This window comes from Aquarana catesbeiana, linkage group LG11, assembly GCF_042186555.1.
Source record: "Aquarana catesbeiana isolate 2022-GZ linkage group LG11, ASM4218655v1, whole genome shotgun sequence".
NCBI lineage: Eukaryota > Metazoa > Chordata > Amphibia > Anura > Ranidae > Aquarana > Aquarana catesbeiana.
In genome coordinates, this window is record NC_133334.1 from 89356895 (window position 1) to 89428983 (window position 72089).

General features: G+C 44.3%; 1 protein-coding gene across 2 annotated transcripts; it reads left to right on the plus strand.

The window, feature by feature from the left end:
• Positions 1-9082: 9082 nt before the first annotated feature.
• Positions 9083-35364, plus strand: IFITM10 (interferon induced transmembrane protein 10). Of its 2 annotated transcripts, none has more exons than XM_073604725.1 (3): positions 9083-9342; positions 17046-17406; positions 31818-35364. In XM_073604725.1, exons 2-3 carry the CDS (start codon positions 17146-17148, stop codon positions 31965-31967), a joined length of 411 nt encoding a protein of 136 aa, XP_073460826.1. In that variant the 5' UTR covers positions 9083-9342; positions 17046-17145; the 3' UTR covers positions 31968-35364. The 2 variants fall into 2 exon arrangements, with proteins under 2 accessions (XP_073460826.1, XP_073460825.1); XM_073604724.1 differs by having other exon boundaries at positions 9084-9287.
• The last annotated feature ends 36725 nt before the right edge of the window (positions 35365-72089 follow it).

The following is a 72089-nucleotide window of genomic DNA, read 5'->3' on the forward strand; positions in this document are numbered from 1 at the left end:
CCCCATCGCTCCCACTTCTATCCGGACCCCTCTCACCATACCTCCAGAATATCAAACCATCTTCTCCATATTTTTTCAAATTTCCCTAGACTGCCTCTATGTCAAAGGTCTATTTTTCCTTAATTATGGTTTCCCTTACTTGCATTTTCCATTCTGCTACTGTAGGTGGATATGGCGACAACCATTTTTGTGCGATAAGCTTACGAGCCAGAAATAAACTTCTATTTATTGATACCGTGTATTCCCCCGGAGTTCTTAGTTCATTCAGGATACCCAGGAGACATCCCCCCGATCCATATAGACATCTCAATCTCAAATACATTATTAACCACTTCAGCCCCGGATTTACCCCCTTCCTGACCAGAGCACTTTTTACAATTTGGCACTGTGTCGCTTTAACTGCTAATTGCGCGGGCATGCAATGCTGTACCCAAACGAAATTTGCGTCCTTTTCTTCCCACAAATAGAGCTTTCTTTTGATGGTATTTGATCACCTCTGCCATTTTTATTTTTTGCGGAAAAACGGAAAAAGCCCGAAAATTTTGAAAAAAAATGATATTTTCTACTTTTTGTTATAAAAAAAATCCAATAAACTCAATTTTAGTCATACATTTAGGCCAAAATGTATTCGGCCACATGTCTTTGGTAAAAAAAATGTCAATAAGTGTATATTTATTGGTTTGCGCAAAAGTTATAGCGTCTACAAGCTAGGGTACATTTTCTGGAATTTACACAGCTTTTAGTTTATGACTGCCTATGTCATTTCTTGAGGTGCTAAAATGGCAGGGCAGTACAACCCCCCCCCCCCAAATTACCCCATTTTGGAAAGTAGACACCCCAAGGAAATTGCTGAGAGGCATGTTGAGCTCATTGAATATTATTTTTTTTTGTCCCAAGTGATTGAATAATGACAAAAAAAAAAAAGAAAAATTACAAAAAGTTGTCACTAAATGATATATTGCTCACACAGGTCATGGGCATATGTGGAATTGCACCCCAAAATACATTCAGCTGCTTCTCCTGAGTACGGGGATACCACATGTGTGGGACTTTTTGGGAGCCTAGCCGCGTACGGGGCCCCGAAAACCAATCTCTGCCTTCAGGATTTCTAAGGGTGTAAATTTTTGATTTCACTCTTCACTGCCTATCACAGTTTCAGAGGCCATGGAATGCCCAGGTGGCACAACCCCCCCCCCCCCCCCAAATGACCCCATTTTGGAAAGTAGACACCCCAAGCTATTTGTGAGAGGCATGTTGAGTCCATGGAATATTTTATATTTTGACACAAGTTGCGGGAAAGTGACAATTTTTTTTTTTTTTTTTGCACAAAGTTGTCACTAAATGATATATTGCTCACACAGGCCATGGGCATATGTGGAATTGCACCCCAAAATACATTTAGCTGCTTCTCCTGAGTATGGGGATACCACATGTGTGGGACTTTTTGGGAGCCTAGCCGCGTACGGGGCCCCGAAAACCAATCTCTGCCTTCAGGATTTCTAAGGGTGTAAATTTTTGATTTCACTCTTCACTGCCTATCACAGTTTCAGAGGCCATGGAATGCCCAGGTGGCACAACCCCCCCCCCCCAAAGCTCTCATTTGTTTTTGAAAATGAAGAAAGACAAGAAAAAACATTTTTTTTTTCTTTTTTCAATTTTCAAAACTTTGTGACAAAAAGTGAGGTTTGCAAAATACTCACTATACCTCTCAGCAAATAGCTTGGGGTGTCTACTTTCCAAAATAGGGTCATTTGGGGGGGGTTTGTGCCACCTGGGCATTCCATTGCCTCCGAAACTGTGATAGGCAGTGAAGAGTGAAATCAAAAATTTACGCCCTTAGAAAGCCTGAAGGCGGTGCTTGGTTTTCAGGGTCCCGTATGCGGCTAGGCTCCCAAAAAGTCTCACACATGTGGTATCCCCGTACTCAGGAGAAGCAACAGAATGTATTTTGGGGTGTAATTTCACATATTCCCATGGCATGTTTGAGCAATATATCATTTAGTGACAAGTTTGTGCAAAAAAAAAAAAAAAAAATTGTCTCTTTCCTGCAACTTGTGTCACAATATAAAATATTCCATGGGCTCGACATGCCTCTCAGCAAATAGCTTGGGGTGTTTACTTTCCAAAATGAGGTCATTTGGGGGGGTTTTGAACTGTCCTGGCATTTTATGCACAACATTTAGAAGCTTATGTCACACATCACCCACTCTTCTAACCACTTGAAGACAAAGCCCTTTCTGACACTTTTTGTTTACATGAAAAAAATATTTTTTTTTGCAAGAAAATTACTTTAAACCCCCAAACATTATATATTTTTTTAAAGCAAATGCCCTACAGATTAAAATGGTGGGTGTTTCATTTTTTTTTTTTCACACAATATTTGCGCAGCGATTTTTCAAACACATTTTTTGAGGAAAAAACACACTTTTTAAAATTTTAATGCACTGAAACACATTATATTGCCCAAATGTTTGATGAAATAAAAAAGATGATCTTAGGCCGAGTACATGGATACCAAACATGACATGCTTTAAAATTGCGCACAAACGTGCAGTGGCAACAAAATAAATACATTTTTAAAAGCCTTTAAAAGCCTTTACAGGTTACCACTTTAGATTTACAGAGGAGGTCTACTGCTAAAATTACTGCCCTCGATCTGACCTTCGTGGTGATACCTCACATGCATGATGCAATTACTGTTTACATTTGACGCCAAACCAACGCTTGCGTTCGCCTTAGTGCAAGAGCAGGGGGGGACAGGAGTGCTTTTTTTTTTTTTTCTTTATAATTTTTTTGCTTTTTTATCTTATTTTTAAACTGTTCCTTTCATTTTTTTTTTTTTTTTTTATCATTTTTATTGTTATCTCAGGGAATGTAAATATCCCCTATGATAGCAATAGGTAGTGACAGGTACTCTTTTTTGAAAAAATTGGGGTCTATTAGACCTTAGATCTCTCCTCTGCCCTCAAAGCATCTGACCACACCAAGATCGGTGTGATAAAATGCTTTCCCAATTTCCCAATGGTGCTGTTTACATCCGGCGAAATATAAGTCATGAAATGCTCGTAGCTTCCGGTTTCTTAGGCCATAGAGATGTTTGGAGCCACTCTGGTCTCTGATCAGCTCTATGGTCAGCTGGCTGAATCACCGGCTGCATTCTCAGGTTCCCTGTTGAGACAGGAGAGCCAGAGAAAAACACGGAAGACGGTGGGGGGGGGCATTCCCTCCCACTGTTTGTAAAAGCAGTCTAGAGGCTAATTAGCCGCTAGGATTGCTTTTACATGAAAGCCGACTGCTGGCTGAAAAGAATGATACCAAGATGATACCTAAACCTGCAGGCATCATTCTGGTATAACCACTCAAAGTCGTGAATGGCGTACCTGAAGACATAAAAATGGTTAACAATAAAACACAGTAAACGGTAAAGTATAAAAAATTGCATACCTGAAAAACAAACATGATAAAACATAATAACAATAAAACATTGCAGAATAGAGAATACAGTAAAAAAGAGCAGAACAATAGAGAGAGAATAGAGAGAGAGAGAACAATAAAACGACAACTATTTTTTTTAATTTTATATATATATTTTTTTTTTGTTACACTTTTTTTTGTAACTAACTTTTATAACTGTAACCGGTTCCAAGTTCGGGTCTCTCAAAATGCGATGGCATCTTGGGAGACCCTGTGAAAGTGTGCCTAGTCTGTGCAATGCTGTACCCTACGCTAATACTCAACTAGTGCATGGTAGCGTTCAAAACATTCACCAATGCAAAGACCAGGATTGTCAGGACAGGAGGGACAATAATAGCGGGTGTCACGCCTATATCCGCGCTTGCTGCAGACACAACATCTTTTTTGGGGGGGTTCGTTGGGTAGGGGTACTCAGGAGGACATAAAGAAAATGCCTCTCCTGCAGCCGACTGGATTTGGTTGGGGAAGTGAATGGGGGAAGTACGGGCGCTGCAGAAGTGGTGGGTTCCCAATTAGGATTGGCGAATGCAGCAGGAAGGGCACTATGGGCACGACGGGCCTGTTTGTCTTCTTGGTGGCAGCGGGACACTACTTGTGCTTGCCACCTCACCAGCTTGAACTGCACTTATGGGACTCGCCACGTCACCAAGTGTTACTGCAGTGCTGGTTTGACTACGACCGGGGTGTACTAGGCCGCTGGTGCTTGCCAGTTCACCAAAACGCTACCAAAAAAACTGTTAGCAATCGCAGGGATCAGGCCTGACTCTGCGAACGCTGCAGTTATGCGTTTAGTGTTTTGTAAGTGACAGTGATCGATCGATACTGCACTTGGGTGGGCTAGGCTGGGCCGGGTGGAGGGGCAAAATGCAGGTGCTAGCAGGTATCTGGGCTGATCCCGCTAACACTGCGTTTTCGGGAACCCTAAACTGCTGGGGACGCTAGTATAGATCTGATCGGATCAGATATTGATCTGTTCAGATACTATACCATTAAGGGAGGCGTATGCTGCGTGCGTGGGTGTTAGCGGTACTGGCGCTAACCTGACGCTGCCTGGGGCTGGTGCTTGCCAGTTCATCAAAACGCTACCAAAAAAACTGTTAGCGATCGCAGGGATCAGGCCTGACTCTGCGAACGCTGCAGTTATGCATTTAGTATTTTGTAAGTGACAGTGATCGATCGATACTGCACTTGAGTGGGCTGGGCTGGGCCGGGCGGAGGGGCAAAACGCAGGTGCTAGCAGGTATCTGGGCTGATCCCGCTAACACTGCGTTTTTGGGAACCCTAAACTGCTGGGGACGCTAGTACAGATCTGATCGGATCAGATATTGATCCGATCAGATACTATACCACTAAGGGAGGCGTATGCTGCGTGCGTGGGTGTTAGCGGTACTGGCGCTAATCTGACGCTGCCTGGGGCGACGCATATCACCACCGGGCGATCAGGGGGCTAAACCTTTATTAGGTAATAAACGGCGGGTGCCCTGACACTATAAAAAAAAAACAACTAACCAGCGTCACCCGTAACAGTTATACGGTGATCAGTGGTGAAAGGGTTAACTAGGGGGCAATCAAGGGGTTAAAACCTTTATTAGGTAGTATATGGGGGTCCCTGACGCTATACAACGCTGATGGCGAACCTAAATATTTACCTCCCTAACTAGCGTAACCAGTGACACCAATACAGCGATCAGAAAAATGATCGCTTAGCGACACTGGTGACGGGGGGTGATCAAGGGGTTAAAACTTTATTAGGGGGGGTTAGGGGGGTACCCTAGACCTAAAGGGGGCTAACACTAACTGCCCTAACACAGTAACTGTCACACACTGACACCATGCAGTAATCAGAAAAAAAAAAAAAAACTGCTTGGTGTCAGTGTGACGGGGGGGGGGGGGGGATCGGGGGGTAATCGGGGGGGAGGGGTGATTAGGGGGGGATCGGGGGTGTAATGTATGCCTGGCATGTTCTACTGTGTGTGTGTGTGTTGTGCACTCACATTCCAGTCTTCTCTCCTCGGCCCCGGAACGGAAAATGCCGAGCCGAGGAGAGATGACATAATTTCCTCTGCCTCTGTGTACAATACAGAGGCAGGGAAATGATTTAATTAGACAGGAGCGATCGCGAGGGGGGGGCCACGAATGGATGGCCTCCCCCTCACCACCGATCGCCGGGGGAGATTTGCCGACCGCCGCAGGCACGGGGGGGGGTCCGATCGGACCCCCCACCCACGGGCAGGCGAGGACGTACCTGTAAGTCCTTTTGCCTGCCGTGCCATTCTGCCGACTTACATCGTCGTGCGGCGGTCGGCAACTGGTTAATCCTAGATACCACCCCGTACCAATAGCGATGGAGTTTAGGGCATCTTCATATCATGTGTATTAAGTTGGCAGCCCTCCCTTTACATCTAGGGCATTGGTCTGTGTCCCTCCGTTTCCATTGAAATAATTTCTTTGGTGTATAATGTACCCTTTGTAGGATGAATAGTTGTGTTAAATTTTGAGTTGGAGATAGAGGCCAGGGGTATTGCCGACAGTGCCAATGCCCACTGTTCATCAGAAATTGGCCCTATATCACCAGCTCAAGCAGATCTTGCAGGTATATCCACAGCACCTTTAGATTTGTTATATAATTGCGATATCAGACCCTTTTTCCTTTCCATCTTATCGAGCAAGGCTATTACCACTGATTTATTAAACTTCAATTCATGCGATCGACCCTGTGCTTTTAATGCATGCCTGAGCTGTAAAAATTGAAAAAATCTTTGGTTTGGTATAATATATTCATTTCTTAATTCACTAAAGGTTTTCATCTCATCTTCCTGAAATAAATGTATCATGTACCTTAGTCCCTTCTGCCTCCAAAGCTTTAAGTTTTTTTTACCTTAATGCATTCTAAGGTGAAAAACCTTCTGTGCTGCAAAATCCCCCCCCAGGCCCCCTTTTACTTACCCGAGCCCGATCTGATCCAGTGATGCGCATGGGAGCAGCGGCTCTCACTGCTGTCTCCCTCCCTCTGGGCAGATTGATAGCCAATGGCCTGCACGGAGTCCTGACCTCAACCCAATAGAACACCCCTGCTGTCAATCAAATGCTGGGCCAAGCGAGCTGAACTACCCGCTCTGTGTCAATAGACACAGACACGGCGGCTCGGGACCGAGCACACACGAGTGCCCCTATGGAAAGTGTCTTTCCATGAAGGCACTGGGCGGGGTGGGCCTGAAATTCTGGTGGGGGACCCCAGAAGAAGAGGATTGGGGCTGCTCTGTGCAAAACCATTACACAGATCAGGTAAATGTGACTATTTGTTATCTTAATTTTTAAAAAATAAAGCTTTAATATCGCTTTAAAGTGGTTCTAAAGCTAAAACTTTTTTGTTTTACCTTAATGCATTCCCTGCAATAAAATAAAAAGCCTTTTACATACAACTTGCTGTGCTCCCCCACCTCCTTAAATACTTACCTGAGTCCTCAATCGATCCAGGACTGTGTATGGCTGCATCTCTTCTCTGTTCTCTTCCTCTACTTACAGGGACTAAGGCAGCAGTGGGAGCCGTTAGCTCCTGCTGCTGTTAATTAAATGCTGTGTGGGAGGAGCCAAGCCACACTGAGCATCTGTCTATGGACACACACAGCACGGCTCAGCATCGAGGCTGCATGTCTGCCCCCATAGCAAGCGGTTTGCTATGGGAGCAGACAGAGAAGAGGAGGAGCAGACAGCGCCGGCGGGGGACCCCAGAATAGGTGGTTTGGGGCTCCTCTGTAATCATTGCACAGCGCAGGTAAGTATAAGATTTTTTTTTTTTTTTAATATGACTCCTGTTCCCATTATGCTTTACTCATCCTGCATGTTTTTGTTTCCTTACTATGTAAATCAAGGTATACCCACCTGTGTCCACCATCTGTGTCCTTTGCCATATATGAGTGCAGAGAATGAGATTGCTATTCCACCCCTTGCAGAATGTTCCCCGATAATCCCCTGGCTCTGACGTCACTCCTCTTCTGGATCCTGAGAGAACCTTCCCACCAGTCAGCCAATAGGAAGTGTCCACAATATGCAGGCAGTGACGTATACATACGAAGAAAAACTCTACATTCTATAAACAGAAGAGAGAAGATTGGAGCATCACATGACTGTGGTTTCAGGTACATAACAAGGGCATTTACATCATTTTTTTTTTCATGCCATTGATTAGTTAGAAGGGGTGGAAGGAAGAGATGGGAAGGGGTTCTATATTTTTCCCAGAATATACACTATATTACCAAAAGTATTGGGACGCCTACCTTTACACGCACATGAACTTTAATGTCATCCCGGTCTTAGTCTGTAGGGTTCAATATTGAGCTATAACAGCTTCAACTCTTCTGGGAAGGCTGTCCACAAGGTTTAGGAGTGTGTCTATGGGAATGTTTAATTATTCTTCCAGAAGCATATTTGGGAGGTCAGGCACTGATGGTGGACGAGAAGGCCTGACTTGCAGTCTGCGCTTGAATTCATCCCAAAGGTGTTCTATTTAGGTCGAGGTCAGGATTCTGTGCAGGCCAGTCAAGTTCCTCGACCCCAAACTTGCTCATCCATGTCTTCATGGACCTTGCTTTGTGCACTGGTCCAAATCATTTGGTGGAGGGAGGATTATGGTGTGGGGTTGTTTTTGAGTGGTTGGGCTTGCCCCCTTAGTTCCAGTGAAAGGAACTTTTAAGGCGTCAGCATACCAAGATATTTTGGACAATTTCATGCTCTCAACTTTGTGGAAGCTGTTTGGGGATGGCCCCTTCTGCATGTTTCAACATGACTGCGCACAAGTGCACAAAGCAAGGTCCATAAAGACATAAATGAGCAAGTTTGGTGTGGAGGAACCTGACTGGCCTGCACCTCAACCCAATAGAACACTTTGGAGATAAATTAGAGTGAAGACTGCGAGCCAGGCCTTTTCATCCACATCAGTGCCTGACCTCACAAATGCGCTTCTGGAGGAATGGTGAAAAATTCCGATAGACACACTCCTAAACCTTGTGGACGACCTTCCCAGAAGAGTTGAAACTGTTATAGCTGCAAAGGGTGGGCCAACTCAATATTGAACTCTATGGACTAAGATTGGGATGCCATTAAAGTTCCTGTGCGTGTAAAGACAGGTTTCCCAATACTTTTGGTAATATAGTGTATTTTTAAATACCCCATTCAGTTTTTTTCTATACAATTAGGCAGGCCTGATATGGAAAAGATTGTTCAAGTTAGATTGCACTGTGTGTGGTCACAGAGTCCTTCACATAGATAGCCGTTCTCCATAAACCTGGACAGTCAAGTCTTTGCCAAGAGATGACCACATCTTCAGATTGTAAATACATTGCACTATACTGTATATTTGCATTGTGGTTTTATTTATTATTAATACTTTTTTGTAAGCTTTGGTTTGGATTTTAATTGTATGCTTAACTAAAATGAAATGTTTGGTGTCCCAAGTTCTTTTCTGCTCTGAGAGACCTCTGTCCTTCCATTCCATGCACCGTCCCAAGGACAATGCCCTTTTTAATGATGTTTACATGAATCATGTGGACTGTGGCTCTAGCTATAGTTGCCCCCTCTACGATTCCTCCCTTACCGCTCCTCCTCCTTTTCTTCCTCTCAATCCAGCATCTTTGGACACCCTCTTCTCCTCCTCCCTCTGCCTCCTCCTCTGTAGTCTGTCTGATACAGACAGTCTCTTGTTTTAAGTCATGCAGCTGTTCTTCTCTGCACTCCATCCCTGGGGATACCCACTTGTCACAGATAGGCGCTCAGAGTGGTCCTAACAAGAGTGGTCCTAACAAGAGCAGTGTGGGGTGAGTAGAGAGCCTGAAACATTCAGGGTTGTTTGGTGATGCTCTGCAGGACCAGGTAAGATGATACGGATGCAGTGTAATACTCTGCAGGGGTCACAGGGATAGTGCAGAAATCAGACCAGGAATACAGGCGGTGGTGTCCTGTGCTGACTTTCATTCATTATCCTGAGTTATTAATCAATCCCTATTTGGCTTCAGTCTTCTACGCCAACTGCAGGGCTCTTCACGCCGGCTGGCACAGTGAGTCACTCTGATGTTTACAATGCTTTAATTGCCATGACACAGTGTGGGACGTGTTGTATACGGGGCAGCCTGGGATGTCATTATAGCTGAGAGCAGCCAATGCAATGCAGCAGGCTCTATGATGCTGTGATGCTATGCTTGTGTCTCCTATACTCTGATGTGTTGATGCAGTGACAGACTAGAGTACAGTGGGAGGTGCTGGAAGGTGCTCTACTGTCACTCTGTTGAATGCAGTAGGATGGTATTAGGTGCCTACTGCTGTGGATTTCTTTCTTAGCTATGGATCAATGATCTGAAAGGTGTTGGGCGCAGTGCAATAGCCTGCAGCTTATTGACAAGTTCTGATCTCGCCTGCAGTGCCCGGAGCAAAACAATGAATGGATGTTTGCTGCAGAATCACACTGCAGAACAGGGAGATGGGGGCATTCAGGGGTGTGAAAAATAATAAAGGAAAAGCAGAGGATCAGAGGGGATGATGATGGGCAAATAACAGTTCCGAAGCAGAAACAGGTGTCTTTTTCCCTCTATCTGCTTGCTATGAGGTCTACTCATGTGATATCTCTTCATGCACTGTTAACTTGCTTTTATGTAAGGATTAATATTCATGTCTTGTGTCATCCGCTAATAACCACTAAGTCTGCCACGTTCCACCTCTTCCTGCCTTTCTCCTTGACCTTGTATATCTCATATAACCTTGTCCATCTGTCTCACATAAGGTGTACATACACAATCAAGACTTGTCCACGTTGGATGCATTGACATACGTTGTGCTGCAGTTTTAAATGGGGAAAGTACATTGACAGGAGAAAACAGATTTAGGGGCTAGAGTGGACAGAATCTGGAGCAGCTTTGCATGGCAACCAATTAGTTGCTATCTTTCATTTCCAAAGCTTAAAGCGGTGTTCCGCCCGAAAAAAAAAAAAAATTAAAAGCCAGCAGCTACACATACTGCAGCTGCTGGTTTTTAACAATAAGACACTTACCTGTCCTGGAGTCCAGCGATGTCGGCACCGCAGCTGATGTTTCCATTAGCTGTCGGGTGTTGCCGCCGCCATTGCGGGTAAGGAAACCCGGCAGTGTAGCCTTACGGCTTCACACCGGGAACCCTACTGCGCATGCGCGAGGCCCCGCTCCTCTCTCCTACTGGCCCGGCGACAGGGAGAGGAGGAGAGAAGAGGAGGGAGCCCCGGGGTCATGTCACGGCCGGCAGCCGGACTCCCGGAAGTGGGAACAGGATATCCTGTACCCCCCCCCGAAAGGTGCCAATTGTGGCATCAGAGGGGGAGAGGAGACAAATGAGCAGAAGTTCCACTTTTGGGTGGAACTCCGCTTTAACCGAAGAAGTTGAAGATAGAAGCTGATTGGTTGCCATGCACAGCTGTTCTACATTCTGGCTGCTCCAGTTTTTATAAATGCCCCCAACTGTGTTAATAGGACCTGTTCACACCAATGCCTTACATTGCAGTGTGTTGTCAAAAAGTTCTTTATTTTGCATTATGTTGCATTGACCTGAACATTGCCATTTAAATCCATTGAATAAAATATTAGGAAATTCTGCAATAAAGGAAATACAGGGGCTGCTAATCTCCTTCTGAAAACGACTGTCTGGTCAGCAGTTAGCCTGACTCACCGACTTCAATACTGATCTAGACAAATATAGAAATGAATTCAGAAGTCCTTATCCGCAAACTTGTTCCAGTTCAGTGACTCCGAGAATTGAAGCAAGGCATCAATTTGACTTCCAGGAAACTAGCATTTTCAGAAGATGGGCTTAGCAAAGGTAGCCTCTATGTGTCTCTAATGCCAATTTTCCTTAAACATATTGCAATGTGCGTTGGTGCATTCATTTCTGTCACAGGCCTAACCTAACAGAACTTTGTTTTATCCTAATAATTTCACCATTTATAATATGATATGAACATTTGCAATAGACCTCCTCAAGACAGCAAAGTTGTTCTAGAAAATGTTAAATGATTTTACACTTGAAGAATGTAGAGAAGGAAGCGCCACCTGAGTGTAGTATTAACCTCCCTGGCGGTATGATTATTTCAGATTTTTGCATCTCAAAGCGGTACAATTATTTTGCATAGAAATTTGGCGTTTTATATTGTAGGTCGGTATTCTTAGCAATAATACACTTAGATCTGTCCACCAAGAGTCTAGTAGATATCCCGGGTATGATGAAGTTTGAAACACAAAATCATAAATTATAATATAATAAATAAATAATTAAAAATATATATATAATAATAATAATAATAATAAAATACATTTCCCCACGATTCCCTATCGCTCAATTCTGCAAGTGTTCTAATTTACTATCGCTGTTTTCTAGCTGGTCTAAAGCCACTTTTGACGTAAAGGGACACTTTTTGGTTGCTATGGACAATCTCAAGTTTCCAGGCAGAAAGAACAGTATATATCATATAAAACTGCATGCAGGGCATGGGCCAAAGCACTGGGGACAAAAGGGAAGTGAAATGATTTCATACAGTACTGTAATCTGCAAGATTACAGTACTGTATGTGTTATGATTTAAATTTTTTTAATTTGCTGCCAAGCTCCACCCCCCCGTGCGTCGCGACGCTCGCAGGGAACGGAGCCTGGCACAGAGAGGCTTCAGGCAGAGGACGGAGCCCGCAGACAGTGCAGGGGGACATCGCAGGATCCCGGGGACAAGGTAAGTAACCTGCACCAGGATCCTGAGATGTAATCCCGAGTGTGGCTCGGGGTTACCGCTAATGGTGCTGAAATTTAACCCTGAGCCACACTGGGGAATACCGACAAGGGGGTTAAAAACAGCTTTAATGGCACAGTATAAGGTCACACTTACAGGAAATAAAAGGCTCATCTGTGTGTTAGTGGTCCATGGTGGAGTCCTCAGATCCGGATCCATTTTCTATGCAGAGGTTTAAGGCTGCAAAGCGTTGTAGCTCGGCCTAGAGCATGTCCTGTGGCCGTCAGGAAGCGCCTGGGGCCGGCGTGGAACACACGTGACGTCACGGGTCACGCGATCACTTCCGGGGGTACTTCTGGGAGAGGACTTCCACAAAAGAGAGGAGAGGCTGGATAGGCTATGCGCTCGGGGCTACTGCACCTTCAATTGGCCTCTGAAGTGCCCCCCCCGAAAGTGTTCGCATAACCCGTGACGTCATATGCGTTCCACTCCGGCCCCAGCCTCTTCCTGATGGCCACAGGACATGCTCTAGGCCGAGCTAGAACGCTTTGTAGCCTTACACCTCTGCATAGAAAACGGATCTGAATTTGAGGACTCCACCATGGACCACTAACACACAGATGAGCCTTTTATTTCCTGTAAGTGTGACCTTATACTGTGCCATTAAAGCTGTTTTTAATACTACACTCGGGTGGCGCTTCCTTCTCTACCTTCTTCTTGCCTACTACAGAGCCAGCTCTCTGAGGACAGCAGCCGCCATTGATTGGCCACGATATTTGTTTAACCCCTGAACTGCCTCATATACTTTCACGGACTAATTGCCTACCCAGGTAACATCCCAACTATTGTGTGCACTCACGTATTTGCGCTTACAGTTACCATCACCTTTAAATGATTTTACACTGCCCACCATATATCAGTTAATACTTTTAAATGGTCTCATGGAATCCCTGGTAAATATATACAGTATCTCACAAACGCGAGTACACCCCTCACATTTTTGTAAATATTTTATTAAATCTTTTCATGTGACAACACTGAAGAAATGACACTTTGCTACAATGTAAAGTAGTGAGTGTACAGCTTGTATAACAGTGTAAATTTCCCCTCAAAATAACTCAACAGACAGCCATTAAGGTCTAAACCACTGGCAACAAAAGTGAGTACAAGCCTAAGTGAAAATGTCCAAATTTGGCCCAAAGTGTTAATATTTTGTGTGGCCACCATTATTTTCCAGCACTGCCTTAACCCTCTTGGGCATGGAATTCACCAGAGCTTCACAGGTTGCCACTGGAGTCCTCTTCCACTCCTCCATGACGACATCACAGAGCTGGTGGATGTTAGAGACCTTGCGCTCCTCCACCTTCCATTTGAGGATGCCCTACAGATGCTCAATAGGGTTTAGGTCTGGAGACATGCTTGGCCAGTCCATCACCTTTACCCTCAGCATCTTTAGTAAGGCAGTGGTCCTCTTGGAGGTGTGTTTGGGGTTGTTATCATGTTGGAATACTGCCCTGGGTCCCAGTCTCCGAAGGGAGGGGAAGATGCTCTGCTTCAGTATGTCACAGTACATGTTGGCATTCACGGTTCCCTCAATGAACTGCAGCTCCCCAGTGCCAGCAGCACTCATGCAACCCCAGACCATGACACTCCCACCACCATGCTTGACTGTAGGCAAGAAACACTTGTCTTTGTACTCCTCACCTGGTTGCCACCACACACGCTTAACACCATCTGAACCAAATAAGTTTATTTTGGTCTCATCAGGCCACAGGACATGGTTCCAGTAATCCATGTCCTTAGTCTGCTTGTCTTCAGCAAACTGTTTGCAGGCTTTCTTGTACATCATCTTTAGAAGAGGCTTCCTTCTGGGACAACAGCCATGCAAACCAGTTTGATGCAGTGTGCAGCGTATGGTCTGAGCACTGACAGGCTGACCCCCCCACCCCTTCAAACTCTGCAGCAATGCTGGCAGCACTCATACATCTATTTCCCAAAGACAACCTCTGGATATGACGCTGTTCTGAGTGGAACCTGACCTGTTAAACTGCTGCATGGTCTTGGCCACCGTGCTGCAGCTCAGTTTCAGGGTCCTGGCAATCTTCTTATAGCCTAGGCCATCTTTATTTAGAGCAACAATTCTTTTTATCAGATCCTCAGAGAGTTCTTTGCCATGAGGTGCCATGTTGAACTTCAAGTGACCAGTATGAGAGAGTGAGAGCAATAACACCAAATTTAACACACCTGCTCCCCATTCACACCTGAGACCTTGTAACACTAACAAGTCACATGACACCAGGGAGGGAAAATGGCTAATTGGGCCCAATTTGGAAATTTTGACATACCAAGCACCTTGTCACCAGCACACCAGGATCTCCAAAAATGGGTCCAAACTTTAATCAGCGATCACATATTTACAGCAGAAGGCGACTTTTCGGAGCCACGCAGGACCCCTTCAACAGGCATGTGACCTGATGTGTTTTCTCACTATGACCATATACGGTTCCAGCCGGTGGTCACTTTAGCACCCAATTATAAATATAGCCATTTCTACAGGAATGTGTGCGTTGGGAATATTGCATTGGATTTCTTCATTGTTGTCACATGAAAAGATATAATAAAATATTTACAAAAATGTGAGGGGTGTACTCACTTTGTGAGATACTGTGTATGTATTTTATATATAAATATATATATATATATATATACACACACATATACACACCCACACACAGTGTCATTATTTTATTAGTTTTTCAATATAATATTGATTAGGATATTAGTAAGTTGTAAATAAAATCACAGATAACTCAGGAAGCAATGTGGAGTACCCAACATGTTTGACACACAGAGCAGAAAACTACAAAGCTATTTACAGTATTAATTAGGAAGCAGATAAAAAATAATGGTCAAAAAAGAAGCGCAGAGAGTGAAAAGTGTAATATTCAGATAACCTGGTGGACACTGTAAAAATGTCTCTGTGCATTGGAGATGGATAACAATATACCCCTCTTATATTTTGTAGACAGCGGAGAAACGCCCTCTTAGATTAGAGGCCAATGTAGAGCCTATTTATATTGGTGTTGTTATTGTCGTGCCGCCTTATATTCATGGTCATAGAAGAAATGTCCCCCACATATTGGTGGTCAGTGAAAGAAGTGACTACTTATATTGGTGATCAGTGTGAGAAAACACTCATTGCATTGGTGAGGTGAGGTGATCAGTGGGAAATGCCTGTTACGGTGATGATCAGCCTGGTGCCACCTTATGCTGGTGGTCAGTGGGAATCCCATTTCATTGTTGGCAGAAGAGACTAGGCTTTACTGGTCCCACATCGTGGGTTTTTTCAAATGATATTGGCACTGGAACTATGTAGGCATTATCTGATGGGAAATGAATGCACCACTGGTCACTTTTAAAGGAAACCCTGTCAACTTCTGTAGAAATCCTGGTTGAGAAACACTGATCCTGGCAAGCTGGCCTTGACCATGGATATGGGATAGTAATTCAGTATTATTAATTCCAACTGCTGAAATAGTTTTTTCTCAAATTAGCACATTAACAACCTCTTTTGTATTATTTAAATAGGCCCTCTCATTGGACCATTCATTTCAACAAAAATGTTTCCTAGAAGTGTATTTATCACATTCTATGCATGTTATTTACATGTAACAGCCTCCCTTGTGTACACATCTAAAAGGCCAGAGACTGCTGCTGGACCTGCCATCTTAGGTATGATGTCTGCAGCCCCAGCAGACTAAGAGCTGTCACTCAAATGACACTCTTTATTATTCAATTTGCTCCTCCCCAGCAGCTACATAAAAGGTTACGTAGAGAAGTGAGGTGAGTAGCTGGGCCAGCAAAGATACAGTAGTTATGCCTGGTACACACTACACACAGTAAGTTTTTTACTACTCGGGAGTAGCTCACTGTACTGTACTAACTATTTGATGTTAGTGCAGCGATCTCCCCACTGAGCTATTGTGATCTGACAGGGGGAGCGCCCCTCTGCCAGAACACACCGGCCAATGGCTGTCAGTGCTGATCGGATGCTGATCAGCTGCTGGTTTTCCAGCATGCCCATGTGACAAAAGCCGGCCATTCCGCTGGCTTCTGTAGGACATACTGATATACACATAGGCCGAATGTCAGCCGGTTTCTGTTGAACCAGCCGATATTCATCCCGTGTGTACCAGGCTTTAGACATTTCCAGAAGAGGTGAGGGCTGTGACATGCAAGAAATGAGGGGTGATTGACTTTTACTGGATTAATTTATAGAAAGGAAAAAACTGCATGTAACTTTTTTCAGTACTTGATTTTTTAACATTTTTTTATTGTTACCAGTAATGTTTTTGGTTTAAGCATGTTTGTCTATGTGACCTGCTTCCAGCAATTAATGCAGCTTTATCTGGGGGAAAAACTTGACATTAGTCAGTTCAGTTGGCATTATTTTTATGATCACTGTGACCAACAGAGGCCATCTTTAAATCAAATGTTAAACATCCAGTATCAGACGACATTTAGCTTATGGATAAGAAAAGCCAAATTCCATCCATTAAGATTTACTACGCAGAATGTACTATCTTACCTGAATACACCCGGTTCATCTACTAAAACTATAACTCTGGTGAAACAAGGAGGGGCACCAAGCAGTTGGCCATTGCTCATTTAATTCTGGGCATTTCTTTTTGTCTAGCACCACCATAATAAATAGTAGAGTAGGGAAAAATGTACTAAATAAATTACAATGATATATGTTTTTACATTTACATGAATTAGTCCAGAGCAGTTGTTTCCTGTCTTATTTCCTCTTTCTATCTTTCATTCTCTGTCTCTAGCCTTTCTGCTCCTCGTTGTGGATCTTTGGCTTTGGGTTGGGTTTCCTCTCCTGTTTGAAGTATCTAACACACAAAAAGTTATCTCCTCCTTTGAAAAGATATGGATAATAAGTCCTACAAAACTGAAGGAACGTGGCCTCCACCACAGTGTAAGCACACGCTGGAGCGTGAAAAGAAGAAGTGCAAGTATGCCCCCGGCACAGTGTCTGTGGCCACAGTGAAAAGTGGGCATCCTATTACAGTCATAGAGATTTCCCCTGAAACCACCGAAGTGAACGACTATTACTTATGGTCCATCTTCAATTTTGTTTACCTGAACTTCTGCTGCCTGGGCTTCATTGCACTGGCCTATTCTCTGAAGGTGAGTACGTTTATTGTCATTTTCAGTCTATACCCATTGCAGATGCAGATGAATGACAGACACATTGGGTGTTTAATATTGAGACTTCGGAAGGGAAATCTACAGGTTGGAGTTAAGCTGGCCGCACAAATGTCTGTTCTGCAAATGATCACCAGGTACCTGTAATGACCTGTAATGATTAAATCCAAAATTGGCAAAAGGTATTGGACAGTCATGTCAATCATGGGGGGAAATGGTGTAAAGTGCCCACTGTGTTAAAGTGAATCTGTGCTTTGCCCAAAGCAATAGGTTCAATTATTCTCACCTCTGCACCATCACATACTCAGCCTTTGCTCTCCCTCACTCAGTTCCACCAGGAGCGAGGAAAAGGAGCCAGAAATTAAGTCACATGCTGTCCTATACTCAGAGCTACTGGGAATTTCTCTCAACCTGCAGCCAACATAGCAGCAGCGAAACCGAACAAAAAGGGGGGAAGGGAAAGCAAGTGAATTTTTTGTTCTGCCCTCTGAAGGGTAGCACAAGATCACCTTAAATGCTAAGAAACTAAAATCTGTTTAAATCTGACTCTAAACTTCTTTTTGTTTAATAATCAAACAGAAATCAATGACTTTAAATGGACTTTGATGGGGTAATACAATTTGACTTGTGATTTTTATCTGACAATGAATATTAATATGTCGAAAATGATTAGGGAGTATATAGAAGCCCTAATATCAACATAACAGTTTAAACGATATAATCAATATTATTTCTGAACTTTCGAACAGTAACTAATAATCTCCTCTCTCTCTCTCTCCTAACTATAGAGCTTCTACATAAGCAATTTTTTTTACACTTTTTTCATACACTACTGTGTTGTGCTTCTCAACTTAAGCAACTATTTTATCTCCCCTTTAAATCTCAAATCAGAAAGACACTCACCCTCTGAAGGACCACTATTACAAAGAAGAGCATCAGATGGTAATGATGAATCAGTCATGGTAATCTCAACTGTTCAGCTTGAATCAAATTTCACAGATCATATATGTTACATAAATCAGAATATAGAGCAAAGTATAGTTATAAAAAAATGATTGCACTTACACTTGCAAAGTGCATCTAGCCCTATTGTACTCAGGCCTTATCTCAGTGCCCGTCTCTCCCTGGGGCACTGTGTCCACTCTGCTCTCTCTTCTGAAATCGGAAGATGTAACTGACCCTGCCCAACACATTTAATCAACTAAGACTTCTTCATGGAACAGCTCTCTGAAAAAGTCTCTGTAACGGACCGCTTGTGTGCCTCCGCCAAACAGTGCTTCCTTCAGGAATAAGGTATTATAGCTGAGAATTGCACCCAAGAACTAGACGACACTAGCTTAGGTGCAAATAGGAACTTATAATCTCAACATGTTCAAATGTGAAATCTTGAAGTGCAGTCTGTTATATTGCCAGTCTGTTATATTGCCGGAGCGAAATGGGCAAATGCTGCATTATGCAGTTCTTGAGGAGCAGCGGGGCAAGATAAGAAATATGCCCAAGAAGAGTTGCGTATCCCCGGGAGGTGAATCTGTGCGATCTGTCCGATACAATATTCCCACAGACACACACTGTTCTAGGTACTTTCTTCCTGCATAATCCCAGTAGATACTCCCGGCCAGTCAAAGGGTTTCTGGGCCTGGCTCTTTCCCATGCTCTGATGGGAGAAGAAGACAAAATCCCCGGTCTTCTACATGGGCCATAATCAGTGGATAGAAGATGAATAGCTCATAAAAGTCCCTGTCCTGGTTGGGTTTATCACATTTCTCCCCCTCAAAGGTATACTAACCAGGTTTCAGACCTCCAACTGGTCTGGACCTGTGTTAGTCGGGCAGAGTGAACACACATAGTCAGTCCACATGATCTCCATTCTTGGCTGCATGGAAGAGTTGTCAGTAGTTGTGGGGCAGAGGTCGTGGACCCTCTGACCAGCTGCCAGCTCTTGAGCTGAGAGTTCTTTACCTTTTCAGGGCTGGGTCTGCTGCTGAGGAGAGGGATCAACTGCCCCAACTCCCTGGTGCCGTGGAGGTACTTTAGGTGCTAGACAGAGGCCAGTGCTCTGCCCTATTGCCAGAGCTTCAGCTGGGAGTAGGGGCTTCACTACAGCAGCTTGTCTCTGGGGAGAGGGGCCAGCTGCCTGATGCCAGCTTTTCTGCTGGGGACCCCACATGATCCGCTCTGGCTAACTGTTGGGGATGGAGGATGGCTTCTTCCGCTCCCAGACTGTGGATCTGCTGCTGGGGAGATGATCCGGTTGCTCCATCTCTTGTACCATTATCTAGCTGCTGGACGGATGCATTCCTGCATCCAAGCTTGTCCTGTGCAAGAACAGGTTCGTCAAGGTGAGTCAACACTTGCTGCATCCGCCATAAGAGCTCCACTTTCACAACTGCAAGTGGAGGTGGGCAAAGCACACTATTACCCATTGCCAACACTTCAGCCAGGATTTCAGGGCTGACACTTCCCGATAGTCCCATGCAATGGGAGCCCAGTCTAGATGCTGAGCAGAGTCTAGCATCCATCTGTAGGCGATCTCCAGCTCCCATTCCTGAACAGCTAGAACCTCCAAATCTTCCTGTACCCAGAGCACTTCCGAGATGTTCAGCTTCCAGTCTCTGTAATCCAGGATTTCTTCCAAATACCATTCCAAATCACTCCCAAAGTCAGGGTCCTCTGACAGCCTCCCATACAACAGATCCAGGCCACCGTAGCCAAAGCCTTGGGCTACATACCAGCAGAGGGCTCTGTAGCTCTCATCCAGCCGTATCTCTGCCTGGACCAGCCTGCGTAACTCAGCTGTCCACTCCTTGTGCAGTTGTTCCCCCAATAACAGCATCCTCACTTTGTACTACTACCCTCCACCCTTTCATTGGGTGGAGGGGAGAATTTTTCCCTGGTGGCAGTGCTCACAGTCTAGCGCTTCCCTCTAGATTTGCCAGCGGATGGAATCATACCATCCCAGCACTGGTCCCCTGTGCCCCTTTGCATCTCTCGCGGCCTCCTTCCAAATTCCTTTTCCATGGCGGCTGGTATGTACCTCTCCTCTTCTGCTAACCAGGTCTAGGATCCCGGTGGTGGTTTGGATGTCCCAGACTGCAGTAAGCATCCTGCCGCTGCCACCAAATGTGACAGACCGCCTGAGTGCCTCCGCCAAACAGTGCTTCCTCCTGGAATAAGGTATTATAGCTGAGAATTGCAGCCAAGAACTAGACGGCACTAGCTTGAGTGCAAACAGGAACTTATAATCCCAAAGTGTTCAAATGTGACATCCTCAAGTGCAGTCTACTATACTACTGTAAAATGGGCAAATGCTGCATTAAGCAGCTTTCGGGGAGCAGCCGGACAAGCTAAGAAATATGCCCAAGAAGAGTACTGTATCCCCGGTTGGTGAAGATGCATTTGCAAAATCTGTCTGATACAATGTTCCCGCAGGCACACCACTGTTCTGGGGATTTCCTGACCGCATAATCCTGGTACATACTCCTGCCCAGTGAAAGGGTTTCCGGCCTTGGCTATTTCCCATGCTCTGACTGGGAGATGCAGACAAAATCCTTGGTCTCTTCCATGGGCCATAAACAGTGGGTAGAAGGCTTATCCCATAGTCCCCTCCAAAAGTCCCTGTCCCGGTTGGGTCTGTTGCAGTCTAAGATGAGGAAATGCGTAGGACCAAATCAGATATGTGTTTAAATTTAGCCTTTTGATAAACTATACTACAGTATGAATTCTCCTGATTTAAATACTTCAGTGCAATTTGATCCAATCTGGACTGAACAGCAAAGGTTATCATCACAGAGTCATCATTGCCCTAGTATACTCCCCAAAATGTATAGACCTTCTTGTAATACAGAGGTTAACCACAGGGTGAGTGTCTTTCTGATTTGAATCATGGTGTAGAGCAGTGTTTCTCAACTTTTTTGAAGGCACTCTTTAAAATTATGGACAATTTCAAAAATGCCTGCTGCTAACCTGCATGGTGCCAAGGGTTGTAATGCTGCACAATAAAGACCTGTGGCTTTGTGTTACAAAAAGTCAAGTTTAATCCTGACTTGTTGACACATTTTGGGCAAATTGGGGCATTTTTTAGGCATTTTGTCAAGACACCCCTCAAGAACCCAGAAGGGTTCTTGAATGCTATATTGGCTGTTTTTATTTGTTACAGTATTGTTATGTTATGGGTGACATCACGGGGGTAGACAGGATTTCACAGTGTTCCTATTTTATAGTCAATATCACATCAGTTAATTTAAAATTTCAAGTCCTGAGCTACTAGCCAGACCTTAAGAGTTACTCGCCACCAGTTACCCCACCCAAACCCTACCCTGCCCCGCCCCTAATCCCTCCCCTAAACACACCCTCTTAAATTATCTCATGAAATAACACTGTTAAATGTTTTATGCAGAATTTACAAAAAGTTACAAAAATAAATATTAGCAACAACAACTTTAACAATATTAACATAAAGCATATCAGTGCCCATCAGTGAAGCCCCATCAGTGTAGCTTATCAGTGCCCATCACTGCAGCTTATCAGTGCAGCTTATCAGTGCTGCCTCATCAGTGCAGCATATCAGTGCACATCATTGCCGCCTCATCAGTGGCCATCAGTGCCGCCTCATTAGTGGCCATCAGTGCAGCCTCATCAGTGGCCATCAGTGCAGCATATCAGTGCTGCCTGCCTTATCAGTGCAGCCAATCATTGCCACCTCATCAGTGGCCATTAGTACAGCCTCATCAGTGCCCATAAATGCAGCCTCATCAGTGAAGCCTCATCAGTGCCCATAAATGCAGCCTATCAGTGCCCATAAGTGCAGCCTCATCAGTGCCCATCAATGCAGCCTATGAGTGCCCATAAGTGTAGCCTCATCAGTGCCCATCAATGCATTATAAGAGCTGGTCCAGGAGGCGGGACTTTGTTTGACAGCGGCTGACGTTTTATATACAAGTTGTGTCACAGCAGAATATCCCCTCTCTGGGTGATCCGGCCGGCTCTCCTCCTGACAGTTTCCTGGCTGATCGCTTCTGGCGGAAGAGGTGCAGCCTTTTTTTTACAGGGCATCAGATGCCCTGTAAAAAAGGTCACACCACTTCTGCCATAAGCTTTCAACCAGGAATCTGTCGGCCCAGTCCGCCCCTGCTCCATACTCGCCCTCAACTAATTTCCACTCACCAAATGCTAGCAGGCGAGTGGAAATTTTGAGGGCTGAGTTAGGGCTCATTCATACCAGAATGTGGTGTGGGAAACCTGCGTTCTGTGCATATTTCCTATACCGCATTCAAAACACACTATGTGTACAATCTCCTGTGGGTGTGCGTTTGCCTGCATCATATTTTGGTGCAGTGCATTTTTGAAAAGTAGTGCATAATATTTGTTCTATTTAAAACTTGCTTGGGCTTCTATATGTCTTTGTAGTTTGATGAGCAGTTCTTGCCATATAACATACTGTAAATGTCAGCAGCATTCACCATACAGTATATTGATCAGTAAGACACTATTGGCAGTATAACTCACTTTGGCCTTCTCAACACGTCATGGCCCCACTGTTACATGTTTTTAGCCCTAAATTGAGAACTGCTGCTCTACCAGAACATCACATTCATATTCCAGTGCCGTCCCACACAAGGCAAAATGCCTTGTCTTTCAACTGTCTTTGTTTGATTTACTGAAACTGGAGAGTGGAAAATCTGGTGCAGCTCTGCAGAGAAACCAATCAGCTTCCAGGTTTTTTTTGTTAAAGCTTGATTGAACAAGCTGATGTTAGAAGTGGATTGGCTACCATGCACAGCTGCACCAGATTTTTCACTCTCCAGTTTTAGTAAATGAACCTCAGTGTAACAATGTAGCATCAGCTGCTGAACAACAGATGAGATTTGATCTCAGCAACTGAGAATGTGCAGGAATGCGTAAAAAGGATCTAACTAGTAAAACACAAATATCTTTGGCATTTTTTTCTGAGTATGTTTTTATATTCTGCTTAAACAACTGCTTTAAAAATTAAATGGGCGGTTGACTTTTACTATTAGGGCACCTGTCCAGGCATCCAGCGGTGTCCTTACCCGAGCCAAATCTTGAAATGGCTCTCGGGTGCTGCCGTCGCCATCTTGGCTAAGGGAAACCAGCAGTGAATGGCTTCACAGCTGGTTTCCTACTGCGCATGTGTCAATTTCACTGTGCTTTCTCAATGGCCTGGCTGCTGGGGGGGGGTGGGGTGAGTAGGAGGGGCCGAACTTCCAGCTCACTTCGCCGGAAGTATGATTGGGTACCTATCAAACCAAGTACCCGCTCCCCCCCCAAAAGGTGGCAAATGTGTTCATATACAGTATGTGTATGTGTATTTGGCTGCATGCCTGGGAGTTCAATCTTAAAAAGTGGATCGCTCATCAAAGGCTGGATGCAAAAAATATATACAGTATATGTGGCAAATCAGAGCAACCAGATATCTGAAGCGAGAAAAAGCACTGTTGTCCATGTCCCGCATCCAAGGGAATGCGGCATAAACAACAGTGCATATATATAAAACGTAATAACTATATCTCTCTCGCATATTGGAGTAGCCCTAAATTGACCTTTGTAAGCGGGATCAGCCCAAGGAAAGACTATAGAATAAAGAGTTCCGGCCACCACAAGGCAACACAGGTGGTAAAAAATCCATGTCGCCACGCGATGAAAAAAAAAACCTTCACTCCCACGAGAGGCAAAGAGTAAAGACAAACTTAATCATGGAAGTGTGTAATGTCCCAGTCAAAGTTTAACCCAAATGTTATGCGTGTTATAAACTAAAATATCCAAAAAAACTCCCTTTTACAGAGGAGTTTAAAGATGTCACCCCCTCTCTTAGGTGTTTGGATATTTTCTATGACCTGTACTCCTATTGCTGAACTGTTACCATCGTGATATTGATTGAAGTTTTGAGCAACATTTTCTCGATGCAGTAGAGATGTTCCTGGAATCTGTCGCCTGGTGGTACGCCCTATATATTGTACATTGGATTACCTGCGATGTTTCCAGCCTTTATTCTTCTATCCCCCATGACTGAGCATTGGAGGCGGTTGGTCTTTACTTGGAACGTGATTCCAACCTCAGTGTGGAATACAGATTGTTTGTTTTGGATGTGCTTCAATATCTATTAACACACAATTGTTTTTGTTTTCAATAGAGAATGGTTTCTCCAAAAATGCGGAGCAGCTATGGGAGCCAAATTTTCGACCTCGCTTGCAAATCTATATATGGGATGGTGGGAGCGCCATCACATCATTTGTAATACTGACACATAATCACACATAGGTTGAACTTGATAGACTTTTTCAACTTCGCCTACTATGTAACTATGTAACATATATGGAGCCAACAATCTCTTTAGATCTTTGATTAGAATGTTCTATCGCTATTTTGATGATCTAATTTTCATCATGAATATTGGTCTTGGCTCCCTTGATAATTTGTTGGTATATTTAAAGTGGAGGGCCACCCTGAAAAAAAAAAAAAAATGCACTAAAAATCTTTAAAAAAATAAAAAAAAAACATTTGAAAAAAATTTTTTTTTAAACTTACCTGAACCCTTGTTGCTAGGCAGTCTTCCTAATCTGCCTCTTCCTATTCCGCGGCGTGTCCTGTTCCTCGGTGAGCGGCCCTGTTGCCTGCTGGGAACTGTGTGTGTGCCCAGAAAACCACGGGGCCATTCACAGAGAGCCGCGCCGCTCGCGTGTGCGCAGTAGGAAACTGGCAGTGAAGCCGCAAGGCTCCACAGCCTGTTTCCCTTACTTAGGATGGCGGTGCGGGACCCAAGAGCCGAGGGACAGGTCGGCCTTGGGCAACCGACATCACGGGCACCCGGGACAGGTAAGTCTACTTATTTATTTTTGTAGCTGCTGACTTTAAGAAAAAATTTTCGCTGGCCGGAGTCCCGCTTTAAATCAGAATGACATGAACTTCCAGTTCATGGGCCAGTGTAACAGAAAATAATTTTTCTAGATTTTCTAGATGTTCACTTGTGTGGTGTTGGAGCGGACATTCATACCAGTCTATATAGGAAGCCTTTATTTGGCAACACCTTGTTGATGGCCCAATCGGGTCATCCTCAGCATACTATCAGGGTATCCCGTTGGTCAATTTTTAAGAGTCTGCAGAATATGTAGTGATCAACATACCTATGATAAGGAGGTGCGGGTCCTGTAATTCTTGTTTTGTACAGAGGGGATACCCAAGATATATGCTGTATAGGGCTTTGTCTATTGCCAATTTTAAAAATAGGATCTCTTGAAACGAACTGGTCAGTGCGATAGTGACAAAAAGAAAAGGCATTTCAATAAAAAGAGACCCACTCTCAGCACGCCCTTCAGTGAGGAGTTTGATGACATCAAGAGACTCATGCACAGATATTTACCTATCCTCTTTGAGGATCTGGGCAATTCTTTGTCATCAAGCTTTTTTGATCCCACCATTATTAGATCTACCACTTGGCTGCATTTTAAAGGCAGCTATGAATATGGGGCGGCTGATTGCTCCTGCTGAAAACACATCATTAAAGGTGATGTAGTACGTTCATTCTCTAATGACAAAGAGCATAGGTTAAAATCCTTTCACAAATGTAACACCCGATATGTGGTATATGTTGTTACATGCAGACTTTGCAATGTACAATATATAGGTCTCACCACCAGGCGACTTAAGCCCCATACACACTATTAGATTTTCTGCAGATTTTTGTCTTCAGATTTACCAAAACCATATAATATGAGGTTAAACCTCAAGAGTTTCAATTTGTATGCAATCAGGCAGGCCCTTGCACTACATGGTTTTGGTAAATCTGAAGACAAAAATCTGCAGAAAATCTGATAGTGTGTATGGGGCTTAAGAGACAGATTCCAGGAACATCTCTACAGCATCGAGAAAAATCTGTCTAGTAATGTTGCTCGACACTTCAATCAATATCATAATGGTAACAATTCAGAAATAGGGGTACAGGTCATAGAAAAGATCCAAACACCTAAGAAAGGAGGTGATATCTAAACTCCTCTGCAAAAGGGAGGTTTTTGGGATTTTTCAGTTTATAACACGCATACCATTTGGGGTAAACTTTGAATTGGACATTACACACTTCCATGATTAAGTTTGTCTTTAGAGCCCTTTCACACTGGGGCGGCGGTGTCAGCGGTAAAGCGCCGCTATTGTAATCGGCGCTTTACCGTCGGTATGCGGCCACTAGCGGGGCGGTTTTACCCCCCTGCTAGCGGCCAAGAAAGGGTTAAAACCACCGCAAAGCGCCTCTGCAGAGGCGCTTTGCCGGCGGTATAGCCGCGCCGTCCCATTGATTTCAATGGGCAGGAGCGGTATACACTCCGCTCCTTCACCGCTCCGAAGATGCTGCTGGCAGGACTTTTTTTTACCGTCCTGCCAGCGTATCGCTCCAGTGTGAAAGCCCTCGGGACTTTCACACTGGAATTAAAGCAGCGGCTGTTTCGGGTCGGTTTGCAGGCGCTATTATTAGCGCAGTAGCGCCTGCAAACCGCCCCAGTGTGAAAGGACCCTTACTCTTTCCCTCTCGTGGGAGTGAAGGGTTTTTTTGGCCATTGCGTGGCGACATGGATTTTTTACCACCTGTTTTGCTGGGCGGTGGCCGGAACTCTTTATTCTACAGTCTTTCCTTGGGCTGATGCCGCTGACAAAAGGTCAATTTAGGGCTACTTCAATATGCAAGAGAGATATAGTTATTACGTTATATATACTCACCGTTGTTTATGCCGCATTCCCTTGGATGCAGGACATGGACAAGCGTGCTTTTTCTCGCTTCAGATATCTGGTTGCTAGGATTTGACACATATATATACTTTTTTTTTTTTGCGTCCGCCTTCCCCATGATGATGTTGTTAGTTTTCTGCCACAAATTTCACTAGCTATTTTTAGCAGTTGGAAGGGATACACTGTCACTGTCCACAGTCATATACAGTGGGGACGGAAAGTATTCAGACACCCTTAAATTTTCCACTCTTTGTTATATTGCAGCCATTTGCTAAAATCATTTAAGTTCATTTTTTTACCTCATTAATGTACACACAGCACCCCATATTGACAGAAAAACACAGAATTGTTGACATTTTTGCAGATTTACTAAAAAAGAAATACTGAAATATCATATCGTCCTAAGTATTCACTCATAGTATTCACGTCCTAAGTATTCACATTATATCGTCCTAAGGCTCGGTTCACACTGGGGCGACTTGTCAGGCGACCTAGTCGCCTGACAAGTCGCCTCCCGTTCTGTGCTATGGAACCGTTCTAATCGGAGCGACGCAAGTCGCTCCGACTTAGAAAAAGGTTCCTGTATTACTTTGGGGGCGACTTGGGGCGACTTGCATAGACTTCTATGCAGAAGTCGTCTCGCAAGTCGCCCCGGCAGTCGTTTGCAGGTCGCCTCGCTGAGGCGACCTGCAAGTCATGCCGCCCCTGTGTGAACCGAGCCTAAGTGTGACACTCATATATTTAACTCAGGTGCTGTCCATTTCTTCTGATCATCCTTGAGATGGTTCTACACCTTCATTTGAGTCCAGCTGTGTTTGATTATACTGATTGGACTTGATTAGGAAAGCCACACACCTGTCTATATAAGACCTTACAGCTCACAGTGCATGTCAGAGCAAATGAGAATCATGAGGTCAAAGGAACTGCCTGAAGAGCTCAGAGACAGAATTGTGGCAAGGCACAGATCTGGCCAAGGTTACGAAAAAAATTCTGCTGCACTTAAGGTTCCTAAGAGCACAGTGGCCTCCATAATCCTTAAATGGAGGACATTTGGGACGACCAGAAACCTTCCTAGAGCTGGCCATCCGGCCAAACTGAGCTATCGGGGGAGAAGAGCCTTGGTGAGAGAGGTAAAGAAGAATCCAAAGATCACTGTGGTTGAGCTCCAGAGATGCAGTCGGGAGATGGGAGAAAGTTGTAGAAAGTCAACCATCACTGCAGCCCTCCACCAGTCAGGACATTTTGGCATATTGGCCCGCTGGAAGCCTCTCCTCAGTGCAAGACACATGAAAGCCCGCATGGAGTTTCTAAAAAACACCTGAAGGACTCCAAGATGGTGAGAAATAAGATTCTCTGGTCTGATGAGACCAAGATATAACTTTTTGGCCTTAATTCTAAGCGGTATGTGTGGAGAAAACCAGGCACTGCTCATCACCTGTCCAATACAGTCCCAACAGTGAAGCATGGTGGTGGCAGCATCATGCTGTGGGGGTGTTTTTCAGCTGCAGGGACAGGACGACTGCTTGCAATCGAGGGAGAGATGAATGGGGCCAAGTACAGGGATATCCTGGATGAAAACCTTCTGCAGAGTGCTCAGGACTGGGCCGAAGATTTACCTTCCAACAAGACAATGACCCTAAGCACACAGCTAAAATAATGAAGGAGTGGCTTCACAACAACTCCGTGACTGTTCTTGAATGGCCCAGCCAGAGCCCTGACTTAAACTCAATTGAGCATCTCTGGAGAGACCTAAAAATGGCTGTCCACCAACGTTTACCATCCAACCTGACAGAACTGGAGAGGATCTGCAAGGAGGAATGGCGGAGGATCCCCAAATCCAGGTGTGAAAAACTTGTTGCATCTTTCCCAAAAAAACTCATGGCTGTATTAGATCAAAAAGGTGCTTCTACTAAATACTGAGCAAAGGGTCTGAATACTTAGGACCATGTGATATTTAAGTTTTTCTTTTTTAATAAATCTGCAAAAATGTCAACAATTCTGTGTTTTTCTATCAATATGGGGTGCTGTGTGTACATTAATGAGGAAAAAAATGAACTTAAATGATTTTAGCAAATGGCTGCAATATAACAAAGAGTAAAAAATTTAAGGCGGTCTGAATACTTTCCGTCCCCACTGTATATACATTTTTTGGACACGACATTCTGCTTTGATTATTATCACAGCTTATATTATAATATGTAGCAGGGTGTAGTCGTGTTTTGATTTGTGTTTCAGGAATGTGAAGTTATGGAGGATGGGCTTTTTTATGCATTATGCAAAATTTTTGATATATTAGCTGGTGCTTATCAATCTATGCACTGAGACAGACACCCACACATCTTCATTCCGGTTTAATACATATAATATACACATGCTCATGACCATGAGCATTAGTGTATATTGCCAGTTGTCTTTCCTTTAGTGTTTTTACCTACCACAATTTTTCAGTTTTATTTTTATATTGTATTTAGGTGTGGGGTCATTGGTTCAATCAATTTTTCTTTCTGTTTGTTTTTTGTTTTTGTCTTTTTCTTTCATTTTCTTGTTTATTGTATTACATTCTATGTAATGTTTTTTATTTAAATATTGGGATGTGTATTCATATGGGCATTAGCTGTTCTCTTAGCACATGTGATTTTGGGTGTGGCTTCACTCAGGCATTTACCTTAAGTCGCCTGTGCAGAGAACTCTGGATGAAGGAGCACAGGGACATCTTTAGACAGCAGCATTGTCAGTCTGAGTGGAGGGCAGCGTTAGATGGACTAGCAGATTTAGATATACTAACACAATGAAGACAAACTCCAGCTCACACTTTTTAAGCAGTTACATCAACTGTTTTCCTTTTGGAATAAAGGTTTTAAATAAGTAAATAAATGAGATCATTGTAAGCACCCCTGTCAGCAGTAAGTGGTTTGTCTCATCCACTGCTACATCTGCAACAGAGCTTGTTCTTTTGAAAAACAACAGACTTACTGGCCAGATCACTAGGTAAATAAAGTGTAGTGCAGACTCTATACTGGTCCCGCTGTTTAACCCAGGTGGCATAAAAGTTTCCACATTCACTTAACTTTGCACAGTATGAGCACTTCCATATTCAGTTAGTTGTTAAAAGTGAACTCCTCTTACAAAGCATGCACAATGTTACTGGCTGTGGCTTTTCTGGCTGCTAATAGTAATGGCCACTTGCGTTCAGGGAACCTACTGACGAGCCCCCACATGCAACCCAGACTCTATACTGGTCATGTTGTTTAACCCAAACAGCCTGTCACCGGGTATTTTATGCCAGGTGCACAAAGTTTCACTCAGTCCTTCTCACAGTGAGAAGGCAGATAGTGTCTTTTTTGTGTTTTTTTATTTTTGTTTTGTAGAACTGGGATAGGGGTTGGGAAAAGCCTTGGGATACCCAGAACTAACAAACTTGAAGGAGGATTGGCAAACAGGTAACTGTGGTAGAAAAAGCTCTACTATAAAAGAAAATAAAAAAATCAGCACAGGGGGATTCCACCATGGCACAACCCTGGCCAGCAGGTCTGGAACAGCCCCTCTAGCAAAAAGGGGCACACTGGCAACAGTCAGTTAACTGCCCCATGAGCCTCCTGAAAAGATCCTCTATGGATGTTGCTTGGTTGTTCCTGTGACTTGGGGGTGGCCCTTCAGCTCCTTGGTAAGCTAGAATCATCCAGAACTCCATGCAACTTCCCAGAGCCCTGGAAGATTTAACAGCACTTCCAGACCGGGTCACTCTCCAGTACGCAAAGGCCCCTGTTGCTCTATGTTCCACATCCTATATACACCTCTCAGCCCCCTGCATTCATTCTCCTGACCAGGGATTGGCTGAAGCCGTATACCAGGTCAGCCCAGTCTCTACCCTCTCCACCCACTATATTCCAAAGATTTCTAGAAAGACAGAGGGAGACAGGCAAGCCTGCAGCTGCAGAGCCCAGAACAGACCAAAATAATCAAATCAGCTCCACTGGCTACAGCAGAGCTCAAAAATAACTACATTTGCCTACCTATAGTAGCACCTAACTAGGAGGGTACTACAAAACAAAACCTAAAAAGTAAACTAATGCAGCCATCACATCTAAGACCATATTAAGGATATAACATGTAATATGTTACTATTAAGCACCCCACCCTCGCCCCCCTCACCCTCCTGTGCTATGACAGTGAGCAGGGGATCCTCTCCCCACATCAGCTGTTACATTTTAAAATTGGTGTGGTTGTGTGGGGCTCTGCTCACACAGTCACGTCATTCATTCACAGAGCTCTCTGAATGAGCAAACTACGAGTCCTGTCTGCCACTGTGGCAGATGGCTTGTAGAGCACAATGGAGATCGCTGGGTGCTGATGAGCGCCCTCATATTCCATTCAGTATTCCTTCAGCTTTGTAACTGAAGGTCAACACAGAGTTACGGACATAAAGTTAGAGGGAGAGTTTGCAGGAGCATGATGTTGCTTCTGTGATCCACTGATTGCTGGTGTAATGTTCTGCAAGCTCCTGTGAAAAAAAATAATACATGCATATTTTTTTACCTGCAAAAACCTGCATAAATTATTATTTTTTTTAAGGTGAACTTAGCCTTTAAAAGCAAAAATGTGCTCATACTAGATGCAACATTATATGCTGCTAACTTATTTTTTTTTTTTGCATCCTGCAGGTCAGAGACAAGAAACTGTTGAACGACCTCAGTGGAGCTGTAGAAGATGCTAAGACAGCGCGACTCTTTAATATAACCAGCTCAGCACTTGCAACTCTCACTATCATTATTGTGCTTTTGTATCTGCGTTCCCCAGCTCCTGACTACTAGAACAATAATTGTCTGTATAGACTGTGAGTAATATTCTCTTTAGAGCAAGAGAAAGCTCTTTATCCTATACTGTAACAGTCAGCTCTGTGCAGTGTAGTTAGACATAGCGGTAAGCCTCAGTAACCTCCCCTTATTCTTTAAAACATCCACCCATAATTCTCCGGATCTCACTGTGATGTCATCAGAACCTCGCCATAAGGTAGCCTCCAGTTGGCTGATGGCAGCTAATATGCAAAAAATTACTTGCAAACAAGTTAATTCTCTTTGAACCACAGGGGGAGGAACGTCCTAATGGGAGGCTGGACTGGTCTACGCTCCTCCACTCACGTGCCTCTTTAAAAACAGCCCAGTGTGTGAATTTAGAGCATCTCTGTGGCAACTGATCATATCCCCTCCAATAAAGGACTAATGTTTTCTACAAGAGTGTGTCTATGATGGAGAGGGGCAAAACGTGATCTGAGTAGGTTATCGTATTACCATAGTAAAACCTCTTGTCAGAGCCCTTTGGGTTCATATTTTACATTTATCTATCAAATAATATGTGACATAATAATCATTAAATAATTTACCAAAACATATGAGAATGAAAATCCTTAGATCATTACCTGCTGAAGCACCACAGGCCTGGATCTCAGAAAGGCCTGAATAAAATGTAGATTCTACCTTCACACATACTATCACTAAAGGAAAACGTTTAATGGGTATATTCACATGAGCTTCTTTAGAAAGTGCCTCGCTTTTGTACCCTTTGGTGGACCTGCAAAGGAAGAATTTTGTTTTTTTGTTAAAAGGTTATGAGCCAAGCAAAAGGGACAGGACCTGTAACACCAGAGGGTTGATTGCCTAAACCAGCCATTCTCAACCAGGGTCCCATGGAACCTAGGAGTTCCTTCAGAGTTTGCTAGAGATTCCTTGAGCTGGGGCTGATTGACCTCCCGTTTGATGATGTCTGCATAGTTCTGGGGCCAACTCCATTTGGCAGAGCCAGCTGTAGGACACCAATGATCGTCTGTCTGTAAAGGTAGAATTCTGAATGACACTGTATGGGTAGCATGCTTTCCACTGCCTACCACGTGTAGGGGTAATGTTTCCTACTGACCCCAATAAAGTGGTTTTAACAAGGGTTCCCTGAGACCTTAAAATTAATTCCATTGATCCTATATGTTAAGTAGGTTGAGAAAGGCTGGCCAAATACTTTAGTGATGTAAACCCATCTGATACCCTGACACAGGTCATTTATGATCAAAGGATTAGAGTTTCATCGCACATCTCATTTCAAGTTGAATTGACTTTGCAAAAGGTGACAGCTTGTTTAACAATGACCTCACTGAACATTACATGTGAAGGTTAAAGCGGTGTTCCGCCCAAAAAAAAAAGTTCAAAGCTAGCAGCTACACATACTGCAGCTGCTGGCTTTTAACAATAGGACACTTACCTGTCCTGGAGTCCAGCGATGTCGGCACCGCAGCTGATGTTTCCATAAGCTGTTGGGTGCTGGCGCCGCTATTGCGGGTAAGGGTACCCGGCAGTGTAGCCTTACTGCTTCACGCCGGGAACCCTACTGCGCATGTGTGAGGCCCCGCTCCTCTCTCCTACTGGCCCGGCGACAGGGAGAGGAGGAGGGAGCCCTGCGGTGATGTCACGGGCCGCGGCCCGGGCTCTCGGAAGTGGGAACAGGATACCTGTCAAAGACAGGCACCCTGTCATCCCCCCCCCCCCCCGAAAGGTGCCAACTGTGGCACCGGAGGGGGAGAGGGGACAAATGAGTGGAAGTTCCACTTTTGGGTGGAACTCCGCTTTAAACTTTATCCACGTATTCATTCTATATTACTATTATTAGGTTAATCCATATGAAAACTGGACAGCAAGTATTGTTTTGTGGGTGGGATATAATGTGTAAAATTCTGTAGTATATTAGTGTTCTTTGTGACCTACACTGTGGCATCTTTATAAACTGAGATGCAGCAACCAATCAGATGCCAGCTATATATATAATAGAAGTTAAATGAAAGCATTCAATCGCACCATTCTTCTTTGCTACACTTTTTATAAGCTTCACAACAATAATACATTATCAGATCAAGTGACTGTAGAAGACACACAAGCCATAAACAAGAACGTAATGTTCTGATATTTATTAGAAGATGTTGTAAATGATGCGTATTATAGTAAAGTGTTATGTAAAAATAATGGTAAAAGGAAAACCCTATTAATTAAAGCTCAACTGAATATTACATTTAAATTAATGTCTTATGCTGCGTACACACGGTCGGAATTTCCGACGTAAAATGTGCGATTGGAGCTTGTTGTCAGAAATTCCGACCGTGTGTAGGCTCTATCGGACAGTTTCCATCGGAATTTCCGTTGCACAAAATTTGAGATCTGGTTCTCAAATTTTCCGACAACAAAATCCGTTTGCGCAAATTCCGATCGCGTGTACACAATTCCGATGTACAAAGTGCCACGCATACTCGGAATCAAGCAGAAGAGCCACACTGCCTATTGAACTTCATTTTTCTCGGCTTGTCGTACATGTTGTAATTCGAAATTCCGACAACTTTGTGTGACCGTGTGTAAGCAAGACAAGTTCGAGCCAACATCCGTCGGAAAAAATCCATGGATTTTGTTGTCGGAATGTCCGATCAATGTCCGATCGTGTGTACAGGGCATTACAGTGTATTTTATTTAGAAAGCAGCCAGAGTCTGAGTAGAAAAGCCTGTCCCCTGCCAGCATGCTGTAGAGACAGACCATTTCTCTCTGTGTGGTGTGTGGTGTGAGTGGTCTCTCTGCTGAGTCAGAACTAGACCTCTATAATCAGCAGGGAGTGTGTTAGACTTCCACAAAGTGACCACTACTGTCACAAAGGGAGCAGGGGTTCTTCTCAGGGGCTTGCTGGCAGGGGGCAGGCTCTTCTACTCAGGCTGTGGCTGCTTTCTAAAGAAAATCAACTGTAAGAAAACCTTTTGTTTTGATGTGCTAGAAATGTGTTTAACATATTTAAACTGAAAGTTCAGCTGGGTTTTAAACATAGTTTTTCTTTTAATAAAAAATTGGAGTCAGCAGATCAGGTTTTAATGTTTAAAGTGTAGTAAACCTTAACAACCAGTTAGAAGTTACCTTTCACATGTCTGATTATACCAGATGTCCAGAAGCTGATTTGTGATTGGTTGCTGCACATCATTACTCTTTGCATTAAAATGTTAAATACAGTCTTCAATGTCATGGTAACGTAAGGGTTAAATAGAGACTGTGTTGTGTAACAGCAGATTACAATTAATAATAACTAACAGCTATGATTTTAAGCAGCAGACTGAAGCGGCAGTACCTTAAATGTAAAAGAGTTTTGTAAAATTTGAATTGAAATTTTGAGGAAAAATAAATATACTATGTCTCTAACGTGATTAATTCCATTTACTTTATTAGCCTTACAGAACAACCTCAGTCTATTTTAAAAATCAGAAAAAAGAAACTTATGGAATATGAGAACTTGTGTAAACAATAATATCTTTGGGAAAGCAGTTAAAATGCAGTGCAATTCCTAACACCTTCTCATCAGGGCCAGGACAAGGGGTGGGCAGGAGGGGAAGCTGCCCCGGGCACAGTGAAGCAAGGGGCAAAGAATGGATGCAGGGTGGTGCACTTATTCTATAACATGCATTAACAGTGTGGGGGGGGGGGGGGGGGCGCAGTTCTGGATCCTTGCCCTGGGAGCTGGACCACCCTATCCTGGTACTGCTTCTCATGGTTTGTACCAACTACCTCTCTGTTTACTGATGATTGACACTTCAAGAAACATGCATCACGGAAGCTGAGTTTTTTTTGTTGCCTTGTTTAGATTTGCTTTTTGAAATTGTTGCCATCTATGGCAGCATTTAGAAGTGTGGATGGAAATTAGATCACATATGGACACCATAAAAATAAGTCTGCGTTTAGAGACAGGGGTGCAGATTTTCATAAATTATAATTGCTCTAAGTACAGTCCATGGGAGAAAGAGCTGTGAGAATGAAAAAAAAATATGTCGACACAGTCTGCCATTATAGTATCACAGCAGCAGGATTTTTTTCTGTAAAAGTGATCCCTGATGTGACTAAAACATTTGTTAGGTTGCTATGGATTCTTGCACCTTGAACATCATTTGTGCTACCCAAGAAGAAAAATAAAACGATTGATTCCAGCGTGATAGTTTCCCATTTTTCAACTTTCTAACATTGACAAGCATTCAATGGATCATGATAACCAAGCACAAGATTTCTGTATATGAATCTACTGTATATGCCCCAGCATTCAAATGCTTAGCTGAGGACTTTTGCATATTAGGCTTCAGCCAGAGTGTGCTTGATTTGGTAAAAGCCATGCAACTGGTAGGAGCGGAGGTAAAACAAGACTGAGCCAACACACAGATAAAGGTGTAGTCAAGAACTCATAGGTTTAGGTTGCTGGAGCTGTAGCAAGACTGAATAGTGAACACTCAGATCATATGAAAAGAGCACTTCTAAGGTCTGGTTATTACAGGGGCTAGATGCTGTTTCTTCTAGATCATAAACAAGGAACATCAAAAACAGCAGCATCTGGGCAATCAAATTGCTGTCTTTCTGTAAATCTCAGCATTTAATCAAAGCAGCAATAGAAATAGAATAATATTTCATTTTACAGTCTATAATGAAGTTAAAAGGTTATGATTATTTTCTGCAGGTCATAATAAAGTTGCAGAAGCCTGCACTCAAAGAAGATATCAGTAAGATCTGCCCCCATACACACAGCTCATTCGACACTATCCATAGCACCAGTGAGATCTCCGCCAGAACACACATTCCACTCTGCTCTATCCATACAGTGCATCTGGAAAGTATTCACAGTGCTTCACTTTTTCCACATTTTGATAAGTTACAGCCTTATTCCAAAACTGATTAAATTCAATGTTTTCCTCAAAATCCTACAAACAATACCCCATAATGATAACCTGGAAGAAGTTTGTTTAAAAGTTTTGCAAATTTCTTCAAAAAAAAAAATCCCATGTACATAAGTATTCACAGTCTTTGCTCAATTCTTGGTTAAAGTACCTTTGGCACTAATTACAGCCTCAAGTCTTTTAGTATGATGCTACAAGCTTGGCACACTTTTTTTTGGGCATTTTCTCCCATTTTTCTTTACAGGACCTCTCAAGCTCCATCAGGTTGGATGGGGAGCGTCGGTGCACAGCAATTTTTTAGATCTCTCCAGAGATGTTCAATCGGGTTCAAGTCTGGGCTCTGGCTGGGCCACTCATGGACATTCACAGAGTTGTCCCGTAGCCACTCCTTTGTTATCTTGGCTGTGTGCTTAGGGTCATTGTCCTGTTGGAAGATGAATTTTCACCCCAGTCTCAGGTAAAGAGCGCTCTGTAGCAGGTTTTCATCAAGGATGTTTCTGTACATTGCTGCATTCATCTTTCCCTTGATCCCGACTAGTCTCCCAGTTACTGCCGCTGAAAAACATCCCCACAGCATGATGCTGCCACCACCATGCTTCACTGTAGGGATGGTATTGGCCAGGTGATAAGCGGTGCCTGGTTTCCAACAGACATGACACTTGCCATTCAGGCCAAAGAGTTCAATCTTTGCTTCATCAGACAAGAGAATTTTGTTTCTCATGGTTTGAGAGTCCTTCAGGTGCCTTTTGGAAAACTCCAGGCGGCTGTCATATGCCTTTTACTGAGGGGTGTCTTCTGTCTGGCCACTCTACCATACAGGCCTGATTGGTGGAGTGCTGCAGAGATGGTTGTTCTTCTGGAAGGTTCTCCTCTCTCCACAGAGAAACGCTGGAGGTGAGAGTGACCATCAGGTTTTTGGTCACATCCCTAAGGTCCTTCTCCCCCGATCGCTCAGTTTGGCTGACGGCCCACTCTAAGAAGATTCCTGGTGTTTCAAACCTTCTTCCATTTATGGATGCTGGAGGCCACTTTGCTCATTGGGACCTTTAATGCGGCAGAAATTTTTCTGTACCCTTCCCTAGATCTGTGCCTGTCTCTGAGGTCTACAGACAATTCTTTGGACTTCATGGCTTGATTTTCAACAGAAAAAGTCCACTGGAGGTCCGATAAAGCCCACACACGAATGGATTGTCTGACGGATTTGTTCCGTCGGACCAGTCTGGTTGAAAAGTCCGCCTGTGTGTACACGGCATAACAGGAACTCTCGCTCTCTGTATCCTGGTTCTGGGAGATGGCGCCCGCCGTGCCACGCTGCAGCCCACTGGGATCTGAATTGCAGGCATCTCTGGATGACCTGGAACAGTCTCCGGTCTGCTGCAAGGAAGAAGCGAAGCTGTCCGCAGAGGTTCCTCTGGATTTAGCTGTCTGGCTCCCCACTGTGTAGGTCGCAAATCATCAGCAACTCACTGCCACACAGACCTCCTGCTGGCAGAGTCAAATGGCGTCCCGAGATGCTGATATAGGCCGTGCCAGCCCCTTTTATACCCTTTCCCAGCAATCTGTTCTGTCCACTCAGAATTCTGTTAATTGCTCAGATCAGTCCTGCTGGCAGAGTCACTTCAGCATTCTGAACTATACTTCTCTTGATGCTTTGCTCTGAATCCTATCCCAGGAAAAAGGAAATTTACACATAGAGTCCAGCAAACACTAGAGGGAGCCAACCCCACATTAATAACACAGAAATTGTTTTTATATTGTAGGCATAATAAATAGCCAGCCCTGGCAACAGGGGTATTGTTTGTAGAATTTGAAGTAAAATAATGAATTTAATTCATTTTGGAATAAGGCTGTAACATAACAAAATGTGGAAAAAGTGAATACTTTCCAGATGAACTGTATGTAGTGCTCACCCCCGAAGGAGCCACTTGATGTGTTTGGTCCACTGTTCCTGTACCACACAGTCTGACACACCTGGTTGGACACCCAAAGGACTTTGTGTTTGACATACAGTATCTCACAAAAGTGAGTACACCCCTCACATTTTTGTAAATATTTTATTATATATTTTCATGTGACAACACTAAAGAAATGACACTTTGCTACAATGTAAAGTAGTGAGTGTACAGCTTGTATAACAGTGTAAATGTGCTGTCCCCTCAAAATAACTCAACACAGCAATTAATGTCTACACCGCTGGCAGCAAAATGAGTACACCACTAAGTGAAAATGTCCAAATTGGGCCCAATTAGCCATTTTCCCTACCTGGTGTCATGTGACTCGTTAGTGTTACACGGTCTCCTGTGTGAATGGGGAGCAGGTGTGTTAAATTTGATGTTATCGCTCTGACTCTCTCATACTGGTCACTGGAAAATCAACATGGCACCTAGGGATGAGCTTCGTGTTCGAGTCGAACCCATGTTCGACTCGAACATCATCTGTTCGCCCGTTCGCCGAATTTGCGACCGATATGGGCCATTCGCGCCAAATTCGTGTGGCGCGTCACGGCCCATAATTCACTGCGGCATCGCAGTGCATTGCTGGCTGATGATTGGCCAAGCATGCACTATGACCCGCATGCTTGGCCAATCACAGCGCCGTCTGAACAGAGAGCCGTAATTGGCCAAAGCCAAGGAGGCTTTGGCCAATTATGGCTCAGGGGATTTAGCACACGCCCCACACTATATAAGGCCGCCTGCACGGCGGCCCTGTGTAGTGTGTGTTCCGGCGTTCATAGATAGAGAGAGAGAGAGACAGACAGTGTCATTTGATTTGAGTTAGATAGATTAGGCAGAACAGTCAGTCAGTTAGCTGCACTTACAGTGTATTGTGTATATATATGCATCCCAGGTGTTGCATATATATATATATACACTGTATTCAGTTTAGCTAGATCCGTTCCTGTTATCTTCTTACTGACAGGCAGGCTTGTCTTGTTACAGTATTTACAGCTACCTGAAGAAAATTGCTGGTGTTCTTTTGATCCTATTAGTACCACAGTCAGGCAGCTAGACTATTTACAGTTAGTGCAGTGCGTCCTGCTCACAGTGTTCAGCTAAAACTACAAGTTAGTGGGGTGCGTCCTGCTCACAGTGTTCAGCTAAACCTACAAGTTAGTGGGGTGCGTCCTGCTCACAGTGTTCAGCTAAACCTACAAGTTAGTGTGGTGCGTCCACCTCACAGTGTTCAGCTAAACCTACAAGTTAGTGCGGTGCATCCTGCTCACAGTGTTCAGCTAAAACTACAAGTTAGTGCGGTGCGTCCACCTCACAGTGTTCAGCTAAACCTAGAAGTTAGTGCGGTGCGTCCTGCTCACAGTGTTCAGCTAAACCTACAAGTTAGTGTAGTGAGACCTCTGCACAGTGTTCATCTAAAGCTACAAGTTAGTGCAGTGCATCTTGCTCACAGTGTTCAGCTAAAACTACAAGTTAGTGTGGTGCGTCCACCTCACAGTGTTCAGCTAAACCTACAAGTTAGTGCGGTGCGTCCTGCTCACAGTGTTCAGCTAAAACTACAAGTTAGTGCTGTGCGTTCTGCTCACAGTGTTCAGCTAAACCTACAAGTTAGTGTAGTGAGACCTCTGCACAGTGTTCATCTAAAGCTACAAATTAGTGTTGTGCGTTCTGCTCACAGTGTTCAGCTAGATCCGTTCCTGTTATCTTCTTACTGACAGGCAGGCTTGTCTTGTTACAGTATTTACAGCTACCTGAAGAAAATTTGCTGGTGTTCTTTTGATCCTATTAGTACCACAGTCAGGCAGCTGGACTATTTACAGTTAGTGCAGTGCGTCCTGCTCACAGTGTTCAGCTAAAACTACAAGTTAGTGGGGTGCATCCTGCTCACAGTGTTCATCTAAAGCTACAAGTTAGTGTGGTGCATCCACCTCACAGTGTTCAGCTAAACCTAGAAGTTAGTGCGGTGCGTCCTGCTCACAGTGTTCAGCTAAAACTACAAGTTAGTGTGGTGCGTCCTGCTCACAGTGTTCAGCTAAAACTACAAGTTAGTGCTGTGCGTCCTGCTCACAGTGTTCAGCTAAAACTACAAGTTAGTGCTGTGCGTCCTGCTCACAGTGTTCAGCTAAACCTACAAGTTAGTGTAGTGAGACCTCTGCACAGTGTTCAGCTAGATCCGTTCCTGTTATCTTCTTACTGACAGGCAGGCTTGTCTTGTTACAGTATTTACAGCTACCTGAAGAAAATTGCTGGTGTTCTTTTGATCCTATTAGTACCACAGTCAGGCAGCTAGACTATTTACAGTTAGTGCAGTGCGTCCTGCTCACAGTGTTCAGCTAAAACTACAAGTTGGTGGGGTGCGTCCTCCTCACAGTGTTCAGCTAAACCTACAAGTTAGTGGGGTGCGTCCTGCTCACAGTGTTCAGCTAAACCTACAAGTTAGTGTGGTGCGTCCACCTCACAGTGTTCAGCTAAACCTACAAGTTAGTGCGGTGCGTCCTGCTCACAGTGCTCAGCTAAAACTACAAGTTAGTGTGGTGCGTCCTCCTCACAGTGTCCAGCTAAACCTACAAGTTATTTTTTTGCGAGCTCTGCACAGTGTTCAGCTAAAGCTACCTGTAGAAGGTTGGTGGTGTTTTCCTGATCCTATCACTACCGTAGGCAGCTAAAAAAGCTACAAGTTAGTTTTTTGCGAGCTCTGCACAGTGTTCAGCTAAAGCTACCTGTAGAAGGTTGGTGGTGTTCTCATACTACAGGCAGGCAGTTGATTTTGCTAGCTGCAGTATCAGTACATATATATATATATATATATATATATATATATATATATATATATATATATATCCCAGCTTAGTGCAGCTACAGGCCATTAGTATGTCTGGAAGGCCAAGAAGGAGAGGCAGACAGTCACAAGCCAATAAGAGAGGGCAAGCAGGCTCTGTGTCTAGTGCTGGTCATGGAGACAGTGCATCCTCATCAGCACGTGGCCGTGGGACACGCTTGGCCTTTTTTGCGGCAGCTGGCCGCGTTGAGCCGCAACATGCGGAAGACTTGGTCGAGTGGATGACCAAGCCGTCCTCATCCTCCTCATCCTCTCTCACCCATGCCCAGGGTACTTTGTCTGGCAAAGCAGCGGCCTCTTCTCTTGGCTCAATGTCATCAGTGACTCCTTCCCTAGCCCCACCATGTCCTCCTGAGGAGTCCCTCGAACTGTTTGACCACAGTGTTGGGTACATGCTCCAGGAGGATGCCCAGCGTTTGGAAGGCTCTGATGATGATACTGAGCTTGATGAAGGCAGTAACGTGAGCACGGACAGAGGGGGTGCCCAAGAAGGACAGCAATCTGGCAGTCATGCTGCCCCTGCTGCAGCATACTGCCAGGTTTGCTCCAGTGATGAGGAGGGAGGGGATGATGAGGTCACTGACTCAACATGGGTGCCTGATAGGAGAGAGGAGGAGGAGGCGGCACATCACCAACGAGGCAGGATGCCCTCCAGGGGCCAGCCTAAGGGCAGCACCTTGACTGCATCACACCCCAAAGCTCCACATGTGCAGGGCGCTGCAGTCTCTGCGCGTTATTCAAAAAGTTCTTTGGTGTGGGCCTTTTTTGAGACGAGTGCATCAGATCGCACCGCTGCTATTTGCAACATATGTCTCAAGCGTATCTCGCGTGGCCAAAACATCTCCCGCTTGGGTACCACATGCTTGACCAGACATATGTTGACCTGCCATGCAGTTCGTTGGCAAGCGTATCTAAAAGACCCACACCAAAGAACAAAGAGGACCTCTCCTTGCTCCTCATCAGCTGAGATCTCCAACCCCACTATACCTTCAGTCCTCTCTGAGACCTGCACTGAGAGGAATGAAGGTGTAGAATTAGGTGTGTCACAGCCAAGTACTTGTGGGCAATCTGCTTTTGGTACACCAACGTCAGATTGTACCAGGCAAATTTCCCTGCCCCAGCTGCTGCACCGCCGAAAGAAGTTTGCTCCCAGCCATCCACATGCCCAGCGGTTGAATGCTAGCTTGGCAAAATTGCTAGCACTTCAACTGCTGCCTTTTCAGTTGGTAGACTCTGCCCCCTTCCGTGAGTTTGGGGAATGTGTCGTTCCTCAGTGGCAGGTACCCAAACGCCACTTTTTCTCACGGAAGGCGATTCCGGCTCTCTACCAGCATGTGGAAGGCAATGTCCATGCCTCGCTGGACAGGGCGGTCAGTGGTAAGGTGCATATTACCGCTGACTCATGGTCCAGCAGGCATGGACAGGGACGTTACCTAAGTTTCACGGCGCATTGGGTGACTCTGCTGGCAGCTGGGAAGGATGCAGGACAAGGTGCAGTAGTGTTGGAGGTTGTTCCGCCACCACGCCTCCAAAATGCTAATGATTGTGACACACCTCTCTCCTCCACCCCCTCCTCTTCTTCTTTCTCCATGGCCTCTTCCTGTGCTTTGTCCTCGGAACCAGTGGTGCTCCGTAGCCGTTCAAGGGGCTACGCAAGTACGCAGGCCAAAAGATGCCATGCTGTGCTTGAGCTGGTGTGCTTGGGGGACAGGAGCCACACTGGGGCAGAGGTTCTGTCAGCTCTGCAGGGGCAGGTTCAGAGGTGGTTGACGCCACCTACAAGTTAGTGGTTTGCGACAATGGCACCAACCTCCTCTCTGCCCTCCGACAGGGACAAATGACCCATGTGCCCTGTTTGGCTCACGTCCTTAACTTGGTGGTGCAGCGGTTCTTGGGCAGGTACCCGGGCTTACAGGATGTCCTGAGGCAGGCCAGGAAAGTCTGTGTGCATTTCTGCCGGTCATATAATGCCAGTGCTCGGCTGACGGACCTCAAAAAGGAGTTTAACCTGCCCAAGAACCGCCTAATCTGTGACATGCCCACCAGGTGGAACTCAACGTTGGCCATGCTGCAGCGGCTGCACACGCAGCAGAGGGCCATCAATGAGTACCTGTGCGACTATGGCACCAGGACAGGGTCAGGGGAGCTTGTTTTTTTTTCCCCACGCCAGTGGGCCATGATCAGGGATGCATGCACTGTCCTGTCACCATTTGAGGAGGCCACAAGGATGGTGAGCAGTGACAGTGCATGCATCAGTGACAATGTTCCCCTTGTCCACCTGTTGGAGCACACGCTGCGTGGAATAATGGACAGGGCACTTGAGGCAGAACAGAGGCAGGAAGAGGAGGACTTCCTTAGCTCTCAAGGCCCCCTTTATCCAGACAGTGTTCCTGCGTGCCCGCCGATCACACAGGAAGAGGAGGAGGAGGAGGAGGAGGAGGAGGAAGATTGTGTCAGTATGGAGGTGGAACCTGGCACTCAGCAGCAGTCTTTAAGGGATCAGTCCCAAGAAACACATGGACTTGTACGTGGCTGGGAGGAGGTGGCTGCGGACCATGTCGTCCTTAGTGACCCAGAGGACTCCGGACCGAATGCCTCAGCAAACCTACGCTGCATGGCCTCCCTGATCCTGCAAAGCCTGCGTAAGGATCCTCGTATTCGTGGTATCAAGGAGAAGGACCAATACTGGCTGGCAACCCTCCTTGATCCACGTTACAAGGGTAAGGTTGCGGACCTTATCTTGCCATCGCAGAGGGAGCAGAGGATGAAACATCTTCGGGAGGCCTTGCAGAAAGGTCTGTGCAACGCGTTCCCAGAGACTGGGAGGTTACAAACTCCTGTTTCTGGACAACGTGTTGCTGAGGCTTCGGTCAGTCAAAGAAGGAGCGGTGGAGAAGGTGGCCGTCTGACCGATGCGTTCAGACAATTTTTACGTCCGCAGCCCCAAGGTATGATCGGTTCCAGCAACCATCGCCAGCATCTGTTTTACATGGTGCAGGAATACCTAGGGGCAAGATCTGACTTGGACACCTTTCCCACCGAAAATCCTCTGGGTTACTGGGTCTTGAGGATGGATCACTGGGCAGAGCTTGCACAGTATGCAATTGAGCTACTGGCCTGTCCTGCATCCAGCGTTCTTTCAGAACGCACATTCAGTGCTGCTGGAGGCTTTGTTACCGATCACAGGGTGCGTCTGTCCACCGACTCGGTCGATCGACTGACCTTCATAAAAATGAATCAGTCTTGGATCACCACCAGCTACCAAGCACCTGATGCTGATGTAACTGAATAATTTTTTTTGAAATCTCAGATCCCTTCAAAGACTGCCTATGTTGATGCTGAGTGACTATCCCTGAGTAATTATCCTCTTCCTCCTCAATCATCACGCTGATAGCTTGTAAGAACATTTTTGGGTCTGGGCGCCACCACCAGTGCCTAAGGCCCAATTTTTCAGCCCCTGTTTAACAGGGACGTGTAATTACAATTTTTGATGCAATACTTTGCAGCAGGGCTCGTTTCTGCGTTACAACTAGAGTATCTGTGAGGGGTTGCAGTGTTGTGGAACCAGCACCAGTGCCTAAGGCCCAATTTTTCAGCCCCTGTTTAACAGGGGCCTGTAATTACAATTTTTGATGCAATACTTTGCAGCAGGGCTCATTTCTGCGTTCCAACTAGAGTATCTGTGAGGGGTTACAGTGTTGTGGCACCAGCACCAATGCCTAAGGCCTAATTTTTCAGCCCCTGTTCAACAGGGGCATGTAATTACAATTCTTGATCTAATATTTCACAGTAGGGCCCATTTCTGCGCCTACCAAAAGCGAGTGAGGACTTACAGTGTTGTGGCACCAGCACCACCACCAAAGGCCCAATTTTTCTGCCCTTGTTGAACAGGGGCATGTAATTACAATTCTTGATCTAATATTTCACAGCAGGGCCCATTTCTGCACCCACCAAGAACGAGTGAGGACTTACAGTGTTGTGGCACCACTACCACCACAGGCCCAATTTTTCTGCCCTTGTTCAACAGGGGCATGTAATTACAATTCTTGATCTAATATTTCACAGCAGGGCCCATTTCTGCACCCACCAAGAGCGAGTGAGGACTTACAGTGTTGTGGCACCAGCACCACCACCACCATCACCAAAGGCCCAATTTTTCTGCCCTTGTTCAACAGGGGCATGTAATTACAATTCTTAATCTAATATTTCACAGCAGGGCCCTGTGAGGGCTTACAGTGTTGTGGCCACAACAACACCTAAGGCCCAAATTTCTGCTGAGTATATAGGGCAGGCCCCTACTTTCAAACATCTAACTTACAAACGACTCCTACTTGCAAACAGAAGGAGACAACAGGAAGTGAGATGAAATCTACCCCTAGGAAGGGAAATTCTCTCCTGTAAGAGTTAATATGGGAAAAACATTTCTCCTTTCCACTGATGCTTTCCAATCCTTGTTCCACAAAAAACCCCAAATTTTCAAAAAACATTTTTCATTGGGACAAAAAGTGAGGTGAAATCTTCTGAAGAGGAGGAAAGACAGCAAAACAAATGTCACAGGGGTGATAACCCTTCCCTATGTTTTCCAAAAAGCTTAAAAAAGATTTTTTGGCTGGAGCTAAACACGTTAAAAATGTACCCATTAAAAATTACAAACAGATTCTACTTAACAACAAACCTTCAGTCCCTGTCTTGTTTACACCGCCTGTATACTGCTGTTCAGAGTATATAGGGCCTTGTGGCCCCACACCTTTCCTTATTTCCTTTTATTTTTATTTGGGTGCGGGGTTCCCCTTAATATCCATACAAGACCCAAAGGGCCTGGTAATGGACTGGGGGGTACCCATGCCGTTTGTCTCACTGATTTTCATCCATATTGCCAGGACCCGACATTACATTAAACCCGCAAGCAGTTTTAAATGAGATTTTTTTCCTTTAAAAATGACATTTTGTGCAGGGACTGTTCTAAACACGGGAAACACGTGCCACTTTACAGGCATACTATAGACACACCCCAGGTACGATATTTAAAGGAATATTTCACTTTTTTTTTTTTTACTTTAAGCATCATTAAAATCACTGCTCCCGAAAAAACGGCCGTTTTTAAAAGTTTTTTTTGCATTGATACATGTCCCCTGGGGTAGGACCCGATTCCCCAATCTCTTTTTAGGACAATACCATGCAAATTAGCCTTTAAAATGAGCACTTTTGATTTCGAACGTTCGAGTCCCATAGACGTCAATAGGGTTCTAACGTTCGTGCAAATTTTCGGTCTGTTCGCAGGTTCTGGTGCGAACCGAACCGGGGGGTGTTCGGCTCATCCCTAATGGCACCTCATGGCAAAGAACTCTAAGAGGATCTGAAAAAAAGAATTGTTGCTCTACATAAAGATGGCCTAGGCCAGTAATGGCAAACCTTGGCACCCCATATGTTTTGGAAATATATTTCACATGATGCTCAACTACAATGGAGACTGCATGAGCATCATGGGAAATGTAGTTCCAAAACATCTGGAGTGTCAAGGTTCGCCATGACTTGCCTAGGCTATAAGAAGATTGCCAAGACCCTGAAACTGAGCTGCAGCACGGTGGCCAAAACCATTCAGCGGTTTAACAGGATAGGCTCCACTCAGAACAGGCCTCACCATGGTCGACCAAAGAAGTTGAGTGCACATGCTCAGCATCATATCCAGAGGTTGAATTTTGGAAATAGATCTATGAATGCTAAATCTGGATCTGTAGTGCATGTTTAAAGCTTAATACCATAAATAGTAGCATGTTATTAGATTTTTACTCCAGGAGTATATAATGAGTTTGGAAATTCTAGAGAAATATTTAAATAATGCATTACAATTTAACTAAATCCATTAAATTTTAGTCAACTAAAATGTACTGGAGATTTTATTTGACTAAAATGATTTTAGCTGACTAAAATTAAACTAAAACTATAACAATTCAGATGACTAAAACTAAAATGGCATTTTAGACAAAAGACTATGACTAAAACTAAATCGAATTTTGACATCAAAATAAACACTGCATAGCACTAGTGAGATCTGTGCCCAGAACACCCAACTCACTCTCTGCTATCCATGGGACCATTGATATCTGTTCTCAACACACATAGCTCACTTCCTGCTATGCAGAGCGCCAGTAATGCCGCGTACACACGGTCGGACTTTTCGTCTACAAAAGTCCAACGGACGCTGATGGACTAAAGCTGGCTGGTAATCCGATCGTGTGTGGGCTTCTCCGGACTTTCAACTGACTTTTTCAGCCTCAAATCCGACGGACTTTAGATTTGAAACATGCTTCAAATCCTTCCGACGGACTCGAGTCCGGTCGAAAAATCCGCTCGTCTGTATGCTAGTCTGACGGACAAAAACCCACGCTAGGGCAGCTATTGGCTACTGGCTATCAACTTCCTTATTTTAGTCCGGTGTACGTCATCACGTAAGAATTCGACGGACTTTTGTGTGATCGTGTGTAGGCAAGTCTGTTCGTTAGAAAGTCCGCCGCAAGTCCGTCGAAAGTCCGTCGAAAGTCTGTCGGACAGGCTGTCGGACTTTTGTAGCTGAAAAGTCCGACCGTGTGTACGCCCCATAAGAGCTGCACCTAGAACACACACAGCTCACGTTCTGCTATCCATGGCACTAATGATATCAGTCCCCATTACACACAGTTCACTCCCTGCTATCCATTGCAGCAGAAATATCTGCCCCTAGCATACACAGTTCACTCCCCACTATCCATGGCACCAGTATTATCTATTGTCAGCGCACTTCCTAAGTTTCAAAGCACTTGCGATGTCTACCCCCAAAACACACACCTCACCCTGTTCTGTTTAAAGCATCATCGATATCTGCCCCCAGCACACACAGCCCATTACCCTCCATCCATGGCACCAGTGAGATCAGCCCACCATGCACAACTCCTTCCCCTCTATCCATGGAACTAGTGATGCTCCCAGCAGACGCAGCTTATTCCCCTCTATCCATGGCACCAGTAAGATCTCCCCCAGCAAACACAGCTCATTCCCTCTATCCATGGCCCCAATGATATCTGCTCCCAGCACACATAGCCTGTTCCCCTCTATCAATGGCACCAATGATATCTGCTCCCAGTACACACAGCCCATTCCCCTCTATCTATGCCCCAAGCAAACACAGCCTATTACCATCTATCTATGGCATCAGTCATATCTGCTCTCAGTACACACAGCCCCTTCCCCTCTCTTCATAGCACCAGTGATATCTGCCCCAGCACACACACAGCCCATTCTCGTCTATCTATGGCACCAGCGATATCTGCCCCCAGCATACGCAACCCATTACTATCTATCCATCACACCAGTGATATCTGCCATGAGATATAGGGGAATGGGCTGCGTGTACTGGGGCAGATCTCACTGGTGCCATGAATAGAGGGGAATGGGGTATGTGTACTGGGGGTAGATATCACTGGTGCCATGAATAGAGGGGAATGGGCTATGTGCACTGGGGGTAGATATCACTGGTGCCATGGATAGAGGAAGACTGGCTATGTATGCTGGGGACAGATATCACTGGTGCCATGGATAGAAGTCAATGAGCTATGTGTACACAGAGGACAGATCTCACTGGTGCCATGAATAGAGGGGAATGGGCTATGTGTACTGGGAGCAGATAATATCTATGTTATGGAGAGAGGGGAATGGACTATATGTGCAGAGAGGACAGATCTCACTGCTGCCATAATCAGAGTGGAATGGGCTGTGTGTGCTGGGGTAGATATAATTGGTATCATAGATAGAAAGGAATGAGCAATGTGTGCTGGTAGCACCAGTGATATCTACCCTTAGCACACATAGCCCATTCCTCTCTATCCCTGGCACCAGTGATATCTGTCCCTGGCACACATAGCTCATTCCCCTCTATTCATGGCACCAGTGATATCTGCCCCTGGCACACATAGCTCATTCCCCTCTATTCATGGCACCAGTGATATCTGCCTGGCACACATAGCCCATTCCCCTCTTTCCATGCTACCAGTAATATCTGCCCCCAGCACACATAGCCCATTCCCCTCTATCCATGGCACCAGTGATATCTGACCCCAGCACACATAGCCCATTCCCCTCTATCCATGGCACCAGTGATATCTGACCCCAGCACACATAGCCCATTCCCCTCTATCCATGGCACCAGTGATATCTGATCCCAGCACACATAGCCCATTCCCCTATATCCTGGGCACCAGTGATAACTGACCCCGGCACACATAGCTCATTCCCCTCTATTCATGGCACCAGTGATATCTGACCCCGGCACACATAGCCCATTCCCCTATATCCATGGCACCAGTGATATCTGACCCCGGCACACATAGCCCATTCCCCTCTATCCATGGCACCAGTGATATCTGTCCCTGGCACACATAGCTCATTCCCCTCTATTCATGGCACCAGTGATATCTGCCCCTGGCACACATAGCTCATTCCCCTCTATTCAAGGCACCAGTGATATCTGCCTCTGGCACACATAGCTCATTCCCCTCTATTCATGGCACCAGTGATATCTGACCCCGGCACACATAGCCCATTCCCCTCTATCCATGGCACCAGTGATATCTGTCCCTGGCACACATAGCTCATTCTCCTCTATTCATGGCACCAGTGATATCTGTCCCTGGCACACATAGCTCATTCCCCTCTATTCATGGCACCAGTGATATCTGACCCCGGCACACATAGCTCATTCCCCTCTATTCATGGCACCAGTGATATCTGTCCCCGGAACACATAGCCCATTCCCCTATATCCATGGCACCAGTGATAACTTCTCCCAGCACACATAGCTCATTACCTTCTATCAATGGCATCACTGAAATCTGTCCTTAGTGCCCAGAGCTCACTCCCCACAATCCATGATGGTGTTACACAGTATTACCTACCTTTGTATCATAAGCAGTACCCTTTTACACTCTGTTATACACGGTGCCTCATATCTTTTTTCATATGTAACCCCTCTTTTACATGTCTGTGAAACTCTCTCTCACACTCACACTGCCCAGAGCTAGCACAGTCCACCCCCCTCTGCATGGACAGGAGAGAAGATAGGCCTTGGACTACTCCTCCTCCTCCCACCCTACCCCTCTCTGTCTGCCCACCCACACTCCAATTCCCGGCGTGCTGTGCCTCAGAAAAGGGATGTGTGGGAGGAAAATTTGAAGCCCAGCTGCCTGAAGATAGATTGTGGATGAAAAGTGCAGATGAGCCTCCATCCTTGGTGAGTGAGCTCACCTTCCACTGTCTGTGACTGAAGTCTCCCCCCTCCCGTCTCTCTCCTGCCTCCGAGTAAGTGAGTAAACGAAGGTAACGGGAACTCAGCTGTAAGGGGTACTCTGTGGACTCTGATGTAAGTGGGGCTTTGGGAACCCTGACTTAAGAGGGAATGCAGGGTTCACAGCATTCCCCCTTAAAAAAAAAAAATAAACATTGCCATGCACAGTTTTCAAAAGAAAAAAAAAAACAGCACAATAAAACATTTACAGAAAATATATTACCAAACAGACATCAAGTAACAGTAAAATAAACTGTATTAAAATTGAAAAGCACTTAACAAAGTTCTCCTGGTCTTCAGTTTTATGCAGACTAGTTTGTTGGCAGAGTATGTCCAATATATCAGTGTCTCTTGTGCTTATAAAAGACTCCTAACATTCCTTTGTAGCAGGGTTGTCAAACTCAATTTCATTGCGGGCTGCATCAGCTTTATAGTTGTCTTCAAAGGGGTGTGTGACTCTCCTTTTAAACTGGCATAGATTTGTATTATTCTCATAATAACTATAAGATGATGATCTGAGCACCCCCCCCCCCCCCGACACATTAAATGTCAAGAGCCCCCCTGCCATCAGAAGTCAAGTTGTGCTGCTGCCAGAAAAACGCTGGGGGCAGAGCTGCGAAGCAGAAAGTGCAGAGTCTGGTGGAGGACCAGTGGAGAGCTGGAGTCAGCTGCAGGAGTTTGCTGAATGCTGCGACCAGGAGAGGCACAGACGAGGGAGTGCTGCGGCTTCACAGAGAGGTGTAGCATCTGTAGGAGGAGTTTTGTTCTCTTTCCTGCTGACTGCTGAGATAAGGGGACAGAGATGAGCCTCTCCGCTGTTGCACAGGATCTGGTGGAGGTGTTCTGTCCTCTTCTCCACCTCCGACTGCTAAGACAAAGTAGGGGCAGAGACAAGGGGGGTGCTGCAGCTGCAGGAGAGGTATGAGGGCCACATAAACTGGCCTGGCGGGCCAGATTCGGCCCAAAGGCCTTTGTGTTTGACATACAGTATCTCACAAAAGTGAGTACACCCCTCACATTTTTGTAAATATTTTATTATATCTTTTCATGTGACAACACTGAAGAAATTACACTTTTCTACAATGTAAAGTAGTGAGTGTACAGCTCAGGGGCGTAACTACCACCATAGTGACCCATGCGGGCGCTATGGGGCCCGCAGCCGAGTGGGGCCCAGTGAGGATAAGAGCACCGCCGGCACAGTCTCCCAGCCAGTGGAAGAGACAGGAAAGGAAGATGCGAGCTGTCCGTATCAGCAGAGAGCTGAATTGCCCGATGTAAGAGCTTTCATTAGAACTTCCAGTGTTCCCGGGGCTCACGTCACATAGCTCCACCTTTTGGCCCGGTGCCTTTGATAGACAGAACGCCGATCCAATGCGGGACATGTGACGTCATCAAAGGCGTCGGGCCAAGAGGTGGGGCTATGTGACAATGAGCCCCGGGAAGACAGGAAATTCAAATGAAAGATATTACAGCGGGCAATCCCGCTCTCTGCTGATCCAGGTGGCTTGCCTCTTCCTCTGCATAGGTGGGGCTGTATGGAGCACAGGCAGACCAGGCTGTATTGGGCACAGGTCACAGTATATGGGGCACAGGTCACGCTGCATTGACACTAGGGCAGCTGTGGGGGGGGGGGCTGTTTGCAGGGGGGCCCCATACAACATTTTGCTATGAGGCCCTGCTATTTCTAGTTATGCCCCATGTACAGCTTGTATAACAGTGTAAATTTGCTGTCTCCTCAAAATAACTCAACACACCATTAATGTCTAAACCGCTGGCAACAAAATTAGAGCACCCCTAAGTGAAAATGTCCAAATTGGGCTCAATTAGTCATTTTCCCTCCCCGGTGTCATGTGACTCGTAAGTGTTACAAAATCTCAGGTGTGAATGGGAAACAGGTGTGTTAAATTTGGTGTTATCGCTTTCACTCTCTCATACTGGTCACTGGAAGTTCAACATGGCACCTCATGGCAAAGAACTCTCTGAGGATCAGAAAAAAAAGAATTGTTGCTGTACATAAAGATGGCCTAGGCTATAAGAAGATTGCCAAGACCCTGAAACTGAGCTGCAGCATGGTGGCCAAGACCATACAGCGGTTTAACAGGACAGGTTCCACTCAGAACCAGCCTCACCATGGTCGACCAAAGAAGTTGAGTGCACGTGCTCAGCGTCATATCCAGAGGTTGTCTTTGGGAAATAGACGTATGAGTGCTGCCAGCATTGCTGCAGAGGTTAAAGGGGTGGGGCGTCAGCCTGTCAGTGCTCAGCATGAGTATGTGTGCGGCGTATTTCAACATGACAATGACCCCAAACACACCTCCAAGACGACCACTGCCTTGCTAAAGAAGCTGAGGGTAAAGGTGATGGACTGGCCAAGCATGTCTCCAGGCCTAAACCCTATTAAGCATCTGTGGGGCATCCTCAAACGGAAGGTGGAGGAGCGCAAGGTCTCTAACATCCACCAGCTCCGTGATGTCGCCATGGAGGAGTGGAAGAGGACTCCATTTGCAATCTTTGAAACTCTAGTGAACGCCATGCCCAAGAGGGTTAAGGCAGTGCTGGAAAATAATGGTGGCCACACAAAATATTGACACTTTGGGCCAAATTTGGACATGTTTACTTAGGGGTGTACTAACTTTTGTTGCCAGCGCTTTAGACATTAACCACTTAACAGCTTCAGCCCTGAAAGATTTTACCCCCTTCCTGACCAGTGCACTTTTTGCAATTCGGCACTGTGTCACTTTAACTGACAATTGTGCCACCGTGCGACGTTGCACCCAAACAAAATTGACGTCCTTTTTTTCCCAAAAATAGAGCTTTCTTTTGGTGGTATTTGATCACCTCTGCGGTTTTTATTTTTTGCGCTATAAACAAAAAAAAGCGACAATTTTTTGCTATAATAAATATCCCCCAAAAATATATAAAAAAAACTATTTTTTTCCTCAGTTTAGGCCGATATGTATTCTTCTACATATTTTTGGTAAAAAAAAAAAAACAAAAAAAAAAATCGCAATAAGCGTATATTGATTGGTTTGGGCAAAAGTTATAGCGTCTACAAAATAGGGGATAGATTTATAGCATTTTTATAAATTTTTTTCTACTAGTAATGGCTGCGATCTGCGATTTTTATCGTGACTGCGACATTATAGCTGACACGTCGGACAATTTTGACACATTTTTGGGACCATTGGCATTAATACAGCGATCAACGCGATTAAAAATGCATTGATTATTGTAAAAATGTCACTGGCAGTGAAGGGATTTACACTAGGGGGCAGTGAGGGGGTTAAGTGTGTCCTAGTATGTGTTCTAACTGAAGGGGGATGGGGACTGTGCAGGGAAGATAACAGATCGCTGTTCATACTTTGTATGAACAGACGATCTGTCACTTTTCCCCTCAGAGAACCGGAAACTGTGTGTTTACACACACAGTTCCGGGTTCTCCGTGTCTCAGCGGTGATCGCGGGAGCCCAGCGGTGATCGAGACCGCTGGGCACTCACATCGGCTCGGGGGTGTGCACGTTTGGCCTCTGTATGTGGCCTGGCTGTGGTATCGCCGTACTCAGAAGTAGGAGAATCTATTTTGGGGTGTAATTTTGGTATGTACATGCTTTGTGTTAGAAATATTGTATAAATGGACAACTTTGTGAAAAAAAAATGGGTTTTAATTTTTCCACATTTTCCAAAAGCTTGTAGAAAAAAAATGACATGTTCAAAAGACACATTATGCCTCATAGATTATACGTTGGGGTGTTTTCTTTCCAAAATAGGGTCATTTTTGGGGCGTTTCCTTTGTCCTGGTGCTCCAGGGCCTTCAAAAGTGGAAGAGGTAGTCAAGAAATTATGTGTGTAATTTATGCTCCTAGAACGCCCGAAGGTGCTCCCTCAATGTTGGGCCTCTGTATGTGGCCACGCTGTGTAAAAGTCTCACACGTGTGGTATCGCTATACTCAGGAGGAGTAGCAGAATGTGTTTTGGGGTGTAATTTGTGGTATGCATATGCTGTGTGTGAGAAATATCTCAAAGCATAACATAACAGTAAGGTCCATAAACACATAAACACTAGTATTATATAAAAGGGATATAAGATACAGGTGCAAGGCACTAAAGGGTTTTCAGCAGAGATGAGAATATCAAGTAATTGCAAGGCATGAATTAGATTGTAAATACAGTGGAGACGGAAAGTATTCAGACCCCGTTAAATTTTTCACTCTTTGTTATATTGCAGCCATTTGCTAAAATCATTTAAGTTCATTTTTTTCCTCATTAATGTACACACAGCACCCCATATTGACAGAAAAACACAGAATTATTGACATTTTTGCAGATTTATTAAAAAAGAAAAAAACTGAAATATCACATGGTCCTAAGTATTCAGACTCTTTGCTGTGACACTCATATATTTAACTCAGGTGCTGTCCATTTCTTCTGATCATCCTTGAGATGGTTCTACACCTTCATTTGAGTCCATCTGTGTTTGATTATACTAATTGGACTTAATTAGGAAAGCCACACACCTGTCTATATAAGACCTTACAGCTCACAGTGCATGTCAGAGCAAATGAGAATCATGAGGTCAAAGGAACTGCCTGAGGAGCTCAGAGACAGAATTGTGGCAAGGCACAGATCTGGCCAAGGTTACAAAAAAATCTGCTGCACTTAAGGTTCCTAAGAGCATAGTGGCCTTCATAATCCTTAAATGGAACGCGTTTGGGATGACCAAAACCCTTCCTAGAGCTGGCCGTCCAGCCAAACTGAGCTGTCGGGGGAGAAGAGCCTTGGTGAGAGAGGTAAAGAAAAACCCAAAGATCACTGTGGTTGAGCTCCAGAGATGCAGTCGGGAGATAGGAGAGAGTTGTAGAAAGTCAACCATCACTGCAGCCCTCCGCCAGTTGGGGCTTTATGGCAGAGTGGCCCGACGGAAGCCTCTCCTCAGTGCAAGACACATGAAAGCCCGCATGGAGTTTGCTAAAAAAACACTTGAAGGACTCCAAGATGGTGAGAAATAAGATTCTTTGGTCTGATGAGACCAAGATAGAACTTTTTGGCCTTAATTCTAAACGGTATGTGTGGAGAAAACCAGGCACTGCTCATCACCTGTCCAATACAGTCCCAACAGTGAAGCATGGTGGTGGCAGCACCATGCTGTGGGGGGTTTTCAGCTGCAGGGACAGGACGACTGGTTGCAATCGAGGGAAAGATGAATGCAGCCAAGTACAGGGATATCCTGGACGAAAACCTTCTCCAGAGTTCTCAGGACCTCAGACTGGGCCGAAGGTTTACCTTCCAACAAGACAATTACCCTAAGCACACAGCTAAAATAACGAAGGAGTGGCTTTACAACAACTCCATGACAGTTCTTGAATGGCCCAGCCAGAGCCCTGACTTAAACCCAATTAAGCATCTCTAGCGAGACCTAAAAATGGCTGTCCACCAACGTTTACCATCCAACCTGACAGAACTAGAGAGGATCTGCAAGGAAGAATGGCAGAGGATCCCCAAATCCAGATGTGAAAAACTTGTTGCATATTTCCCAAAAAGACTCATGGCTGTATTAGATCAAAAGGGTGCTTCTATTAAATACTGAGCAAAGGGTCTGAATACTTAGGACCATGTGATATTTCAGTTTTTCTTTTTTAATAAATCTGCAAAAGGATGTCAACAATTCTGTGTTTTTCTGTCAATATGGGGTGCTGTGTGTACATTAATGTTGAAAAAAATGAACTTAAATGATTTTAGCAAATGGCTGCAATATAACAAAGAGTGAAAAATTTAAGGGGGTCTGAATACTTTCCGTCTCCACTGTATAATGGAGTTTAAGGGAATCTAGGGTCCTAAGAGGGGTACCAGAGGCTCCAAGGTTTCCATATGAGATCAAATGCTCTATAGACTTTTCCCATAGAAAATGTTTGTGGGTTGTGTTCAAGGATTTGGTGCTAGGTCTTGTTTCCAATACCTAGTGATGCACAACTTAGAAGACAGTAGGATATTAGCTACAATACCGCGGTATATAATTGGGAATTCATTTATGCCCAAATTGAGTAAGGCTAGTGCTGGATGTGCCGGGGTTATAATACTGGTTACTTCAGATATCAGTTGGAATATTTTCCACCAGAAGCTGCGAATGTTGTTGCATGACCATAGAATGAGCATGATGGTGCCTGAGGCTCCACAGCCCCGCCAACATAGCGAAGAGCATGCGTAAAACATTTTAGCTAATCTGCATGGGGTAAGATACCATCTGAGTGAGACTGTTAAGGCCAATTCCCAGTGATTCACACAGTGTGTGATATTGTGGGAGTATCGGATAGCCAGAGTCCATTGATAATCAGAGAAGGAGGTCTTGAAGTCAGATTCTCAGTGTGCGAGTTATTTTGAGGGGACAGCACATTTACATTGTTATACAAGCTGTACACTCACTACTTTACATTGTAGCAAAGTGTAATTTCTTCAGTGTTGTCACATGAAAAGATACAGTTGTATGCAAAAGTTTAGGAACCCCTGACAATTTCCATGATTGTCATTTATAAATATTTGGGTGTTTGGATCAGCAATTTCATTTTGATCTATCAAATAACTGAAGGACACAGTAATATTTCAGTAGTGAAATGAGGTTTATAGGATTAACAGGAAATGCGCAATATGCATCAAAACAAAATTAGACAGGTGCATAAATTTGAGCACCCTTGTCATTTTGTTGATTTGAATACCTGTAACTACTTAGCACTGATTAATTGGAACACACAATTGGTTTGGTGAGCTCATTAAAGTGGATTTTTATTTTTTTGATGTCATAATGTAGAGTATAAGATTTCCTATCATTTGAGCCCAGTCTTGCCAAATCCTCCCCCTTGCTGTGAGTGACAGGCGATTTACATATCTCGTGCACTAGCCTAAGAGACATGCATTATTTTTTTAATTCTCTCCCACTCCTTTCTTCTGCCTCTCTGGCGCAACTCTTGATAATCCTTCTCTTGTTTATTGTTGTGCACATGCGCAGGAGTAACATGAGCGCGCTCTGCTTCTTCAGAAAACGCGCTCTGTCACTCCTGTGTGCACTTTTCTCTCCACAGGCGCAAGGGTCGTCCTCACAACACTGGCTGGCCAGGGGAGTGTAGAGGTGGGCGGAGGAGTCCTCTGACATCACGACTCCGCCCACCGAGCACCGGAAAACACACATGCCCACAAATTTGGCAATATTGCGGGGCTCAGGACAGCTGAGGGGGTGAGTAAAAAAAGATAAGGATACATGCAGGAGGCATGGATATCCTTACAGATATACCTTGTGTTATTAGATTGAAAATGATGACAGTGGGTTTACATCCACTTTAAGCCTTGAACTTCATAGACAGGTGCATCCAATCATGAGAAAAGGTATTTAAGGTGGCCAATTGCAAGTTGTTCTCTTTGACTCTCCTCTGTAGAGTGGCAACATGGGAGCCTCAAAACAACTCTCAAATGACCTGAAAACAAAGATTGTTCTACATCATGGTTTAGGGGAAGGCTACAAAAAGTTATCGCAGAGATATAAGCTGTCAGTGTCCACTGTGAGGAACATAGTGAGGAAATGGAAGACCACAGGCACAGTTCTTGTTAAGGCCAGAAGTGGCAGGCCACATAAAATATTGGAAAGGCGAAGGATGGTGACAACAGTCAAAAACAGCCCACGGACCACCTCCAAAGACCTACAGCATCAACTTGCTGCAGATGGTGTCACTGTGCATCCTTCACTTTGCACAGGGATAAGCTGTATGGGAGAGTGATGCGAAAGAAGCCTTTTCTGCACACACATCACAAATGGAGTCGCTTGAGGTATGCAAACGCACATTTGGACAAGCCAGCTTCATTTTGGAATAAGGTGCTGTGGACTGATGAAACAAAGATTAAGTTATTTGGTCATAACAAGGAGCGTTATGCATGGCGGCAAAAGAACACAGCTTTCCAAGAAAAACACTTGCTACCCACAGTAAAATTTGGTAGAGGTTCCATCATGCTGTGGGGCTGTGTGGCCAGTGCTGGTACTGGGAATCTGGTTAAAGTTGAGGATCGCATGGATTCCACTCAATATCAGCAGATTCTTGAGAATGTTGAGGAATCAGTCACAAAGTTGAAGTTACGCCGGGGCTGGATATTTCAACAAGACAACGACCCAAAACAATGCTCAAAATCTACTCGGGCATTTATGCAGAGGAACAAGTACAAAGTTCTGGAATGGCCATCCCAGTCCCCAGACCTGAATATCATTGAACATCTGTGGGGTGATTTGAAGCGGGCTGTCCATGCTCGGCAACCATCAAACCTAACTTAACTGGAGATGTTTTGTAAGGAGGGATGGTCCAAAATACATTAATCCAGAATCCAGACACTCATTACAGGCTATAGGAGAAGTCTAGAGGCCATTATTTCTGCTAAAGGAGGCTCTACTAAATATTGATATGATTTTTCTGTTGGAGTGCCCAAATTTATGCACCTGTCTAATTTTGTTTTGATGCATATTGCCCATTTTCTGTTAATCCGATAAACCTCATTTCACTACTGAAATATTACTGTGTCCTTCAGTTATTTGATAGATCAAAATGAAATTGCTGATCCAAACACCCAAATATTTGTAAATGACAATCATGGAAATTGTCAGGGGTTCCTAAACTTTTGCATACAACTGTATAATAAAATAATTACAAAAATGTCAGGGGTGTACTCACTTTTGTGAGCTACTGTATGTGCTTTATAGTTTCAACAAAGACAAGAACTGCTGAGCTGCAGCCATCCTTTTTGGCCCTGAAGAGGGCATTTACAGAAATAATACAACCAAAAGTTCCAAGGGATGTGTTAAAGGGGTGTTGTGGTGACTATGATGTTCCAGCCGATACTCCTTTGCGTACATTTTTAAACTATATCTATATGTAATGCTACCCTCGTGGGAGCCACTTAAGTATGTTTGTTGTGTACGCTGCCTCTCAACCTCAATAACAGTCTCAGCCCCCTCTGGCAACCTGGCAATAGTGTAATGGAAGGACCAATGATAAACACACACGTTATGATAAAACACAGAAATTGTCTTTACTGCAATATTTCTGTGGAAAAGAGTAACACACAGTAACAATATATATTCAAGTAATGCAATTGGACAGCAATAACTGAGGTTAAGCGCAATATAGCTCAATACTGTATTCAGGCTGCTTTCAGGGGATTCAAAACCTGAGAATAACCCCAAGAACAGAGGCAAACACTTCAATAACAATAAATCACAATATGGCAAATTCACTGTTGCAACACTGATCCTCCTCCCAGCCAATTGGGAAGCAGGTATGAAACTTGTTTCCTGATTGGCCAAAACGTCTGGCAATCCTGTCGGACGCCTAGCGCTGGAAGGAGAGAGGAGACACCGCGGAAGCGGTTTCAGGAGAGGACACCGGATCAGCTTTCCCCGAGCTCGCCATGCTCTCACCACCCGCATCCAAGGTAAGGACAGTGGGTGGTGGTGGGGGAGTGTGTTAGTGCCACGGGGGGGGGGGGGAAAGTGCCACTCTACTGGAGGCCGGGGGGGGGGGGGGGGCTGTTCGCCGATACCTAATAATTTGGGGTGTACAGAGCAAAATGCTAGAGTGCAATTTCCCTAATGAGGAAACTATTTAGATTGACCTGTGTGTCCCCAAGGAAAGACATTGGTAGGGTTTTACCCTCACTTCCTGTTTGGCTATGTGACAGGAAGTGAACAAAGTTGAAGGAGAAACTGGCAAACTTTGTGAGATGTCTTCACCCTATCGAGGGTGCAGACATCCCCAAAAACTGAAAAGACTTCTAATCCCTCTGCACTCTATCCCCAAGCAAAAATAAGAAAGGATTTCATTTAGTTTAACTTTGCAAAGACACATTCCTAAGTTCAACTGTGATGCATGTCAATGGCTCTTTAAACCTTGTTTAATAGAAAACACCCGTTGCCTTTCACTAGAAACATTTGTTAGTCCAGTCCTGGAAATCTGCATATGCTTTACTATTAATTTCCATAAAAATTGGGTTCCTGCATCCAGATGCGCCACCGCTGTGTATGTGAGATGCGCAACTGCTGTGTGCGCGGAGGTATGTACCCGTGGTGCATATCTGGTTCCCGGAAGCGGTGGCCAGCACACAGGAATGACATCACGCCCCTCCAGGAAGCTGCTTGTACTGATGCTAATTTCTTCCCACCACCATGCTGTTCTCGGAGGAAGAGATGATCCTTATTTGCAAATCAAGATAATTTTGTATTTATTTTTACATGGGGTGGTATTTGTGTGGGTCATGTGTGTATGTCTAAATGATTTGGCCTCAAAACACACACCTACTTCCTGTATACAGATTCACTTCCGGGCCAGTGTGTGTATACACACACACACACATCTAATCTATAGATGTAGGTTCTTGCATCCACCAGCAGAGAGAAGTTGGGTAGATGCCACACTCCCAATTCTGGAGGCATAATAATGGTTTAGCACAGGGGTCTTCAAACTACGGCCCTCCAGTTGTTTAGGAACTACAATTCCCATCATGTCTAGTCATGTCTGTGAATGTCAGAGTTTTACAATGCCTCATGGGATGTGTAGTTCCACAACAGCTGGAGAGACGTAGTTTGAAGATTCCTGATCACTCTAGCATGTCTTGAAAAAAGGTGGTTTTTCATGTGCCTTGTATAATGGGCAAGAAATATCGTTAGGAAAATACAAGTGGGTCATGATGTATCTACATTCCAAATTTGGCCCTTAAGATGGTCATGCACTATGCAATCTGATTGGCCAATCTCTGTACAACTCGATATTTAGGCAAAATAGGTAATAGGAAGACGCACTTGAACGAGTAATTCAAAATATAGGAAATCAAACAGGCTCTTGCACTAAAGTTAATTTATTTAAGATCTAACTGATTGCAGTGTATGGTCACCTTTAAAGATCAAGATCTGAAAATATTAATTTATTGGGTTTAGAAACACTTCTCTGTTCTTTGTAATGTATTGAAAGATTTGGGTAAAAAAAAAAAAAAAAAAAAAAAAAAAAAAAAAAAAAAAAAAAACACAATTCAAAGATATATTAGAAGTGATAGGAATGAGATTAGCATCAAAAGGGTTAATTAACTGAGTACACCTACTAATTGCCTAACAAGACACATCCAATGAGATGAATGTAACCAATTGTATTGTGCGTGCGCTATTATCAATGAGAAAACCGCAGTTACCCTAGCGCCAGTTGCAGTTTACATATGCGGGTATTTATTTTCGTTATTTGCGCCGGTTCGCACATTCAATACATGACTTTTTTAATGTATGAACTGGTGCAGTGCCCACTTCTCAGTAAAGTCTTTGATTTCAGCAATATGTATACAGAAATCGACTGGAGTTCAATGTAAAATTAGATTCAAATTTCAATCCGAATTTTGAAATTAAGTAAGTTTGCACCAACACTACACTAACAGTAGAACACGCAGGCACACTTGTCACCCCCCAGTCACCCCCTGATCACCCCCCTGTACCCCCTGTCACACTGACACCAATAGCAGTTTTTTTTTTCTGATTATTGCATTGGTGTAAGTTTGTGACAGTCATAAGTGTTAGGGCAGTTAGGTTAGCCCCCTTTAGGTCTAGGGTACCCCCCTAACAAAGTTTTAACCCCGTGATCACCCCCCGTCGCCAGTGTCACTAAGCGATCGTTTTTCTGATCGCTGTATTAGTGACACAGGTGACGCTAGTTAGGGAGGTAAGTATATAGGTTCGCCGTCAGTGTTTTATAGCGACCCTATATACTACCTACTAAAGGTTTTAACCCCTTGATTGCCCCCTATATATGCCGAAGCGTGGGGGCAGCAGTGGGTGGAGGAGCGATTTGCTCCTGCCTTTTGCGGGAGGATGCCCCCATGCTTCGGCATATATAAACGGTGCATGTATGCCCATCATTAGAAGTGGGTGGATGAAGGGAGGTATTCTAATGGTGGGCATACCCACCGATCAATATCTTTTTTTCGTTCAGCCCACAGGCTGCATGAAAAAAAAGTTTACAATATATGCCCAACAAGGACCAGCAACGTACTGGTATGTTGCTGGACTTTGAGTGGTTATACCAGAACGATGCCTGCAGGTTTAGGTATCATCTTGGTATCATTCTTTTCAGCCAGCGGTCGGCTTTCATGTAAAATCAATCCTAGCGGCTAATTAGCCTCTAGACTGCTTTTACAAGCAGTGGGAGGGAATGACCCCCCCCCCCCCCCCACCGTCTTCCATGTTTTTCTCTGGCTCTCCTGTCCCAACAGGGAACCTGAGAATGCAGCCGGTGATTCAGCCAGCTGACCATAGAGCTGATCAGAGACCAGAATGGCTCCAAACATCTCTATGGCCGGAAGCTACGAGCATTTCATGACTTAGATTTTGCCGGATGTAAACAGCGCCATTGGGAAAGCATTTTATCACACCGATCTTGGTGTGGTCAGATGCTTTGAGGGCAGAGGAGAGATCTAGGGTCTAATAGACCCCAATTTTTTCAAAAAAGAGTACCTGTCACTACCTATTGCTATCATAGGGGATATTTACATTCCCTGAGATAACAATAAAAATGATTAAAAAAAAAAATAAAAATGAAAGGAACAGTTTAAAAATAAGATAAAAAAGCCAAAAAAAAAAAAAGCCAAAAAAAAAAAAAAAAAAAAAAAAAAAAAAAAGCACCCCTGTCCCCCCTGCTCTCGCGCAAAGGCGAATGCAAGCGTCGGTCTGGCGTCAAATATAAACAGCAATTGCACCATGCATGTGAGGTATCACCGCGAAGGTCAGATCGAGGGCAGTAATTTTAGCAGTAGACCTCCTCTATAAATCTAAAGTGGTAACCTATAAAGGCTTTTAAAAATGTATTTAGTTTGTCGCCACTGCGCAATTTTAAAGCATGTCATGTTTGGTATCCATGTACTCGGCCTAAGATCATCTTTTTTATTTCATCAAACATTTGGGCAATATAGTGTGTTTTAGTGCATTAAAATTTAAAAAAGTGTTTTTTTTCCCCAAAAAAGCGTTTGAAAAATCGCTGCGTAAATACTGTGTGAAAAAAAAAATGAAACACCCACCATTTTAATCTGTAGGGCATTTGCTTTAAAAAAAAATATATAATGTGTGGGGGTTCAAAGTAATTTTCTTGCAAAAAAAATAATTTTTTCATGTAAACAAAAAGTGTCAGAAAGGGCTTTGTCTTCAAGTGGTTAGAAGAGTGGGTGATGTGTGACATAAGCTTCTAAATGTTGTGCATAAAATGCCAGGACAGTTCAAACCCCCCCCAAATGACCCCATTTTGGAAAGTAGACACCCCAAGCTATTTGCTGAGAGGCATGTCGAGTCCATGGAATATTTTATATTGTGACACAAGTTGCGGGAAAAAGACAAATTTTTTTTTTTTTTTTTTGCACAAAGTTGTCACTAAATGATATATTGCTCAAACATGCCATGGGAATATGTAAAATTACACCCCAAAATACATTCTGTTGCTTCTCCTGAGTACGGGGATACCACATGTTTAGGACTTTTTGGGAGCCTAGCCGCGCACGGGACCCCGAAAACCAAGCACCGCCTTCAGGCTTTCTAAGAGCGTAAATTTTTGATTTCGCTCATCGCTGCCTATCACAGTTTCGGAGGCCATGGAATGCCCAGATGGCAAAGCCCCCCCCAAATGACCCCATTTTGGAAAATAGACACCCCAAGCTATTTGCTGAGATGTATAGTGAGTATTTTGCAGACATCACTTTTTGTCACAAACTTTTGAAAATTGAAAAAAAGAAAAAAAAATAAATACATTTTTCTTGTCTTTCTTCATTTTCAAAAACAAATGAGAGCTGCAAAATACTCACCATGCCTCTCAGCAAATAGCTTGGGGTGTCTACTTTCCAAAATGGGGTAATTTTGGGGGGTTTTGTGCTATCTTGGCATTTTATGGCCTTCGAAACTGTGATAGATAGTGAGGAGTGAATAAAAAATTTACGCCCTTAGAAATCCTGAAGGCGGGGATTGGATTTCGGGGCCCCGTATGAAGCTAGGCACCCAAAAAGTCCCACACATGTGGTATCCCCATACTCAGGAGAAGCAGCAGAATGTATTTTGGGGTGTAATTCCACATATGCCCATGGCATGTTTGAGCAATATATCATTTAGTGACAACTTTGTGCAAAAAAAAAAAAAAAAAATCGTCACTTTCCCGCAACTTGTGTCAAAATATAAAATATTCCATGGACTCAACATGCCTCTCAGCAAATAGCCTGGGGTGTATACTTTCCAAAATGGGGTCATTTGGGGGGGGGGGGGTTGTGCCATCTGGGCATTTTATGGTCTTCAAAACTGTGATAGGTAGTGAGGAGTGAAATCAAAACTTTACGCCCTTAGAAATCCTGAAGGCGGTGCTTGGTTTTAGGGGCCCTGTGGTATCCCCGTACTCAGGAGAAGCAACAGAATGTATTTTGGGGTGCAATTCCACATATGCCCATGGCCTGTGTGAGCAATATATCATTTAGTGACAACTTTTTGTAATTTTTTTTTTTTTTGCCATTATTCAATCACTTGGGACAAAAAAAAAATATTCAATGGGCTCAACATGCCTCTCAGCAATTTCCTTGGGGTGTCTACTTTCCAAAATGGGGTCATTTGGGGGGGTTTGTACTGCCCTGCCATTTTAGCACCTCAAGAAATTACATAGGCAGTCATAAACTTAAAGCTGTGTAAATTCCAGAAAATGTACCCTAGTTTGTAGACGCTATAAAACTTTTGCGCAAACCAATAAATATACACTTATTGAAATTTTTTTTACCAAAGACATGTGGCCGAATACATTTTGGCCTAAATGTATGACTAAAATTGAGTTTATTGGATTTTTTTAATAACAAAAAGTAGAAAATATCATTTTTTTTCAAAATTTTCGGTCTTTTTCCGTTTATAGTGCAAAAAATAAAAACGGCAGAGGTGATCAAATACCATCAAAAGAAAGCTCTATTTGTGGGAAGAAAAGGACGCAAATTTCGTTTGGGTACAGCATTGCATGACCGCGCAATCAGCAGTTAAAGCGACGCAGTGCCAAATTGTAAAAAGTGCTCTGGTCAGGAAGGGGATAAATCCTTCCGGGGCTGAAGTGGTTAAGGACAACTCCACACCATGTGATAAAAGGTGCCTATCTCAGGCTGATATCTGCTGCAGATAGGGGAGACAGTAGGGTTGATGTTATGCAATCTCTGGGGGTATAGTTAACACTAGGTAGAAAGTTCAATTGAATAAATTGGTCTTTAGCAGAGATGATCAGTTTATTGTGAGGACAAGAAGCTTTCTTGTCGTAATCAAAGTGAAATGCCCTCCGTCCCTCAGGTGACTTCACATGGCACTCAGGAGGTCACTGTGGACCACTTGGCAGTCTGAGGCTCCATCTCCATCCTAAATTCTGGGCAGTCTGTGACTCCTGCTCTCCCTCCTGACCACCCACAAACATGCTGACTGTAAGATATTGATAAGATAGAACGAGTCCAGAGACTGGTAACAAAAATGGTGAAAGGTTTGGGGGATAAAACATATCGAGAGTGACTTCAGGAACTTAATATGTACAGTCTGGAGGAAAGACGAGAAAAGGGAGACATGATTGAGGCCGGATTCACATATGTGCTGCCACGGGTTCATGCCTGTTCATCGATTTAGGTGCAAATTTTTGCCTGAATTTGCACCTGAACCAGAACCAAACACGCACAGGACCCTTTTGTAATACACTCCCTGGTTGTCCCGGACCTGTGTGAACGGGGTCCATTGGGAGCCGGTCACACTCGCATGTCATGTGAATTGGATGCAGGGAAACCAGCACATACGGCCTTAAACCTTTAACCACTTAAGGACCGAGCCGCTTTCTGAGATTTGTTGTTTTCAAGTTTTTGCAAGAAAATTACTTAGAACCCCCAAACATTATATATATATTTTTTCTAACACCTTAGAGAATAAAATAGCGGTCGTTGCAATACTTTCTGTCACACCGTATTTGCGCAGCGGTCTTACAAGTGCACTGTTTTTGGAAAAAATACACTTTTTTGAAAAAAAATAAAGACAACAGTAAAGTTATCCCAATTTTTTTTGTATATTGTGAAATATAATGTAATGCAGAGTAAATTGATACCCTACATGTCATGCTTCAAAATTGCGCCCGCTCATGGAATGGCGACAAACTTTTACCCTTAAAAATCTCCATAGGCGACATTTAAAAAATTATACAGGTTGCATGTTTTGAGTTACAGAGGAAAATTATCGCTCTACCAATCGCGGCAATACCTCAAATGTGTGGTTTGAACACCGTTTTCATATGCGGGCGCTACTCACGTATGCGTTCGCTTCTGCATACGAGCTCGGTGGGACGATTTATTTAATTTATTCTTATTAATTTTACCTTTTATTTTTACACTGTTTTTTTTTTTTTTTTTTTTTTTTAAAAGAAATGTCACTTTTATTCCTATTACAAGGAATGTAAACATCCCTTGTAATAGAAAAAAAAAAAGCATGACAGGACCTCTTAACCACTTGCCGACCAGCCGCCGTAGTTGTACTGCGGCAGAATGGCACGGTTGGACGAAGCGATGTTATGCAACATCGCTACACCCTGTAGCCACTAGGGGAGTGCACGCTGCTCGCCCCCGGAGCCGATGCGAATGCCCGGTGGTCACGATCACCGACGGGCTCCCATGATCGCTGCTGACACACAGAGAACAGGGATTTGTGTGTGTAAACACACAGTTTCCGGTTCTGTGAAGGGAGAAGAGACAGATTGTCTGTTCATACAGAGTATGAACAGCGATCTGTCATCTCCCCTACACAGTCCCCTCCCCCCTTCAGTTAGAACACACACTAGGGAACACAATTAACCCCTTGATCGCCCCCTAGTGTTAACCCCTTCCCTGCCAGTGACATTTTTACAGTAATCAATGAATTTGTATAGCACTGATCGCTGTATAAATGCCAATGGTCCCAAAAATGTGTCAAAATTGCAGATCGCCGCCATTACTAGTAACAAAAAAAATTTATAATAAAAATACCATAAAACTATCCCCTATTTTGTAGATGCTAAACCTTTTGTGCAAACCAATCAATATCCGCTTATTGCGATTTTTTTTTTTTTACCAAAAATATGTAGAATACATATCGGCCTAAACTGAGGAAAAAAAATTGTTTTTTTATATATCTTTGGGGATATTTATTATAGCAAAAGGTAAAAAATATTGCGTTTTTATTTCAAAATTGTCGCTCATTTTTGTTTATAGCGCAAAAAATAAAAACCGCAGAGGTGATCAAATACCACCAAAAGAAAGCTCTATTTGTGGGGAAAAAAGGACGTCAACTTTGTTTGGGTGCAATGTTGCATGTCCACGCAATTGTTAAAGCGACGCAGTGCCGAATCGCAAAAAGTTCTCTGGTCATGAAGGGGGTCAAATACGGGGCTAAAGTGGTTAAATATGAGATCTGGGGTCAAAAAGACCTCAGATCTCATATTTACACTAAAATGCAATAAAAAAAAAAAAAAAATGTAAATTAAAAAAAAAAAAAAAATGGCCCTTTAAGAGCTATGGGCGGAAGTGACGTTTTGACGTCGCTTCCGCCCTGCAATGATATGGAGACGGGTGGGGGCCATCTTCCCCTCACTCATCTCCATGTCAGGCGGCTCCAGTAAGCGGAGGAGGGCACTGGAGCGCGGGTGCCCTCTCCCACCGCTGATAAAAGTGATCTTGCGGCGAATCCGCCGCAGTGACCACTTTTATCTTGAAGTGGACCGCCCGCTGAAGAAGAAGATACCGGGGTTATGGCAGCTAGCTGCTGCCATAACAACACCCCTCTTCAAAGTACAGACGTATAACGACGGTGGGCGGTCCGGAATTGGTTAAATACCTCAAGGGGGTAAACAAGGTTTGGAAGGGCAGTTTTTTCAATATAAAACCAAAATCAAGAACATGGGACATGACCTCAAACTAACTGGAGGAAAGTTCAAAACTAATCTTAGAAATTATTATTTTACTGACAGGGTAGTTGATACTTGGAATAAACTACCAGCAGAGGTAGTGAGACAGACAACAGTAAATGGCTTCAAACATGCTTGGGACAAACCTAGATCTATACTTAGACAATAAGCTTAACAAAAAAAAGAGAATGGGCTACTCGGTCTTTCTGTTTCAATCGTTTTAATTTGTTTTACAAAAAACAGTAATAAAATTTTTAGTAAACATGTTTACATTACTGAAGCTATCAAGAACGGTAAAGGCCTGCCGTCACCTTTTTATGTATCTAGTAATGATCGGTGATGTTCACCTCCTTACCTTTCTTAACCCTTTCATACCTAAGCCTATTTCTGATATTTGTTGCTTACAAGTTAAAATCCGTATTTTTTGAAAATTACTTAGAACCCCTAAACATTATGGGTGTAACGGATCAAAAAACTCACGGATCGGATCGATCCTTGGATCAAAGTCACGGATCGGATCATTTTCGGATCAGCAAAAAAAAAAAAAAAGACAAATCTTGTTACACCCACCGGAGTTTTAGATTTAACAGCTATTTTCAACACAAAACGAAGCTTATATGCATAAATACAGTATTTGTAGATCGGACGGACTGTTTAGATGTTAAATTTTAAAAGCAGCAACAAACCTGCTGACCTTACATGGTTGCTAATGTGACAGAACACCTCTTAATATTAAATGTGAAAATCAGAGGTGTTCTGTCACATTAGCAACCATGTAAGGTCAGCAGGTTTGCTGCTTTTAAAATTTAACATCTAAACAGTCCATCTGATCTACAAATATTGTATTTATGCATATAAGCTCCATTTTGTGTTCAAAATAGCTGTTAAATCTAAAACTCCGGTGGGTGTAACAAGATGTCCGCTTGCCCCCTTCACTCTCTCATTACAGTACTGTGCAGGAGTGTGGGGTGTAGCAAGATGGCGGCGACAAAACGTTACTTCCTGACAAGACAACGGCCGCCGCCGGGTGTACCAAGATGGCCGCCACTCCGGAGCTAGGCCGAAGCTGCGGCCTTTCCTATGGCCGAGGCCGCAGAGCGCTCCGCGGGTGTGCCGATCCGCGGAGGTTGACCCGTACGGATCACGGATCAGTGACGATCCGTTGCACCCCTACTAAACATTATATATATTTATTTAGCATAGCCCTAGAACAGGGATATGCACTTAGCGGACCTCCAGCTATTGCAAAACTACAAGTCCCATCGTGCCTCTGCCTCTGGGTGTCATGCTTGTGGCAGTCAGAGTCTTGCTATGCCTCAAGAGACTTGTAGTTCTGCAACAGCTGGAGGTCCACTAATTGCATATCCCTGGCCTAGAGAATAAAATAGCTTTGCAATATTTTACGTCACACCGTATTTGCGCAGCGCTCTTTCAAACGTTGGGAAAAAAGACACTTTCATGAATTAAAAAAAAAACTAAAAAAAAAACTAAACTAAATAGATACCTAACATGTCATGCTTTGAAATTGCATACATTCGTGGAATGGCGACAAACTACGGTACCTAAAAATCTCCATAGGCGGCGCTTTAAGAAAAATTAACGGTTACCAGGTTAGAGTTAGAGGAGGTCTAGTGCTAGAATTATTGCTCTCACTCTAACGATCGCGGTGATACCTCATATGTGTGATTTAAACACTGTTTACATATGCAAGTGCGACTTACGTGTGCGTTTTCTTTGCTGCGCAAGCTCGCAGGGACGGGGGCGCTTTAAAAAAAAAAAAATCTTATTTATTTTTCTTTTTTTACATTGTCACTTTAAAAAAAAAATGTCATCACTTTTATTGCTGTCACAAGGAATGTAAACATCCCTTGTGACAGTAATAGGTGGTGACAGGTACTCTTTATGGAGGGATGGGGGGTCTAAAGACCCCAAATCCCTCCTATGCACTTTAAAGTCCAAAAAAGGTGATTCTGAATACTGTCTTTTTTTTTTTTTTAAACGCCACCATTGGCAGCCGAGTAAACGGGAAGTGATGTTGCGACGTTCCTTCCATGTTTACAGAAAGAAGACGGGAAGGAAGCCAGAAACGGCTTCCTTCCAGTCTTACTCTAGCCGGCGAAAGTGGCAGATCGTGGATCGGGTCTCCTGGTGGGACGGGAAGTCCGGGAAGAGCGGCGGAATGTCCCCTCTCGCTCCTTTGGGATAACAGCCGAGCAGTTTTTAGCCACATCAGTTGTTATCCCTGAAGAGCCGACCGCCCGCTCTAAAAAAATGGTACCAGGATGATGCCTGCAGTTGCAGGCATCATCCCCCCGGTATAACCCCTTAAAGCCGAGGCCGCATATGTGCGTACGGTTGGCGCTAAGCAGTTAAGGATCACCCTGCAAACTGACTCCCTCTTCCATCTACACCTGTACCCAACAACCTGCAATCTAGGATTCCCCATCATAAGGGGCACTCTGCAATATATGCACCCCACCACCACAATGATGGCCCTGTAATGTGACCCATCATTTCCCCATACCACACAGCTTACAATCTATGTACTTGTGTAAGATGTAGTAGATCTTTTGTTTTTAATATCAAATATCGCAAGTGTAATCCTGCCAACTAGCTTCAGAGGGGATGGTCTCATATGGCACATCAATCCCGCTTCTATGAGTGTCCTGGAAGAAATCCAAAAACATAAGATAACCAGTTAGTGCCACACCAATGTTTGTAGAGTCCAGAAAGAATTACAGCATTATAATGACACCCAGCATACAGGACAAGAGAAGTGGTACTGTGCGGTGTCCATACATACAGACAGAAAAAGAATGATGTGTGCTGATGAGGCGGCACTGATGGGCACTGCTGGGGCTGCACTGATAATTAGTGCCCCGATTATCTGTACAGGTCTCCCCTGCAAGGAGTTGCCTCTGATCCGCTCTCCTCTCCTCGCACTCTGTCATTGTGAGGCGAGGAGAGCCGATAAACTTCACTTCCGTATTTACATGTGATTGGATGCGATTAAAGAACCACGTCATTGGCTCTTTACAGAGACCGGGTTGCACTGTGTCCTAGGGACATGGAGTGACCGCGATCGCTGCACTACACACACACCCCCCCCCCCCCCATCAATCCCAGGGTTTTCCTCCTCCA

Coding starts and splice junctions, on each gene's coding strand:
- IFITM10 (XM_073604725.1), top strand. CDS start 17,146: ATGGATAATAAGTCCTACAAAACTGAAGGAACGTGGCCTCCACCACAG. Junction 17,407..31,817: donor CACTGGCCTATTCTCTGAAG/GTGAGTACGTTT, acceptor TGCATCCTGCAG/GTCAGAGACAAGAAACTGTT.